This window comes from Zingiber officinale, chromosome 4A (assembly GCF_018446385.1).
Source record: "Zingiber officinale cultivar Zhangliang chromosome 4A, Zo_v1.1, whole genome shotgun sequence".
Classification (NCBI taxonomy): Eukaryota; Viridiplantae; Streptophyta; class Magnoliopsida; order Zingiberales; family Zingiberaceae; genus Zingiber; species Zingiber officinale.
The window spans coordinates 91,181,824-91,242,771 of record NC_055992.1 but is presented as its reverse complement, the minus strand read 5'-3'; the positions used below and the strand labels follow the sequence as shown (position 1 = coordinate 91,242,771).

General features: G+C 38.3%; 1 protein-coding gene across 5 annotated transcripts; it reads right to left on the bottom strand.

Moving 5' to 3' along the window:
* Nucleotides 1–17,963: 17,963 nt before the first annotated feature.
* LOC121970149 (arf-GAP domain and FG repeat-containing protein 1-like) lies at nt 17,964–27,936 on the bottom strand. 5 transcript variants are annotated; one of them, XM_042520656.1, is made up of 14 exons: nt 27,812–27,936; nt 27,491–27,639; nt 25,530–25,591; nt 25,344–25,431; nt 25,193–25,254; nt 25,023–25,116; nt 24,410–24,910; nt 23,445–23,885; nt 23,186–23,365; nt 23,006–23,116; nt 22,846–22,917; nt 19,883–20,015; nt 19,726–19,795; nt 17,964–18,415 (listed from the first exon to the last, which is right to left on the bottom strand). In XM_042520656.1, exons 2-14 carry the CDS (start codon nt 27,587–27,589, stop codon nt 18,280–18,282), a joined length of 2,049 nt encoding a protein of 682 aa, XP_042376590.1. In that variant the 5' UTR covers nt 27,590–27,639; nt 27,812–27,936; the 3' UTR covers nt 17,964–18,279. The 5 variants fall into 5 exon arrangements, 4 of the variants coding, with proteins under 4 accessions (XP_042376590.1, XP_042376589.1, XP_042376591.1 ...); XM_042520655.1 differs by having other exon boundaries at nt 27,491–27,642; nt 27,812–27,925; XM_042520657.1 differs by having other exon boundaries at nt 23,451–23,885; nt 27,491–27,642; nt 27,812–27,925.
* Between the last annotated feature and the right edge of the window lie 33,012 nt (nt 27,937–60,948).

Sequence of the window (60,948 nt, the reverse complement as noted above, 5' to 3'; positions counted from 1 at the left end):
TTCCGGCGCCGAGCCAAAAGTCAACCCAGTTGACTTTGCTCTCTTCTCTGGTTCACCGCCTATGGTCCGGTCTTTCGCTCCGGCCCGCTTGCTTGGGTGATCTCGACATCCGGAATGCTCACCGAACCCATCTTCCGGTCTTCTCGAGCGTGCTTCCTCCCGGCTTCTCGCCACCGCGCGTGTCCTTCTCGTCCACCGGTGTACTCATCCGCAGATCTCTCGTCCTTCGGACACTTCGCGCTAGCTGCGCCTCTTGCTCCCCGAGCAATCTTCCGCCCGGCCTCGGACCCACCGCACTTCCTTCTCGCCTCACGGTACTCTTCCGCAAAGACTCGTCCCTCGGACGCACAGCGTGCCGTCCTTCTCGCTAGCTGCGTCTTCCGCTCGAGTACCTGTGCTCCTAAGCTCCTGCACACTTAGACACAAGGTTAGAAACAACGCAGGACCTAACTTAACTTGTTGATCACACCAAAACAACCTTGGGGTTCCAACAATCTCCCCCTTTTTGGTGTGATCAACCCAAGTTAAGCTAGGGTCAACAATAGATATGAAATTAAACAGTTTATTGCAATAACATGCAACATGATAGAAAAAATTAAATTTCAAACATTCCAAATTTTAATTTTCAATTTTTTCTACCTCCCCCTAGACTTATACTTTCCCTTCTCCCCCTTTGATCACAATAAAAATGGGGTACAAACGAAATCTAAGGGTTGACATTAAAAAAATTTTGAAACTCTATTTCAATAATTTTCAGGGAAATATTTCTAAGTCAAGATGAATTTCTAAGTCATTCGACATCAAGATTAAGAAGTTTCTAAACAGAAAACTTTATGCAAGAAAATTTCAGAGAATTAATAACATAAAGAGAAATTTTCTATGCATTTATTTATTTATATATTTTATGCTTTAATCAGAAGGTTTAAATTTCCATTTTAATTTATCAGAAATTCTTAAGTCACACTTTTTCAGATTTAAAGCAAAAAATATTAAACATGCAACAATTTGTATCATGTTAATTTCTATTATTTTTTGAATTTCAAGTTCACAAAAATATTTCGATAGCATAGATTCTAACTTGATAAAAATTTTCGACGCTATAAAAAATTCTTTCGATAATGTGCAAAATTCGTTTGAAAGAATATTTTGTAATTTGCAAGAATTTTTTAATAAAAATTCTAATTTGCAGGAATTTATTAATAATAGATTTCTTAATCCGAAACACTTTTTCGATGACTCATTTTCTGAATTGCAAAACTCTTTCGAGAGAGAAATTTGTAATTCGAAAAATTCTTCTGATTTGCATAATTCTTTTGTCAAAATATTTTTAAATTTGCAAATTTCTTTTGATAATATTTCTAATTTGTAAGAAAAATTTGACAATTGATTTTCTAATTCAAAAAACTTTTTCGATAATTCAATTTTTAAATCACAAAAATCTTCAGGCAATTTTTCTATTGAATTAACCGGTTGTTCAGAAGGTAGAGACCATACCTTACTTACCTCGTCGGTCGTTGATTCTCCCCCTGTTGAGTTGTTTTCTTCCAATATCTCCCCTTCATTGATGCTCACTTGGGATGAGCTTCGGCTGGGATGGAGATCGACTATCTCGACAGTTTCCTCATTCTCGGACTGTTCTGGCGTTGAATAGGTGTTGGATTCATCCTCGACATTGGCTGGTTCTTCGTAGATCTTCAAGAACTTTTCCCACAGTTCTTTTGCATTTTTGTACTCTCCGACTCTGTCGAGATCTTCTTTTCGTATTACGGTTAGAAGATGGAATTCAGCTCGCCCGTTTGCCACAAACTCGTTGCATTGCTTCTTGTTCCAGAGGCGTAGATCGAGTTCTTCTCCATTCATTGTCTTTGGTGTTTCATAGCCAGATTTTAATATGAAAGAAATACCAACATCAGAATTAAGATATACCTCCATTTGTTTCTTCCATGAAGAAAACTCCCCCTTAAATGCTGGTGGATATTCGCTAGCTTCGGCCATCGTTTTGTTGCTTCAGACGGCGGTTAGTCCTTCTGAGGCGTACTCGGCTCTGATACCACTTGTAGGACCGTTGGGCCGGCTAGGAGGGGGTTGTTGGATATCCTGCTAACACAAAAAGGAAAACAAACCCTCCTCGAACTCTTTAGGCTAACACTTGCATAAATAAACTAAGCAGTAAATTAAAAGCATAAAGAAAAGCGAGGCACAAAAGATTTACTTGGTTACAACCGATGTGGTTGTTAATCCAAGGAAGATTAAGCTCAATAAAACTCCTTCTGGCGGAGAAGCCTCGTACAACGTTGAAGTGCAGAAAACAGAAGCTTAGACTAAAAGAGAGTGTGCAAGCACTGGATTTACAATCAGTGAGTTCCGTTTAAGCTTCTGGACCAAGGCTATATTTATAGTCTTGGTCCGGGCTTGAAGGGTTCCGGCACTGGGGATAAATTTTATCCTCATCGGTCGGATCGAGTCAAAACTCGATCCTGTTGAAAGTCCATTCCGGGGCTCCGGCCGCCCCGGACAGCTCCGGGCGCCCGAGCCAAAAGTCAACCCAGTTGACTTTGGCCCGTTTCTCTCGGTTCACCGCCTCGTCCGGTCTTTCGCCCGGCCCGCTTGCTTGGGTGATCTCGACATCCGGAATAGGGCTCACCCAACCCATCTTCCGGTCTTCTCGAGCGTGCTTCCTCCCGCCTCGCCCCGGAATTACCGTGTCCCTTCTCGTCCCACCAACAGACTCATCCGCAGATTGCCCCTGGTCGCACCCGTGCCGACCTTCGCGGCGTCTCTTGCTCCCGAGCAATCTTCCGCTCCGGCACCTCGGACCCACCGCGCGCACTTCCTTCTCGTCCGCCGGTGTACTCTTCCGCAGCACCTCGTCCCTCGGACGCACAGCGTGCCGTCCTTCTCGCTAGCTGCGTCTTCCGCTCGAGTACCTGTGCTCCTAAGCTCCTGCACACTTAGACACAAGGTTAGAAACAACGCAGGACCTAACTTAACTTGTTGATCACACCAAAACAACCTTGGGGTTCCAACATTAACAAGTGTAAGAAAGATAAAGAAAAGAAAGAGAAAGGCCAAGGCCTTAAGTAGATCCCAAAGTCAAGACTTTAGGGATTTTGGCACACAAGGTGCTTAAAGAAAATGCCGAGGCATTATATATTAGAAGTAATAAAAGATAACAAGTATTTTACTTTATTTAAGAGGCTAGTACCCGACTTCCGAGGTTGTCGTTAAATAAATCCAGGTGTCCAACTCCGAGGTCTTGGCCCTGGTAGACCGAGGTCTGCTCTTTTAGAATTGGTGGCTCGCTACCCCAACCTATTAGGGAACGCGCATAAGATGGTACTACGCCTGGGCCCAAGAAGAAAGTTGATTATTATTTTGAAGTATTAAAGTATAAGTTTTTAAACAAGTGAAATAAGATTCAGAAAGTGTTTAAAATTCAGCAAGATTATGCTAGCATGATTGTATAGATTTGTTTTACACGTTTAGCATTTCAGTACGTTTCTTTTGCTTGTAGATGAGCATGAGTAGTTTTCCTTTTGAGCATTCGGCTTTTGGATTTCAGTATATTCACATGCATATTCGAGTTTTGTGAGTTAAATATCGCTTACTAAGTAATTTTGCTTATAGATGCATATTCCTCTTACTGCAGATAAAGGAAAGGAAAAGTTATAGCAAAGGAAGGCGACAAGGAGGTGCGGATAGATGTGTGATGCCTGGACTATAGAAGCCTTAGGACCTAGCATAAGAATTTATTAAGATTGTCATTTATTAAGAATGTATTATATGAGTCATTTAGTCTTCCGCTGCTAGTTAATTGTATGTTTTGAGTTCTCCGAGAGTTTTAGGAATTTCTATCAACATGTGAACAAGGATAGCTAAGTAAAGTTAGTAGTCCAGTAGCGCTCCGCCCTCACAGTCCAGTAGTGAGGAGGGTGGGGTGTTACAAATAATTACTCCGACAACATATCAGCCAGTTACATTGACGATCGGGAGTACAGGGAACCATACTTAGAGATTTTTCGCAAAGTGATAAGTGGTTCGTAGTCCTACTCAAACCGAGTGGCAATGCATTCATTAACAAGTGCAAAATTGAACAAAAGGAAGAAACGTTGAACGACGATGCATAATGGAATGCTGTTAAAACCAATTAAACAAAGATTCACCGAATGGGCGATCATGCATTAACACTTGAAAAATTTTACAAAATAACTAGAGGCAGTACAAAAGGAGGCTAGCTTCCTAGCGGGCGGGGGTCACTCAAGATAATCTAGCACGTTGTCAGGCAGCGAATCATTCAACTTGTCCTGACTGATGATCTTATTGGTCAATGAGCTTGGGATATAGCCGCCGCCCTTCAGCTGGTCAAGCATCTCGTCAATGGCGAGGTTGAAGAGGAAGAGCGCCCGTTCGGTGAGCCGATCATTAAAGGGGTCCAATCGGAGGTAATCCAGCTTCAAAATCTCGAATCGGCTAGACTCTACGCCTTTATAAACTTCTAAAGCTGTTTGGGAGGCCTCCATGTCAGCCTTCATAGAAGCCAACTCGACATCCTTAGTGGTGAGATGCTCTTGCGTCACTGCTTGCTCAGTCGATCGGGTATCTGCTCGGCATTCAGAGCTGCCTCTGCCTCCTTCAGGTTCTAGGCCAGGACCCGAGCCTCTTTGTTCTTGATCTCCAAGTCCTCAATGACTCGAAGCTTCCTAGTATTGGTTGAATTGACCTTCACCTCAAAGGAGCTAGCCTGCTTATGAGCCTCGCTAGCTGCGAAGCCTGCTTGGCGCACTTGCTCCTCTCTGCCTTCAGCAACTCGAACCTCCACTGCAGATCGACCTTGAGTTGGGCCCCCTCACCAGTCAGTTGCTCTAAGCGCACCTGAGAGGCCTCCGACTGGCCACTCGAGGTGTGCATCTGTTGGACTTCATGCTCCAGAAACGCTAGCCTCTAGCACATGGCTAAGCTCTTAACCCAGTACTGCAACGACAAGGAGATCGTAAAGGCCGAGCGAGTGAAAATAAGTAAATATAAAGGCAGTAAATATACCCTAGTGGTCATCTAGGTATGGTTGTTCGCTAGTTCCCCCAGAGAGATAATCGTAGCACGGGCCCTGGTATCAGCCCATATTTGTGCTAGCGGCCTTTAGATTTGAATTTAGTTCTCGGGGGTGCGAGATGCGACGTCGTCCGGGCTGCGCCATTCTTCAATTGTCAAATGAATAATTGTCGTTATTTGGCGTTGGCCGCTCGAACCGGATGGGTCAGAGGTCGCTCTCCCCATGGACTTGGATGTAGGAGTCGACCAGATGATGGATACTTGTGCGGCTTGCGAGGATGATGGTGGCATGAAGGTGACCGACGGCGCATAGATCGTCGCACTACAGCTCCTTGCTTAGGAAGAATGGGCATTGATGTCTCACCCCGCTCGGAGGTAGAGCATGAGCCGGCTCGGGGTGGTGGAGAGGGAGGAAGCTTCCCCCATGACACCTCTTGCGTTGTTGCAGGGGTTTGCCGGAAGTGGCTGACTTCAAAGCCACCACGATCAGTAGCATCGAAGGTCGTTCTGGAGGAACATCAACTATAGCAGTCGCTGCCCCACTAGCCACCATCTGACTTGTTCCACCCTTGTTGATCGGTGCAAGAGTCTCACTCGCCCCACTGTCACCAACCGGTTGCAAGCAGTGACTCTCCAGTTAGGACACACCTATGGCGTTGATCTCGGCATCCGCGAGTCTACTCTTGCTGGCAACACGTGCCCTCAACATGATGCGGGTTGCAAAAAAGAAAGAAAAATTAGTTAGATTCAAAGATGAAGAGAAGAAAGAGCATACCTATGTTGGACGAAAGCCGCGTTCAGATCAAGCTCAAGCCGAACACGTAAAGGACGCCCTCCAATAGCAGCCGATGAATGTGATACTTCTGTCTAGCAAGCTTAAGGCTGCTTAGAGATAATCTGATCGGCTTTGATATCTCCTGAGCGACGGTTGCTTCATCACTTCCATCTGCCAGCCGGTTGGGAAGTCAAGCAGCTCGAGAAAATGAACGAAGAAATAGTGTTTCCTCTAATGCTTATTGGACGACAACATTTTATCAAAGATGACCGAGCCCACTCGGGATTGGAACAGGAAGGTCCTCGACTCAAATAACTTTGGGTAATAAAAATAATGAAAGACCAGAGGCGTCCAGGGAAGGTCGTGCAGGCGGAAGAGGACTACTACCCCACACTGCAACCGAAAGGAATTCGACATTAATTGATGAAGGAAGATGTAAAAATATTTACAAATGACAGAAAAAAAGAGATGAACGAGAAACCAGAGACCTGCACTAAACTGGTCCTTAAAGAAAGAAAGAAAATCGGCTGGTGGTTCGTGTGGTCGGTCGTAAGCAAAGGGAATAGCAACTTGATAATCGGGTGAAAAGTGGTAGGTGAATTTCATCTTTTCTATATCATCCTCATCAAACATGGACTCAGTGGAAATATACCATAGCCCAAGGATGAGCACAGGGAGTTGCGAAGAACTGGCCATTGAAAACGAAGGAATCGGGAAGAAACAAAGTGCGGATTCAACAATAGAAAAGAGAAAAGCTTTATTGAGAAGGGTCACCAGAGAAGAAGGGGAGAAGAAACGCCGCAGAGGTTGCTCAAAGAAGAGAATACAAGACATGGTGAAGATGACAGTGAGCAAAGGGAGGTTTATAAACCTCGTGGTCGATTGCCCACAGCCATCCGATCAAGGGTTGCACAAAAGCTAGGAGAAGATTCAGTCGAGAATTTGAAAAGACACTGTCACATCCCAGCGGATATTCGCCTATCACGTCAAGCGTGTGACAACAGAAAGTGGGACACATGTCAATAGGTTATAGAGGAGTATTAATGAGGTTTAATTAAAAGGCATGGGCGGTGTGCTTGGGCATAATGATCAGAGATTTGTACGGTCTTCCAGAAATTTGGAGGACGTCAGCCACTATCACAGGGTGCTCATCCGAGAGAGCATAGGGAAAGGAGAAAATTTGCTAAGTGTACTTGTCAACTGTCCCGAGCGACACAGATATCTGAATATCACACTACCGAACGACCGATCCACCACCAGGCTTATGAGGTATGATATGAGAATTAGTCACACACCCAGGTCAACAAATGAAGTAGAACAGCGAAGTTTATGTGAGTCGATCGGGAACTCGAGAACATAGAAGTGAAATGTGTTAGTTAGAGCCCTCGAGGCAATCATATGATGATTGTTGTATGGACTCGATATATCATATTCTTATATATTAATAAAGGCATTTCTTTATGGTTATTATACTTACTTGTATTGGTGCCAAATAACTAAGTATAATAGCGTCCTTGAGTAGAAAGGTTCTTATCTATATCAATCGATTGGTTGAATCAATAGTGAGATGATATAGAGAACACTACTCTGAATCATTCCTAGTCAAGTATTAACATTCAGGGACAATGTTAATGCGGCGAGACTAGCATGTAGGTCAACTCGATGACTTGTTCTCACAAGTCATGGATATAGAGATATCAAGTTGGCAGAAGGGTATGCATTGGAGAATGCATACTGAATGACCCGCCATGAGAAAGTATCATGGATCGTTATATGAGCGTCATATACTTTCTCATGTGACTATTAGTATGATTATTAATCCTTGGACCTGAAGTCACCATGGTTCCCTACATAAGGAGTTACATACTTTGGCTTCGTCAAACGTCACCCGTAACTAGGTGGACCATAAAGGCGATTACTGGGTATGTAACAAACTATGCGGAGGGATGTGAGTGATGTAGATGGGATCTATCCCTCCTATATGACGGGAGTGACATCATTATTCTTGATAGAGTGAGACCACTAAGTGCATGGTCATGCCCAAATGAGTCAATATGAGATATTGAACTCATTTGATTAGAGTAAGTCTACTTGGAGTTCAAGAATTAGATTGATTAGAGGATGACATGGTCTATGCCTCACATTGATCAATCTAGATGTCAAGGATAGAAGGACATTATCATATATTGTGAAGGGTTACAATTAGTAGTCACAAGGTGATGTTGGATTTCAACATTCTTGTAACTTGGGTAGTAATGATGTGTTGCTAGATACCGCTCATTACTTATGCTTCTAAATGGGTTTAGTAGCATTGCCAACGTTACAAAAACCTATAGGGTCACACACAAAGGGCAATTAGATGGAGAATGAGTTCATATGATGAACCAAGAGGATTAAGTTCATATGATAAACCAAATTGGATTAAGAGTAATCCAAATTAAACTAATTGAGTGGGACTCAGTTTGATTCATGTGTCTAATGAGTCTAATTTAGATTATGACTCATTGAATCAATTTAATTTAATGAATAGAGATTCATTAAATCAAATTGACTTGAATCTATGGTTAGATTTGATCAACCATGGGAGATAAATGGGTCAAGTTTGACTTGACTTGAGAGGGAAGGTGAAGGGTCAAGTTTGACTTGACCAAATGTCACTTCATTGGTCAAGTTTGACTTGACCAAAATCACTTGGCATGGGTCGGCCAATCATGGTGTTCCACATCATCAAGGTGTGCCACCTAATGAGGGAGATCAAGAGCCTTGACTCTTGATATTCCATGGAGGTTTATAACCTTCCAATAAATGGTCGGCCACTTTAATTGAGGAATCAAGAGCATTGTGTGCTCATTCATTCCTTCTTCTTCCTCCTCTCTTCCTTTCTTCTCTCCCTCTCATCCTCCTTGGCCAAAACATTCAAGAGTGCTAGCACACTCTAGGTGTTTTTCTTCCATCTCTTGTCCCGTGTGGATACTTCTAGAGGTATGTACACTTGAACACACTTGAGATCCGAAGAACCTTGGACGAGCGGGATAAGCGAAGGGCTTCGCATCAAAGGTATACTTTCTTTCATGTAGATCTAAGATATATCTAGGATTACAAACATATACATGTAAAATTTTTAACCTTCGCACGGATCCGGTGGCAAGACTTCGCGGTTTCCGCAACGCAAAAAGCGATTTTTACAGTCCGAAAGTCCCAACAGTGGTATCAGAGACATGTGCGAAGCGTGTACATGTTTCATTTGTATTTTTATGAAAAATATTAGATCTATAAGTTTCTATAAATTTACGATTTTTATAGATTTTATAAGTATTTTTCTTGGAGATGCGAAGCAACAAGTGCTTGGACACTTGTAGGCTTCGTATACCGAGAAAAACCTTCCGAAACGGCAAGGTTTCACCCAAATAGTTTTGGGACAGCGGATTAAAGCACTGTAAGATCGTAGTAGGACACTCGTGAGACTCATTTCATGAGAAGGGGTGTTGTCCCTAACTCCGCAAGGGGCATTGTCCCGTGATCGCGCCCGAAAATCGCTAAATGGGACCGCCGAGAAATTGTAACTCATAAAATTATAAAAATAGTAGTAAAATTGCATAAATTTATATAAAATATATAATTTAGAATTATGTATGATTTTATGATGGTCATGACCCCAAAACTCAATTTGATTGGACTAAATGTATTGTAATTCATAATATGGCCTGCGCGTCATTTTGTGTGATTGTGCGTGTTGTATTTGATACGCGATCTGCGCGTCGTGCCTTTCTAATTTAATTCTTGTTGTAAATAGATTTTTAGACTCGAATGTAACTCGAGTTTCAAATTTGTAATGCACAAAATTGAAGCGATGGAAGGTCCACTCGAGACGGAGTTACGAGGAGGGTGCGAGCAACACATGGTGGTCAAAGGGAGGAGCTTGGAGAAGCTGATAACCCTAGGTTGACCGTCCGATCTTCTCATTGGCTTGAGAAGATCATAGTAGGGCCATGACCTAATCAAAATTAAATTAATTGCTTGTGTGTACATGATGCATGCTAGAGTAGAGTAATTAATTAGTGCATTAACGATTAGATTAGATCTTAATCGTGTATATGATACATCTTAATGATTGGATTAGATCTTAATCGCGTATATGATACACATTAACGATTAGATTAGATCTTAATTGCATCAACTTGAAATGCCTATCACGTTTTGATACCCATCACTACCTCGATCACATGTTGTTGTTGAATCTGCCAAAGCAGAGCAACACATATTATCTTAGTAGGGTGCAGAGGGACAATCTTGGTCCCACCTATCAAAGCTTGGGTGAGTACAAACTAATTAGATTGAGTAAAACTAGTTAACTCAATTGGATCGGGTTTAACTATAGGCATTCTTTCAATGGTTGGAAGATAGGTCAAAATCACATTTATATTAACTCTTGGGTGATTTACCCAAAGTTAATTCAAGCTTTAATATACATGCGGATCTTGATCCTATAAACAAGAGTTGCATAGAGATGTAATTGGTAATTAGTTACCTAGCGATCATACTAAGTCTTGGGTGATTTAGCCAAAGCTAACTCAAGGCGTAATATAATGTGGATCATGTCCCGCAAGAATTATAGCTAGTTGGTTAGAATCTAGTGAGTGTGTTTTGACCACATCCATCACTCGATTCTACAAAAGCTCTATAATTCAGTGGGAGCATCGTTTAATTAAAGGCCTAATTAAATGATTAGTGGAATATGATATTTATTTTCTGTATTTTTCTGTTGTAGATTGTCATGTCGACAAACAAGAACACCTTCTCTCTGCGTTTTATCCTTGATAAGGACAAGCTCTATGAAGCTAATTTCCTGGACTGGTATAGGAATTTGAGAATAGTTCTCACTCAAGAAAGAAATCTGTACGTCCTGGAGCAGCCCATTCCCGAGGCACCTCCTGCCACTGCCACGCGAGCTGACAGAGATGCTTATAAGAAGCATTAAGATGACGCAATAGATGTGTCATGTCTTATGCTCGCAACCATGAACTCTGAGCTTCAGAAGCAACACGAGTTGATGGGTGCTTATGATATGGTTGAACATCTTCGTCAACTATATCAAGGACAAGCAAGACATGAGAGATTCGAGATCTCTAAGGCACTATTTCAGTGCAAGATGCAAAACGGGACTCCCGTAGGTCCATATGTACTCAAGATGATTGGGTACATAGAGAACCTACAGAGGTTGGGATTCCCACTTGACCAAGAGGTGGCCACTGACTTGATCTTGCAATCCTTGCCAGAAAGCTACAGTCAATTTATCATGAACTACAACATGAACGAAATTAACAAGCCACTGCCTGAGCTGCTAAGCATATTAAGAATTGCTGAGCTCAACCTTAAGAAGGTAAAGCCTAACTCCATTTTGATGGTGCAAAAGGGCAAAGGCAAGGGCAAACCTAAAGGTAAGGGAAAGTCCCAAGCCAAGGGCAAAGGCAAGGCACTGAAACCCAAAGGAGGGGTCGCCAAGGATGCTACCTGCTTCCACTGCGGTCAGACCGGGCACTAGAAGAGGAATTGCAAAGTTTACCTGGAAGATCTTAAGAAGAAGAGAAGTGAGACTTTTACTTCAGGTATATATGTTATCGAAGTCAATCTATCTATTTCTTCATCATGGGTATTAGATACCGGATGTGCTTCTCACATTGGTACTAATTTGTAGGCGTTGAAAAATAGCAGGGCATTGACGAAGGGCGAGGTGGACCTACGAGTAAGCAATGGAGCACGAGTTGCTGCTGTTGCTATAGGGACTTACTATCTATCTCTGTCCTCTGTGCTTGTACTAGAATTAGATGAATGTTGTTATGTGTCTGCTCTTACTAAGAACATTATATCAGTTTCTTATTTGGACAAGAAAGGTTTTTCATTTATAATAAAAAAACAAATGTTGTTCAGTTTATTTAAATGATATGTTCTATTGTAGTGCACCTCTGATGAACGGACTCTATATTCTAGACTTAGAGAACCCCATCTATAATATAAATACCAAAAGGTTCAAATCAAATGAAATGAACCAAACCTATCTCTGGCATTGTCGCTTAGGTCATATAAATGACAAACGCTTATCCCAGCTCCATAAAGATGGTTTGCTGGACTCATTTGATTTTGAATCATATGAGACATGCGAGTCATGCCTACTAGGCAAGATGACCAAGACTCCCTTTAGTGGACACAGCGAGAGAGCGACTGACTTGTTAGGACTTATACATAGTGATGTATGTGGCCCTTTTAATGTCGCTGCCAGAGGTGGTTATAGGTACTTCATTACATTTGCTGATGACTTCAGTAGATATGGTTATGTGTATTTGATGGCACATAAGTCAGAATCCTTTGAAAAGTTCAAAGCATTCAAGCATGAAGTATAAAACCAGCTTGGCAAGAGTATTAAGATACTTCGATCAGATCGAGGTGGTGAATACCTTAGCCATGAGTTTCGTGACTATCTAGCTGAGTGTGGGATTCTATCCCAACTCACTCCTCTTGGAACACCACAGTGGAATGGTGTATCCGAAAGGAGGAATCATACCCTATTAGATATGGTACAGTATATGATGAGTCACACAGATCTTCCTATATCTCTTTGGGGCTATGCTCTGGATACAGCAGCCTTCATACTTAACTGTGTTCCATCCAAGGTTGTGATAAAGACACCATATAAGATATGGACTGGGAGAGATGCTCAGGTGCCTTTTATGAGGATTTGGGGTTGTGAGGCTTACGTTCGACGTCAAGTCTCGGACAAACTGGGACTCAAATCTGATAAGTGCTATTTTATTGGATATCCCAAGGAAACGAAGGGATATTACTTCTACATTCCCAATCAACACAAAGTAGTTGTGGCTAAGACTGGGGTATTTCTAGAAAGGAACTTTGTTTTTAGAAAAACTAGTGGGAGTACGTTCAATCTTGAAGAAGTTCAAGATATGGACCATAGCACTGAAGCCTTGATGGAAGTTGAACTGGAACCACAAAGTATTGTGGATGATGAGATTGCTCCACAAGGAGTTGAGGAACAATAATCAATTCAAGTAGACAAACCTCTTCACAGGTCTGATAGGGTACGTCGTCAGCCTGAAAGATACTCATTTATCTTGTCTGTCCATGATGACGTTATGCTCGTTGAGAATGAGCCTGCCTCCTATTAGGAAGTTGTGATGAGACCAGATTCTGAGAAGTGGCTAGAGGCCATGAGATCCGAGATGGAATCCATGTACACCAACCAAGTATGGACTTTAGTTGATCCACCTGAAGGGGGTCAAATCCATTGGGTGTAAGTGAGTCTTTAAGAGAAAGACTCACATGGATGGACTTATATATAAGGGTCTTCTGGTAGCTAAAGGTTTCAAGCAAATTTATGGTATTGACTATGATGAAACTTTTTCTCCAGTAGCGATGTTTAAGTCCATTCGGATCATGCTTGCTATTGCAGCATACCACGATTATGAGATCTGACAGATGGATGTCAAAACCGCGTTTCTGAATGGAAACTTTCTCGAGGATGTGTACATGACACAACCTGAGGGTTTTGTAGATACACAGCATACTGGCAGAGTATGCAAGCTGCATAAGTCCATTTATGGACTAAAGCAAGCTTTTCGGAGCTGGAATCTTCCACTCAATGATGCAATCAAACAGTTTGGTTTCATCAAGAATGAAGATGAACCCTGTGTCTACAAGAAGGTTGTAGGGAACACAGTTGTCTTCCTTGTGTTGTATATGGATGACATACTACTCATTGGGAACGACATCCCTTTGCTGCAGTCTGCCAAGACTTGGCTGGGAAATTGTTTCTCAATGAAGGACTTAGGTGAAGCAGCATGCATTCTAGGCATAAAGATCTATAGAGATAGATCTAAGAGATTGCTTGGCCTAAGTCAGAGTACATACATTGACAAGGTATTACTATGTTTGCCATGCAAAATTCCAAGAAAGGTTTTCGGCCGATGTCACATGGTGTGAGTCTTTCGAAGACTCAAAGTCCCTCTTCTAAAGAGGAGAGAGCCCGCATGGATAAGAACTCTTATGCTTCAGCCATAGGATCTATCATGTACGCCATGCTACGTACTCATCCTAATGTTTCGTATGCTTTGAGCATGACGAGCAGATACCAGTCAGATCCAGGTGAGTGTCACTGGATAGTGGTCAAGAATATTCTTAAGTACTTGAGAAGGACTAAATAATATTTCTTGATATATGGAGGCGATGACGAGCTAGCTGTAAAGGGTTACATTGATGCCAGCTTCCAAACTGACCAGGATGATTATAGATCGCAGTCTGAGTTCGTGTTTTGTTTGAATGGTGGTGCTGTGAGATGGAAGAGTTCGAAGAAAGATACAGTTGCTGATTCTACAATAGATACCGAGTATATTGCTACATCAGAAGCAACAAAGGAGACAGTTTGGATCTGCAAGTTCATTACTGAGCTTGGGGTGGTTCCTAGCATTGCAGATCCTATTGAGCTCTATTGTGACAACAATGGAGCAATTGCGCAGGCTAAGGAACCTCGCTCACACCAGCGGACCAAACACATACTACGGCGCTTCCATCTCATTCGAGAGATCATCGATAGAGGAGATGTGAAGAATTGCATAGTACCCACAGAGGCTAACATCGATGATCCCTTTGACCAAGACTTTGGCACAGAGAAAACATGATGGTCACATTAGGTCATTGGGCCTTAGAGCCTACACAGATTGACACTAGTGCTAGTGGGAGATTGTTAGTTAGAGCCCTAGAGCTAATCATATGATGATTGTTGTATGGACTCGATGTATCATATTCTTATATATTAATAAAGACATTTCTTTATGGTTATTATACTTACTTGTATTGGTGCCAAATAACTAAGTATAATAGCGTCCTTGAGTAGAAAGGTTCTTATCTATATCAATCGATTGGTTGAATCGATAGTGAGATGATATAGAGAACACTACTCTGAATCATTCCTAGTCAAGTATTAACATTCAGGGACAATGTTAATGCGACGAGACTAGCATGTAGGTCAACTCGATGACTTGTTCTCACAAGTCATGGATATAGAGATATCAAGTTGACACATGGGTATGCATTGGAGAATGTATACTGAATGACCCGCCATGAGAAAGTATCATGGATCGTTATATGAGCGTCATATACTTTCTCATGTGGCTATTAGAATGACTATTAGTCCTTGGACCTGAAGTCACCATGGTTCCCTACATAAGGAGTTACATACTTTGGCTTCGTCAAACGTCACCCGTAACTAGGTGGATCATAAAGGCGATTACTGGGTATGTAACAAATTATGCGGAGGGATGTGAGTGATGTAGATGAGATCTATTCCTCCTATATGATGGGAGTGACATCATTATTCTTGATAGAGTGAGACCACTAAGTGCATGGTCATGCCCAAATCAGTCAATATGAGATATTGAGCTCATTTGATTAGAGTGAGTCTACTTGGAGTTCAAGATTTAGATTGTTTAGAGGATGACATGGTCTATGTCTCACATTGATCAATATAGATGTCAAGGATAGAAGGCCATTATCATATATTGTGAAGGGTCACAATTAGTAGTCACAAGGTAATGTTGGATCTCAACATTCTTGTAACTTGGGTAGTAATGATGTGTTGCTAGATACCGCTCATTACTTATGCTTCTAAATGAGTTTAGGAGCATTGTCAACGTTACAAGAACTTATAGGGTCACACACAAAGGGCAATTAGATGGAGAATGAGTTCATATGATGAACCAAGAGGATTAGGTTCATATGATGAACCAAATTGGGTTAAGAGTAATCCAAATTAAACTAATTGAGTTGGACTCAATTTGATTTATGTGTCCAATGAGTCTAATTTAGATTATGACTCATTGAATCAATTTAATTTAATGAATAGAGATTCATTAAATCAAATTGACTTGAATCTATGGTTGGATTTGATTAATCATGGGAGATAAATGATTCAAGTTTGACTTGACTTGAGAGGGAAGGTGAAGGGTCAAGTTTGACTTGACCAAATGTTATTTCATTGGTCAAGTTTGACTTGACCAAAACCACTTGGCATGGGCCGGCCAATCATGGTGTTCCACATCATCAAGGTGTGCCACCTAATGAGGGAGATCAAGAGCCTTGACTCTTGATATTCCATGGAGGTTTATAACCTTCCAATAAATGGTCGGCCACTTTAATTGAGGAATCAAGAGCATTGTGTGCTCATTCATTCCTTCTTCTTCCTCCTCTCTTCCTTTCTTCTCTCCCTCTCATCCTCCTTGGCCGAAACAACCAAGAGTGCTAGCACACTCTAGGTGTTTTTCTTCCATCTCTTGTCCCGTGTTGATACTTCTAGAGGTGTGTACACTTGAACACACTTGAGATCCGAAGAACCTTGGACGAGCGGGATAAGCGAAGGGCTTTGCATCAAAGATATACTTTCTTTCATGTAGATCTAAGGTAGATCTAGGATTACAAACATGTATATGTAAAATTTTTAACCTTCGCACAGATCCGATGGCAAGACTTCGGGGTTTCCACAACACAAAAAGCGGTTTTTACGACCCAAAAGTCCCAACAAAATGTCGGTCGATGAGTTAGCTCTCTAAATCAGCGACCAAACTTTACCGCTCATTATGCCTGAACAAGGATTAGTAGATATCATCCAACCATCATCCAAAGCACACAGAGTGTCCGACCGAAGGAGGTCACTTGAGGAACTTCTTGTCTAGTCAGTCAGACTTACAACTTTCTTCAATTAGACTTGAGGGGGAGGCTTGTGATGCGATGATAAAGGAGGCCCACTAAGTGTGGGTCAAAGAAGGAAGATAGCAATACATGTGGAGGTCAAAGTCAAGGAGGTCAACGCCAAAGGACCAATAGACCCACTAAAGGATGGTCGAACGGAGCCCTACATCAGGGGTCGAACGGAGCCCTACATCAGGGGCCGACCGACATATGTTGCCCGATCGACAAAGAGGTGGGCCAAGCGAAGCGCCTGTGCAGCCAAGATCACCAGAAGTTCATCATGGAACAAAGGAGCTTGGAGATGACCAAAACGTTATTCTGGTTGGATAAGAACGTACTATCGAAATTTGTCTCCTTATGGAAGAGCAGTCGAGTCCTTCCGAGCCGAGGAGTACTTGACAGATCAAAGGAGTACTTAGTCGAGCAGCTATCCTGCTCGACTGATCAGTGGGAACGCTGACGTATCTTTGGATATACTTTTGGGAGATGATGTCACCGACAGGAGACATGATCAACAGGCAGATCATACGACGGACAAATCAGAGGATGTGCCGACGACCAATTGGAGAACGTGTCCATGACCACGTGTCTTGAACCAATTAGGGAGCGTGCCCGCAACCAATAGGAGAACATGCCCATACCTCGAAAAGTGTGCACATCACCCACCAGGGCATTATATAAAGGGGGTCTGTACATCAGTGCAGGTACGCATTATTCACTATTTTATGCTTGTGGTACTGTTGTTCTACCTTCTTCGTATTGGTGGCTGACTTGCGTCGGAGGGCCAACGCCAGGGACCCCTTTCTTGGTTCGGCACTGACGTTTCTTGCTTGCGGATCGAAGCATGGTCTACATCTAGTCAACGCAGTAGCTACATCCCCATCTTTCCGTTTCCACGATTTTTGAACAGGATCGGCGCAAGACCATGACCACCTATGCTTTTCCAAGATTGAATGCACCCCCTTAACCCTACATGTCTCTCTCTTTTCTTCTGTCATAAGACGAAAAGTTCCTTTCTCTCCAAAAAAAAACTATACAATCGAGGACTCTCATAAATCCATAAGTTTCCATAAAATTTAAAAATATCTGTAAAAATCTTGTAAAAAAGTCTATAGAACTCTATAAAATTATTTTCACAATTATATGAGATTTTATAAAAGTTAATAAAAATCTATTAATTATACAAAAGTCTATCATTAAAAAAATTGATGAAAATCATTGAATTTCTTGATTGAATACGCCCCTAAGTGATTCATTCTACTTTTACATGTCATTTACAAGCACAATATGATTCAAAACTTACAAATGGAAAAAAGGTATTCAAAAAACGAAATAATTTGAAATAAATAATTTACTGAAAAAAGGCAAACATGACCGAGAGAGACAATAAAAGGTGGGGAAAAAAAAATCTAAACATGCATAGCCATTTTTAAATAATAAACACTGATTTACACTAGACAGAATTGATGTGAAGATTTCCTGACAAACCTTCCTTCAAATGAGAAACAAATCGCTCTTGTTCTCAAATTTATTCACACAATGAGCTAGAATTTTGTCTTTACCAGGGTTGTCAAAAGACTGTGGTCCTTTGAGCGGGTCATAATTGCATCACTCGAAAGTCCTTGATGAGATTCTGACTCAAGTAGGGAACAAATGGGTAAGATACCAAAATTAATAGCAAGTGATAGTTACAGGATTCATATTCATCCAAAGGGGTTGCTTCCAACAAGGGCAAAGGAATTATGAGTGTTTGGTTGGTTGTAACTGAAAGGTTGATTTTGATCTGAAGTACCAAATGTAGTTCCATTACCATTACTGCCAGATAAAACACGTTGATTTCTGCAGCGAGAAACATCATGTGGTATTAGGCTCGTGAAATAAATGTTGACCACATGCTTTAGTAAATATTTGAGCAAGTAGATTATGAGGCGAGCACATCCATGCATAGAATTTCCATACCAAATATGTAGTTACGGTTCAAAAAACCAAAGATAATATTACTAATTTCATTCTAGTTGTTCGGTTTAGGAAATGGAATGAAATTTCATTCAGAATTATGCAAATTTGAGTTTGATGAGTGTTGAGGTTAGATCTTGAGAATATGAAGGCTTTTGCTTGACATAGTTGATTCCTAAACAGTTGTGAAATCCATCATTAAATATTACTTTCAACCATAAGCAAAGCTTTGCAAGAATATGGGTGCTTGGGAGACGGAAAAGAGATTTAACTTTTTAAAAATTTTACTATTTAGGAGAACAACAAAATCAGATTAGATAAGCAGAATTTCTCGTATCATATTATCCCAACTATTCTAAAGGTCAATTACATCACTATTAGCATTCCATGTTCTCTATGCAATCTATGCTGGGCTATATGATTTGTACTATTCAAATGAATTAGATTACTTTTTATTGCATCAATTATTTTTTTTCCTTTCTCTACCCCTCACACCTCAAGCCTTCCACGCTAATCAATTCACTCTTCTAATTATAGAATACATTAATTTTCTATGAGTATGTTTATACTATCTCAATCTATTTCATTTATTTTATCATCTAATGAAGTTGCACTTAATTGCTCACTAAGATAACAAAATAATATGATTAGGGTAGATTAGACACCTTCAGCGTGGGGGTATTTTCCAAATGCCACCTTTCCATTTTAAAATCTCTATTTTAGTATGTAATTTATAGAACATGATTTAGGTAATGAAATCGGGCAATGAAAAGCATAAGCCACAATATTTTTTTCTTAGAAAAAACCAATAAATGAAAAACAATTTAGTTTGGTTTCGACTCTTTTAAAACCACATTCAAATTTGCTCAATAAAAGGACAGAAGACAATTATGGAGATTTTGGAAATGAAAAGGAATTATACAGTATCCCTCAAGGGTGTTTTTGCCAATACAAATATTAGAATAGAGCGCAATTGCAATGAGCAAACTCAATAGCCAAGAGAATGACCTTAGTAAATAAGAACAGATGACTGCTAAAAGTTAATCCATCAGAAATTTGATAACAAAACAAAGCAAGTGATTTCAATATTAACATAAATGTCAATCTCAATAATGCCATAATCTCCTAAATAACATATGAAAATCAGCAACCAATAGCAAAATAGAATTAGATACAATTTTCAGAAAACTTACCCCAGAGATAACGTGGCATTGGCTATTTGTGGAGTCATGTTGTTTGGAAACTGAGATATTGCAAATGGACCTGAGGATTAATTTTTTTTATTAGTATAGCATAAAAATTTATATGAATTAATTGACGAGAAATCCTAAGTGTATCATGTAATTTTACTTGGCAACATATGGGACGCATATGGTGATTGTTGAGATGCCATCCAATGTGGGGAAGGGGATTGAAAACTAGAACTTTGAGGTATGGAGCCTGGAGGAGTCATGTTAGATACTTCTCCTTGGAGAGGCGTCACCTACCTTAGGAGAAAGGGAAACCATTAAAAAATCATTAGGAAGTGACAGCTACTACTTCAGCCATCGGTTGGCCATATATGTGAATACTTTGCTCATGCACACCACAGAATATTATCCAGTCTGCATATCCAAGTATGAGACAATTTCCACAAAATGAGAAACCTCTATTCAAAATTGGAACCAGTACATACATGAATATCAAAATATATATCCAAATTCCAAAAGGTTAAGATTTTTTACACTCCAATTCTGGAAATTAATTATACAAAGAAGAATGGCCAGTAACATCTGATATGTCCAACAAAAAGGATGAAGTAGAAGTTGGGATGCATAGATATTACAGGAAATTATCACTTCCGATATTTAAGCAATATCTAAAAATATACACCGTTTTTATGTACCCAAATTTTATCTTAAACTAATTTGCAAGAACTGTTATCAAATTGTTAATGAAAAAGACTGCATTGTATAAATAGAGTAGACTAATTGAATTTAGCACATATCACGTATCAAGTATGGTCCATAAAGTTTTTGGCCATCAACATCTTTAAATTTTAGAGACTATCTGACATTCAAAAAATGCTAAGTGGAAAAAAAAATACATAAAAGAATAGGAATATATTGACATGTCAAAATTGGTCACTATTTGATTGTAATTCTTGTACCTTATATGTTAGGCGAACAAGAACTATGCATTCTTCTTGGATGAGTATTAATTGGTGAACAGGCATCAAGAATTCCAACAACTGTCTTAAATATTTGGGTAGCAATATTTAGGTCTTCTAAATCATCTTAATTTCCTTGAGCACAGTCATTTTACTCCTCGCTGCAACTTTGATAGATTCGACAAATGTAACTATAGAAAATATGCCATTTTTTAACATATACATATCTCAATCTACTTTTTCCATATTGCATTAACTGTTGGAGCTATACCTAATTTGCTCCTCAATAATAATTTTCTTATTTGATCTTTTTAACAATCCTACACATCCATTTTAGCTTTTTTTCCACTTGCTTTTTTATATTTGTTGATTTGTAGCTGCATAAAAATAACCATAAATAAATTGTATGGTTGTTCCACAAGTACATAAACTATTGCATTTGGCCTAAAATACGATAGTAAGCACACAAGACTTCAAAAACTCCTCTATTTTAATCACCTACTTTTTATCCTACAAATCTTATCTCCATCAATATTTGTTGTTGAATAATAGCTTGAAAGATTTTCAAATCCATTCATCTCGTCTATTCCTCACCAATTAACTTAAAACACTTACATCTTCTTTCCTACAAATGAAACACTACAGACAGTAACTCAGTGAATAAGAAAGGTGGGAAATAATTCCAGTGTTCAATTCTTTCAATTTCATTGGAGGGAATTCACTGGGGTGAAAAAAAAATAGGGAGAAAAATATTCCTCTTTGTTTCTCTTATCTTGTTCCTTACCAAATTGAGAAGCATCAATTTCAAAACCAATAAAAAAGTTTTTCTATTTATTTATACACTTTTTTATTACTTAAAAATTTTAAAAATATAAATATGAAAAAATAATAATTCTTTGCTCCTATGAATCCCTCCAAGGATATGATGGGAAAGATTTTTTTTCCTTTTCCCTCATACAAGCATATGCAAGAATGACTCTTTTAATTCTCTTCTTCCCTATTCTCTATTTTTTTTCATTCTTCTATCTGACATACAATTTGTTCCCAACAGGAAAACAGCTTTACTTAATAAAGTTTTTTACACAGTTTGAATTTTGAATTTATTCCATTTACTCTCTCATCAGTTAGCATATATGGAAATTAGATCAAACTTTAAAATGGCATTGATTTAGGCTTAATTGACCATCTGACTTAAATGTCAATTTTAATTTTCATAACAAGCCTTTCAAAAAATTCAAACAATTAATAAAATGGATAAAACATGGTCTTTCAAATATTTTGCTGACTAAAGAAAGCAAACTGCAGAGGAATCGAGCAAGGAGAGTTTCTTTGGCATGCACCATGTATCAACTCTGGAGAGCTCGAAACTACACAATCTTCAAGGGTATGACAGACACAAAGTCTAGTATTATCCATAAGATTAAGACTCAGGTATATAAAATAATATTTGTTATTTACCCTGAACTATTGTTTCAGTTTGAGCAGTGGATAGTGGAAACTAACGAGTGAAATTGTCTTGTTAGGGTGCTATACACATAGCATTGTTTTGGGGAATATCAGTGTGGCTAACTTATAGTCCGTCAATTATGTATATTCCGTGATTTTATATATATTTACATTACAAATACAAAAAAAAAAGCATGAGGTAAATTTGCTTAGTGAGTATTTTCCAAGAACATGGAATTAGAAGAAAAAAAATTATGCAAAAAGGATAACCAGAAATAAAATTTGATAGTATGTATAAATGATGGCAAAAGGCGAATACGCTCTCCCCAGCGCCCCCACCAACCCGTCCCAGGGGCCATCACGGAGGAGGTACATCACGGGCGGCTACTAATCTTTGGAATAGTGATTAGCACATAAGGGAGGTATTTACCTCGGCTATGCCGAGATTTGAACCCCAGACCTCATGGTGGCAACACCTCATGCGCTAACCACTAGACCAACCCGAGGGACTTGATAGTATGTATAAAGATAAACAACATGATATATGATTTTGATTTTATGAAATTTTATACTAGTAGACATTTGTCCAATGAAATTATCTCTTTGAGGGTTTGGAATTACAAGTGACATACTGAATTTTTTAACATTTGAGAACTTGAAAAAGAAAAAAGGAAAAAGAAAAAATAAAAAAGAATAAAGAATAAAGAGAACTATGTACCATTGGGAGTGGACCACTGGTAATATCAAATGGATTCATAGATTTTGGAGATTGAGTGAATGCAGGCACCACCTGGAGGTGAAAAAAATTCAGTCTCAAAAAATGAAGAACCATGACAAATGAACCACTAACAAGGCATATTGAGAATGACAGTTCGTACCACACTGGCAGTGGTAGGGTACTGCATGTTATACCCCATTCCAGGATAGAACCTTCTTTGCCAACTTGGAGCTGATAAAGGTGCAGTTGGATAAAGTGACGCAAAAATATCCTGTAAAAACTAACAAATTTTAGTTATGATGCCACGTTGCCTGAAGTTGGTAATAAGGTTGTGTGCTACCTCTGGCAGTTCTTTTCTTCCACTAGATATAATTCCTGCAGATGATGGTTGTGAAGAAACTCCAGTGACTGTATCTTGTGGTGCTTTTGTGGCAACTCTAGGAAGATGTCCACCAGGGTTTGCAACCCCAGCAGTTAAAGATCCTCCTTGCCCATGTGGTGCAGGTGACGACATCAATTTCTGGCAAACAGTACACACAATTTGCAAATTAGCTAAATGAAAGCCATAGGAAACCTAGGTGAACAAAAGAGGAACATGCCTCTACCAGGTTGTTTGAAGATTCAATTCTAGGTGCACTGGATGACTGATCAGAGTTATTTATGGATGGAAATAATGCTTGCTGTGTTGTTACTGTGGACAGACTCCCACCACCACCAACTTTTGTGGACACAATTCCAGAAGGCAAAATTAAATTATTCCCTGAAGGCACAGACCCTGAAACTGATAATTGGGCAAGACCAGATACTAATTGGTTTGCAATAGGAGCCACTTGAGGCACACTGTGATGTCCAGAATTAAAAGCTGCCCAGTCCCCCCCATTGCTAGCAACAGAGGTATTTTGTTGAGGCACAGACTGTTCTAGGTTTGCAGCAACAGTAGGTTCAGAATCCACACTAAAATCTATAAGACTCTCTATATATGCTCCCTTCTGCACTGAATTTGCATCAGCAGAGCCTATGCTGCTTGAAGATAAAGAACTCTGCAATATTAGACAGATGAAGTGTGAGCAATCCAAGAAGTTTTCTGAGGAAATAGCCAGATGATCTATTAAAGATAGAACAATTAACTATGAGCAATGCAAGAAATATAACCTTCATTTGATTGTTAATCAACAAATTTATGACTGGCCATTATAATGAAAAATACATACACACAAAATAGTAAAATATCTAATACTGTGCTCATTTATCCAATTCATACATTAGTATATGAGAACATGATAAAAACAATCTCAAGTCATCTTAAATCTTGGCTAGGGATGGGCATAAGCCTTATAGACAATGCTTTTCTATTAGTTACGCTTCCACAAAAAATGGAAAATATCAAGTCATTTTATAGTAAACTCACATGGTCTAAAATATGTCTAGAGAACTTGTAGGCGTGCCACATTTACAAGACGAAAAAAAAAAGTCATATTAATACTATGTTCCCTAACACAAGTAAAAAATAATGAAATTTCTTAAAGATCCCCAACGGCAATCAAACACATCATGCTAAACCTACCTTTGTCTGAGCAGAATCATCAGGTATGCTGGTTCCATTTGATTTAGGAGTGTTTCCAACTTGAAGTCGTGGTACATCATCACCCAAGATATCACTCACAGGACGTACCATTGGAGTACTCAGCTTACCAATGTCTTTCTGATGATCTGGTGATTTCACATCTGGCTTTGGCATGTCTGGCAACCTACGCTCTTCAATCCTTCTGTTTTGGTTTCCATTTCTAAATTTGTCATCTTTAACTCTATCATCTACCACCTCAAAATAAGCTGGACTTCTCTTGATATCGCCCTGATTGTATCCAGGATTTCTTCCTCCAAAGTTAGACCCAGGACTTCTTCTTCCAAAGTTAGACCCAGGACTTCTTCCTCCATAATTGGATCTGTAACTCCTATCCTCATTTTTACCACCAAAACTAGGACTATAACCACTTTCATATGGTGGACTTCTGGAACCACCTCTATATGATTCTTCCCTTTTGTTTTCATTTTCGTCCCTATCACCCTGCAAGCTCACAAATAATAGAAATTATAGTCAAACCAATTGGACAAGACTAACTTTAACTTTAAACAGAAGTATAACTTTTCAAATCAACAGTATGTCCATGAGTCGCTACCTTCAACCTTTGAGACATGTCTCCAGGCCTCTCCCCAGAATATCTTCGGTCAACATAAACATGCTTAACGAACTCCCTGAGCCTATCAATATTACTGTAACTCAAATGAATAGCAGTTAAAAAGACATGATAGGTTGGCAAAAAATTGGAAGGACAGAAGGAGCAGTAACCTGCTATCAGGAAATGAGTGGCGCTGTGGGTCCCAGTCCTTAAAGTAAATTTCTCTCGCACGCTGTATGAAACAAAGTATCTGGTTACATGCCAGGAAAGAGTGGCCAAATCATATGTTTGAAAAAGCAAATACTTTCCACAAAGCAATACCTCATTCCCCCCTTCTTGGAGGGCAGTAACTTCCTGGGAAGTAAATTTAGCCATAGATACGGATTTAACACGATGGGTGAACTCCCTACTGCAGGGGAAAATGATATAACATGTGATATCAGATAAGGAATGAATAAACAAAAACACGTACAGAGATATGCTGCAAAAAAAAATATGAACACTTACTGTATTCCACTACAGTTTGTACAGATAAATGTCCAGAAATTTGTGCACACATATTGGGGACCCTGCCAAAATATCTAAATTAGATTAACAAATGACAAGTAACAAACAACTTAACAGGACAAAAATTAAGTATTAATTAATAAAACAATATTTTGAAACTTCTCCTTCCTTCCTCTCTATTATGTTATACAGCCATACTAGGGTATTCTTATTGAAATATAGTCAAACATATATATTAGAGTGATTTGTGATTGACACAACTAATAGTCTATATCCCGATTAGACACAAACTACTCGACTACTCATGGGCTTAGGCGCAATGTGAAGTTGCATAGATTAGCAAATATTTATGCGGTAGATACTGTTTTCCTTACCTGAAAAGCAATTAAATGATATTAAAATAAAAAAGAACACTATAGAAAATTACAATTTTATTTTTATCCATGGATTCTTCTTATTTGTTGGTCATCTTTAGATATGAAGAAGAAGAAGAAGAATGTATATCTGTTAAGGAATTCTTGTAAATTCCTAGCACACCTTTTTGGTATAATGAAAGGGAAAGAAGAGCATTGAATGAGATCTTAGGAATAGGAATAACTAACTGAATCTCACTTCTAGTTTGGTAACCTCCAATCCAGAATATGAGGAAGGATACATTTTAATTAACACAACCACTAAAACTTAATTTTTGAAACATTTTTTGCATATTCTTTCAGTTCTTTTTTTCCCCTATTTTAATTCATCCTCATACTGGTTCCTCCGATGGGAATAGAAACTAATGGGCTATTGTCATTCCTAATCGTTCATTGCCATTTCATGTGATTTCAAGACCCCAAACAAACAAAATCAAGGATTTTTTTCACAGTTAACTCCAATACATTAAATCTAACCAAATAATGCCAGGCTACTTTATGACTAGAACTTATGATTCAGTGTTGATCTTCATCATTCTGAACAATGTAAAGAACAAAAAGGTAATATATAAACAGAGAAGGAATCTACATATATAGCTTATTTTAGGTATGCTATAACAAGACCAGCAGTTAACCTAGACTGCACAGGCATGATACCCAGAAAACTCCAATAGATTCTAAAAGTATATGCCTATGAATAATATGGTAAAAAAAAAGTAAATGTTAACCTCCTTATCTTGATACCAAGAAACAGTCGAAAGAAAAAAAAATACCAGCAAATAAGCTTCTACTGTTTCACTAAGATGCTTGAATGATCACCATGAATTGATATATGTATAAAGAATGTCTGGTATACTTAATCTTGCTTTACTGCAAGCTAGTACCAAGAGGCTTTCCAAAACCAGGATCAATAATCAGGATTGTTCTGAAATAAGTTGACGTCAAGGTTCAGTTTTAAGATGCTAGAAAATTTCCAAATGGTATAAAAGCATAATAGCCTATTAGCATGCAAGAAATCCTTGTTTTTATAGAGGTGTTACTTCAAGAATAGGTTTGATTGTCCTTGCGGATTAATTTTGCCAAAATTTCATAGTTCAAACCTAACTAATGAAGACATTATTTGATGAAATGAGGTTGCATTGATGACTAATTGAATTATTGTGGGGCCCAATCAAGGACAACTGAAGCAATAAATACCAAATATGTGTCAAAGAATCATCAAGATGTTGTAGTCCCTACAATATGCAATTGGCTACATGATCTCATCTATCCATTCAACCCTATGTAAGACTAAATTACTAATAATATTCAGGTCTATTAAATCAATTTTAGTTGGTGAATTAAACTTTCCTTTGGTCTCCTTCTACCATCATACTTTCAACTTGAACCTAATCAATTTGTCAAACTATAGTATTAATTGGTCATCTTTCATCAAATCCATAGTATCTTACTTTATTTCTCCTTGAATGCAACTGTCCTTCAGAATCACAGAAATACTTATTACATAGAACCACAAATCACAAAAAAAAAAAAAAAAAGTAAGCTCACCAAATTGTTGCAATTGATGCACTTTCGATTGGCAGGAAGTTTCAGAAGCCCTCGAATTATCTTCTCATTCTTCTCATCCTCCTTCACCCGATTAGCCATCGCTATTCCCCTCTACCTCCTCAGATGTCCGAGATTCCGCTCGTGATCCGCTTCTAGATCATAAAGAAGCACAAAAATGCTCAAATTGCCTCGAACGCGTGCAACGATCAAGAGAAAACGGGACCAAAACAAGAAGAACGTCCTCATCTCGCAGCCATCCAATAACTAAAGGTTAAGATCTACGGAACAATGCCATGGAGAGCCAGGAGGAGGAGATCGTACCTGATTTCAACCGTCAGACGAGAGAATTGGCTTGCGAGAAATGGAGCCGGCGATCGGCCAATAGATGAGATCGAAAGCCAAAATGTTTGCGCTTTCTTTATGCGAAAAGAAAGAGATGTTTTTTATGTTCTCTAGGAAATAAATTTTCAATTAGACCCCTAAAGTTTTTTCATCTTCACCTTCTCAGTGGCAGATAACACCAACCGGCAGTTTTGCCGGTGGCCGACGGGTTGCTGCCAGTTCGCAATGCGCCCAACCGCGAACCAGCTCAGCTCTGACCTGTCCGGACAACATACTCTAAAAATACACTTTAATCGACCCATGCGATGACTCACCGACGTGGCGGACTACCACTGGTTATCAAATGATAACGTACGCCATGAGAGCTATGACTGTGGACGCGAGTCGGTGGAGATGAATTACGTGTGGTCTCGGTTTTTTGTTGCCCATAAATCAGAATTGAAACTTCAGTTGAAAAGAAATTTGTGAAAAATAAGACGGCTAAACAAAAAGGTTGTTTTCTCTTGGTTCGAAATTATGATAGTTTATCTGTCTGATCAATGAGCGGGATACAGATGACAGAATTTTAAAATAGAGGATCTGAATACACTTTTCCCATACGATGTCGTGATTTTTTATTTTATATCATTCTTCTTGAGTGATTTAGTATCATCGGTCGGTGAATGATAAAATCCATATAAATGTAAATACGAACGGTATCAACTCGAGGACATAAGCTGATCATTAATTCCTTGAATTAAAATAATAAAAAAAATGATATTATAATGAGTCCAATAAATTAGACTTTAATCTAAGACCATCCACATCAATATCCTCATCCAAAATCTAAAATTTAGGATAAAAAAATTACTTTATTAAATTTAGATATCAATTTTCCGCTACATGATATATCAGCTTCTCTATAATTTGTCATATATTTATTTTTTTATTATTTTTTCTCTTTCCTTCATATTTTTTATTGTTAGATGGAGGAAAGAGATAGAGGAGAGAGAAATTTTTTATTATTAGAAGAAGGAGAGAGAAATTTTTTATTATTAGTGGGAGGAGAGAGAAATAGTATTTTAATGTTTAGGAAATGAAATCCATTCTCTAAATTTAAATAACTACTATTCATAAAATGTATATTTAGGGAATGAGTAGGGTACCTGATACGAATGTTTTTTTAATGTAAAATGTAAAATTTAAGGTAAAAATTTAGTTTAAGGTAATTGATATGGATGCTCTAAGATAATTAAAAACATACCTAAAATTAATTAAATTGTTGAAATATTCTTTTTTATTTTTTTAAGTTTGATTTTATTTAAATATAAAATTTAATTATTTCAAGTTTTTATATTTTTCATATTATAAAGTTATTTTGAAAGCTTTAGTAGTAAATGTTTTCTTTTCGTTTTAGCTAGTTCATCTCCCTCTCACACTCCACGTGTGACAGATCAACCTCTGTTTCTTCTGCTTCTAGTGTCAAGCTGGTGGAGTCCACCTAGAGCGATTGTTGGAGTCGTCTCCGCCTTCTCCTTCCCTCCCCTCTTCTCAGACTTTCATTCTGGATGATTTATTATCGAAGATATTAAAAAAATTTACTCAATTGAAATTATATAAAATCAATTCTAACTTATCTGTTGAAATGATTTGAGCAGATAATCTCAAGCTATCAGCAGAGTTGATTCTGCCAAGCTTCTGGTTGTCGAGTTATAGAGTTGATGCAGTGCGTAAAAGAATTGAGAGTTAATCGCTGAGTGGGGAAGGGAATTTGCTTTCCTTGAAATAGATTCGTCTCACCTCCGGTTGTTCTTTAAGGTTCTCTTGGGTCGTCTGTTTTTCAGGATACAAGGGCAAAATCACATAAGTAACTAAGCACTGGTTGTTCGTGGCGAACTGAGAATACACCAGAGTGCTATCACGAGTAGTTTAGCCGAACGGATGTAAGACTGAGAGAGTTTTTGTGGAAAAATACGAGTGGACAGAGGTTTGCTTCCTGCTTTTCCTCTCACTCTCTCTTTCCTACTCTATCCTTGCTCAAGATCGAGTCTCCTTATATAGGAGATCTTACCTTGCACGTAATTGTTAGGATGTATACTAAAAGCCTAGCTTTTGGTATAAATATTTATCTAGAAATAAGAATCACATTGGTCAAATGTCTACATTTATGATAAATGTAGTTGTTCAATTAATTTATATTGTAGATAACATGGTGTGTGGTGTCACACACAGAAGATCATGTTATTGGTTCCTTATAAATTATAAACAGTAGCTCACGACCAAGATGGAAAGGAACAAACCATTGGAAGGTCGTAGTGTAATTAGGTATTAGTTTATCTTAACTATATAATTACACTAGTATACTTAAAGTGTATTGAGTAGGACCATTTGAGGTCATTTCTTTTATACTGAATTTATAAAGAAACAAAGACCTCGGTTATTATGGAAGTGTGTGATCTTAATCCTGATATAATAACAAGCATATATATTTGATATTTATTTTTTTAATTTATCAATGGGTGAGATTTAGTTCGATGAATCAATAAGCCCGGTAAGTTGGGAAATGGTATCACTTATAGTGTGTGTTGTTGATTATAGAAGGAAACTGTGTCCTAGAGATACTAGGTTGATAATGTCCTCAAGAGGAGCTCATAAGGATTGTCATGTTAAACCCTGCAGGTGGACTCAGTCCGACATGATAATAAGGTTGAGTGGTACTACTCTTGGACTAAGATATTAATTAAATGAGTTGTTAGTAACTCACTTAATTAGTGGACATTCGATATCTTAAACACATGGAGACTAACACACTCATAATAAGAAGGAGCCCAAAAATGTAATTTGGGATTGGTGCGGTAGTTCAATAATAGTTCTCTAGTGGAATGAATTATTATTGATAAAATTAAGTTGTGTGTTCGGGGCGAACATGGGATGCTTAATTTTATCGGGAGACCAAAACCAATTCCTCCTCTCGATCCCTATCGTAGCCTCTTATTTATAGAGTACTATACCCACTTATACCCACCTTCTATACCCACTTAAAGGGGGCCAGCCAAGCTAGCTTGGAAACAAGCTAGGGCCGACCTAGGTATAAATTGGGGTGGCCGGCCCTAGCTTGAACCCAAGCTAGAGGGGCCGGCCATATTAAATTAAAAAGAGATTTTAATTTTAATTTTTATTATGTGGGAGATATAATTTATTAAAGAAAATTAAAATTAAAATATCTCTCTTGTAAAAGATCTACAAAAGATTAAAGAAAGAGATTATATCTCTTTCCTTATTTGTAGATTGGTGAGATATTTTATTTTCTCTTTAAAAATTATTCACATGTTGTAAAATTAAAATTATAGAAATTTCCTTTTATCAACCATGAAGAGATTTTGAAGAGAAATTTTATTTTTTAAAATTTCCGGAAACAAATTAGGAAGTTTTAATTGTTGATTGAAACTTGTCCAATTTGTTCTTCATTGATGTGGCCGGCCATAAGATTTCAATTGGGGAAATTTTATTTTATTTTTCTCAATTAAATCATGTCAAGGAAATTGAGGAAATTTTATTGTAATTAAATTTCCTAATTTGCTTAGGCCAAGGAATATAAAAGAAGGGGTGAGGGTGCCTTCATGGGAGATAACCTCTATTATTTCTCTCCCTCTTTTGTTCCTTGGTGTGGCCGGCCATCCTCTCCCTCTCTTTCTCTTGTCGTGGCCGAACCTCTCTCTCTCCCTTGGAGCTCTTGTGGTGGCCGGATACCACTTGGAGAAGAAGAAGAAGAAGGAGAGAAAGCTAGCATCTCTTGGAGCTTGGTTAGTGTTTTGATTTTCTTCCTTGGTGAAGCTTCTTCTTTTGTAGCCGAACCTAGCTAGGAGGAGAAGAAGGTGGTTGGTGGTTTCTCATCTCGGAAGATCGTTGCCCACACAACGTCCGAGGTTAGAAGAGGAATACGGTAGAAGATCAAGAGGTTTTTCTACAAGGTATAACTAGTAATTTTTGTTTCCGCATCATACTAGTTATTTATGAAAATAATACTAAATACAAGAGGCATACGATTCTAGAGTTTCGAATTTGTTTTCGATATAGTGTTCTTTTGTTTTTTTTTTCTTGTGATTTGATTATTTTTTTCGGTTAACCTAAAGTTATTTTAGGAAATTAAATATTAGCTTTCTATAAAAGGTTTTGTCTAGTCGGTGGTGGTTGCTCCCATATCCAAGAAGGTCATGTGCCTCGCCACGTTAGTACTGGGAACCGATTATGGAAATTAATATTTAATGAAATTAATAACTTAAGGTGACTTGGGTCGAACGTGTTAAGTTCCGCAGGAGATCCAAGTCAAAACCTAAAAGAACAAATAGATTAAGTTTTGGATCAAACGTGTTAAGTTCCGCAGGCGATCCAAAATTTAATTTAAAAGAACACATGGTAGCTAGGAAAAGGTTCAGACCTTTGTACAAAATTTTTGTACAGTGGAACCTCTAGGCTTTCAGAGTAGCAACCAACAGTAATGAATGACCAAATTATGGTCATTTAATGTTGGGTTTAATGTTATCATTAATGGGTTTAATGTCTTCATTGATGTTGAGACGTTATGGAATCATTATTAATGAATTTAATATCATCATTAATGTCGAGACGTTACAAAGTCACCATTAATGAGCTTAATGTTGCCATTAATGTCGAGACGTTACGGAATCACCATTAATTTTATATTAATACTTTCGTTACACTCTTGAGTAAGTAGCAAATTAAAAAGAGATTCAGGTGACAAAATATTGGTTCAGGTCATGCTCACACACAAATCAACCTTGGTTTAGTACAATCTGGCTCTAGATTTGCACCCACCCCTTGCACCCACGCATGAGAGAGTCTCTCCCAATGCATATATTTATAACATCAATGCATGTGTCATAATTTAAATCAATAATAAAGCTAAGAGACTTCTAATGTGGAACTAAAAACTCATATACAATAGAATCTCTTCGTCTCCACCTCTTTATTCCATTCACGTTTCCAACACATTATTCCGCGGCCTTGCTACCGTCGGCCTCCAAGCGGAAGGGTGGGACCCCGATACGTAGGCCACCTCCAATGGTGTCCACGTCTACAACTTCACCTCTGAGACATGGTGTCGTGGTGCAACCATGCTCGGTCCTCACCGGTCCTTCTTCGCGTGCAGAAACGGAGCAGGGACGACCACCGTGATCGTCTCTGGCGGCCATGACGAGGAGAAGAATATGTTGCGGTAGGCAATAGCGTACGACGTCAGCACCGAAGCATGGGTTGTGCTTTCGGACATGTCGAGGGAGGGGGAAGAGTGCTGCAGGGTGTGGCCGACGCGCGAGTGGCGACACAACTGGTCACCTGGGATGATGGATTGATGGTGATGGGGCTAGCGACTTTTAGGCCGACCCAAAAATATTCATTGAAGTTCTAACAATCGAGAATCAGAATTTGGTTGACCCATGATTTTGGAGAATCAATCCAAGTGCCTAAATGTGACCATTGGGCCTTTATTTAAAAGTTGTTTTTGTGACTTTTTTTTTAAAACTAATGTATGCGTGTTTATCTCTAATTATATTCTATGCCAAAAAGGAATACCAAGGAGCTTAAGAAGCAAACTTAAAGTCTCATTCTCACTTGGTAATTTTTTTTCTTGCCTAGGGTTAATGTTAGGACATGTATGAGTTGGAGGGGGGGGGGGGTGAATAACTCACTTTGTTTCTTTAAATTTGAATGATAGCATAATACTAGAAGTAAAACTCTTAATCACTAATACCTTTGATTTTACTTGCTATTCACCTCTTTGAGTTGATTAATCCATTTCTCACTCATAGTTTTACTATAAAAACCTCCTTCTCGAAGGTAGAAAAGCCTCATATAATCTCGACCATGAGAAATACAATAAGAAATGAAAACAAATATAATGAATACAAACAACTTTACATTAATGTTACTTTAAGCACTTTTTTGTTACTTGAAAATGCCTCTTGATTAGTTTGAAATGAAAAAAAAACTTTGCTTCTAACTTCACAAGAACTAACAACCCGTTCTCTTCATAAAATCCCCTTTTATAGGGTTTCTTTCGGGCTGGAAAATGTCTCCCAATTGATTAGTATTACCCTTAATCAATTGTCATGCAAAATCGGCCATTCAAAACCTATAGAATAGTTCTTTTTTGCCAGCCTAATCAAAATACTAATCGATTACCAGCTTCTAATTGATTAACTTAATTGATCCCAAAGCTTTATGTTCTTCACGAAAACACTTCAATCAATTGTCAATCGATTGGGCTATGACCAATCAATTCTGACCCTCATTGTACTCTCACAAAAACAATCCAATCAATTAGCCTAAGCCCAATTAATTCTGACCCTCACCGTGCTCTGGCAAAAAAGCTCACAATCGATTGAGCTAATCAATTATCTAACCCTAAACTCTGAACCCGTTTAGGGTTCCTTTGGTTAATCCTAAAGTCATCCGTGATTTGTTGGGATTTCCCATTGTCTGGCATTTGGCCAACTTGACCTGTAAGAACTTCTTTACCAAGTGTTCGATCCTCCTTAACTCACTTGGACTTTTCTTTGTCAATTTCCTATTGATCTTCGGATCACCAAGTGTTCGGTCAACCTTACTTTGCCTTTGTCCATCTTTTTGTTATACTTTCGATCATCAAATGTCCGATCACCCTTTAACCCACTTGGACTTCCCCTTGCCAACCTTCTCATTGGACTTTTCCTTGCTTAACTTCTAATTAACACTTGTCACTCGGTAGAATTCTCACATATCTAATCTCCAATTAGGACTTCCTGTTACCTAACCTCTAGTTAAGACTTTTTCCTTACCTAACCTCAGTTAGGACTAATCACTTGATGAACATTTCACCTACCTAACTTCAATTAGGACTTCTCGCTATCTAGCCTCTAGTTAGGACTTTTTGTTACCTGACCTCCAGTTAGGGCTTTCCTAGTCAAATATTCAGTCCTCTCTTAGCCTACTTAACTTTTCTCTCATATATTGTCAAACATAAAAACTTAAACTCGAGCTAACCCGAGCTTAGTCAACTTGGTCAACCTTAACCCGAGGATAATTGCACCAATAATATCTCCATTTTTGATGTTTGATAATATAATTAAGTTAGGTTAATCCATAGTTCAACTTCCTTCTTCATCCCATGCCAAACCATAAATGAGACTTTTCTAAATTAAACCCTATATTTTCCACCTTTGGCACACATCAAAAATCTTCTCTCAAGATTCATTCCTCTTATCACAATGAAGATTTCTAACCTTTCATTGTTTTCAATGTTCAACCTTGGGCATACATCCATCTATAAATCTCCTTTCGTATCCAAATCATTCCTTTAAGGGTTACCTCCCCCTCAAAGCATGCTCCAACTTCTATCATTGCACTAATAATGATTTAGAGTTCCAAAACATTTAGAAAGTTCTAAAATTTAAAGTCATGAGGTTAAAAATGCATCCTTGAATCTAAACCTCCCCTTTAACTTCACATTAGTCATCTTTAATCATTACTTTCTCATTTTCATTAAAAAAAAAATTACCCTTAAATGCTTATCAAAAGTATTTCATAGGATAAAAAAAGATAAATGAGTTAAACGTGGCTTAATTGACTGAAATATACTTATTTAAGTCAAAATAAGAAACTCCCAATCAAATTGGTATTAGTTACCAATCGATTCTAGCTTGTGTTAATTGATTGGCATGAGCTGTCAATCGATTATAGTATGTATCAATCGATTGGCATGAGTTACTAATCAATTACAGTATGTATCAATCAATTGATAACAATGCTCAATTGATTGGTATTGTTGATTTCTCACATCTAATTTTTAATCAAAATTTAGAAATACATAAATAATTCTACAATATTCGAAAATCATGAAATTTCATATAGACATTATTTATGTAAGATATTATCAGAAAAAATAATTTTCTATGAAAATATATCCTATTTTTAAAGAATGATACAAAAATGAAAATAATTGGAAACTTCAATGTTTCATTCTAACTTTGTATCTAACTAATCAATAGTGATTTCTATCAAAAAATAGACTTCACCAAGATTTTACAAAGTATTCTTGAAATTATTTTCAAAGATAATTTTTAGCTATGATCTATTTACTAAATGCACATGACTTGTACATTAGCTTTCCCCATGATTGAACTTCACAAAATCCATGTGTTTTAGATGAAACTAAAACTCAAATAGATGCACCAAATCAGCATCTTGAGTTTTGCTCATCTTCCTAATATTTTACTTGTATCTATTATATTTCAAAATATATACAAGTCATTTTATAGTCTTTGCAAGATATAAAATAGATTTTTCCTAAAATTAAGAGATCATATATATCTAATTAGGCATTTTGATTTTGATCATCCTACCTAGGATGTTAATTAATGTCATCGTCCTTAATTATAATGAATTAAAAAAAAAACTTAATAATGATTATGATATACATCAAATGAGTGTTTTTCAAAGAAAAAACTATATAGTTTAATGATACATGTATGACATGACATGTAGCATTTTCATAATAATATGAATATAAAATATGATACATAGCATGTGATAGGACACACAAAATATGACAATTATAGCAAAAAAAAAATACCTAAATTTTCCATCTAAGTGTGATCATTTAACTAATTTACTATGCCAGGTTATAATTTGAAATGGATAACCCTATCTCCCTAGAGAGTGTCAAAGTCCCAACTTGACACATTTGTAAATTTCATCCTATTTGCACTAATTTGATTAATCTCGAATACTTTTAAGTTAAAGTTTTTTTAAAGCTATTTTTTTTTAAAAAAAGATCAAAGTATCTTGTAAAAAAGGAAGTTAAGTTTTTCTTTGATTTAACTTTTTTTTTTAAAAAAAAAGGTTTAACTATTTTTAAAAAATAACCTTAAATGTTTTTTAAAAGGCAAGTTTAGATAGTTTTCATTTGAAAAAATCTGTTTTTGAAAAAGCATTTTTAACTAAGTTTGTTTGAAATCTTTTCAAAAATTTAAGTACTTAACTAGATTTGTTTAAAACTTCTTCAAAAGCTAAGTACTTAATAAAAAAAATTTTGGCTAAGTTTTTAATTAAAGGAAAAAAGCTAAGTTCTTTCTCAAAATCTTTAAGTATCCTTTAAAAATTTTCTTTCAAAGATTTAAAAAAAGGCTAAGTTTTTTTAAATTAAAAGCTATAAATTTAAAAAAAAAATAAGTTTCAAAAACCATATTGTTAGCCTTCTAAAAACTTAAGGATTATACAAAGCGTTTTCACAGTTTTTAGTCATGCTAAACTCCCTACTTGAAAATTTTTTCAAAGTCTTTCGAAGCAAAACTTCTACTATCTGAAAAAGAAGTGTTTTATTTCAAAGTAGTTTTTTAAAAGGACAAAGTAGTTTTCAAAGTATTTGAAAAGCTAAAAGTACTTTTCCTCTCTAAATTGTTTTAGATATTTGGCAAAGGGAGAGAGAATGGTCAAAAATCAAGGGGGAGTATTAAATAAAGGGGGAGCTAAAATTGCTTTAGTGTAAAATTGCTTTAGTGTGAAAATTGCTATATTTTTTTCTTTAAACTACTATATGTTTTTTACTTAACTTTTGAATCAAATTGTCATAATTAAAAAGAGAAGATTGTTGGTGCAAGGAGCATCAGATGATCAAACTTGAGTTTTGATTATGGCAAAGGATTCAAAGTTAAGGTTACTTATTATCTAACAAGTGTGAATGAGCTTGTAAAAAAGTCCTAGTGGATTCTAGGCACGTGGAAAACCCTAGGGGGAGGTAACCCTAGGTCCTAGGGGTGGTAACCCCAGATTATGGAAAGTCCTAGTTGTGGTTAGACAACGAAGTCCTGGTCCGGAAGACTAAGCGAAGTCTTGGCAGGTTGAGGACTTTGGGTGAAATCCTAGAGTTGAGGACTTTAGATGAAAATCTTGGGGGTCACGGATCAGGTAGAAGTCTGGACGTGTCATGGAGCAGACGTTTAATATGAAATCCTTAAGTATCGTATACTAACCAAAAGTTCAGATGATCTGGAGGACCGATTTGGCAAAAGTTAATTTCTCCTAAGAGGAGTAGGTGAGAGCGCACTCCCCAAAGAGGGAACAGTAGGTGTCAGTCCGACCTAGTATTTCTATAAAACTCAAAGTCAGAATCGGATAGTCAGAGGCTGTCAAATTCATATTATATATATTGTTTATTGCCTGGAATAACTTTATTTTACAGAAAGTGAAGTGGTTGGAAAAAGTTGGTCTGGGCCCCCGGAGTCCGAGTGTCCGGGTTTGTCCGGGTGCTCGGGATATCTTGCCGAGCTGTAGCCCGGGTGAGGGAGCCCGGAGTTGGTCCGGACGCTCAGAACGCCAAAGTCTATCTCATCGTCAAGCTGGATCGCACTGATTGAACAGGCCTACGTCACGATCTGAGCGCTCGGGGGAGGTCTAGACGCTCGGTTAACCTATAAAAGTAGACTTATACCAGAGGCTAAAACATAACATTATAAGTAACTTCTGCATGTGACTAAAAAAATGCCTCTTTGACGCCTGAAAGCTGCCTTGATGATTGTTGGTGCAATCGACCTCCAAGGTTTTAATGTCAAACAAATATGTTTAAGTATACTTAAGTATGTTTAAGTATGGAGTTTGATCTAGAGAAGTCCTAGTTGTAGGCTAGGCAAGGGAAGTCCTAGTTGGAGGCTAGGCAAGGAGAGAAATCTCGGTATATCATGGAAGCCAGGTGGATAGGTCTGGAGGACTTGATTCCTGGGTAGCCGAATACTGAGTCCTAGTTGTAGGCTAGGTAAGGGAAATCTCGGTATGTCATGGAAGCCAGGTGGATAGGTCTGGAGGACTTGATCCCTGGGTAGCCAAATACTGAGTCTTGGGGAGTGAAGCCAAGTGGAGAAAATCCTAGGGGGTGGTAACCTTAGGTAACAAGAAGTCTTGGAGGAGTGAACTCCAAGCAAGGTTGATCAGATGGTTTCCGGTCGATCTCGCGCGGTCGACCGGACCAGCGGATCTTGGTAAATCTAGGTTTAGGTTTACCATTATTTTCTGTATTACTATTATTGCTATTGGCTAATATGGTATTGCAGGAAAAGTCTTAGTGGATCAGGTGATCAGACACTGAGCAGACAAAAGACCAAACATGTCTGGAGGATCATATTTGGCAGGTAAGTTGAGGTATGCAACTGGAAGAGCGACAGTGAGGTCGGGTTCCTAAAGGGAACAACCTAAGGTCGCTGATCCAACTAAAGAAATCGGGAAGGTTTTCAAGTTGAGATCAAGATAGTCCTAACTGTCATACTCATGCATTATATATTACTGTGCTAACCTTTGTGTTGCAGGGATACTTTGCTTAATACTGTGTTGCAGGTTTGGTCGGATCGATCGACCGAATCAGAGGATCGGTCGATCGAACCAAGATGACTCAACACAGATCAGTTTAATCAACAACGATCAGATGCAGAAGGAAACTACACTGATCGGTCGACCGAACCCGAGGATCAGTCGACCAAACCATCAATATTAAAGGCGCAGTAAATGCAGATCATGGCAAATCTCGACGAACAGGGATTGGTCGACTGAACCATTGAAGTCTAGTTAATGCAGAATATCGAGCCAGCGTCAGACTCCAGCTGGAAGGGATCGGAGCTGGTTCGGTCGACCGAATAGAGGGATCGGTCGACCGAACATCCATCATACCTATAAATTTAGGCTCGAAGTATAAGGCCAGTGACAAACTTTCTGATCAATTCTGGTGCTACTCTGCAGAACTGCTCGTGCAACACAGCTCCATCAACACTGCAAGCTACTTCACCAGATAGTGCCGACCGAGCTTCGTCTTTCAATTACTTGTCGGTATATTTAATTTTAGCTTGCATTGTAATTTCATTTAAGCAAGATAGTAGGGTGTTACTATCTTGCTCCATTGTATGATTTACTTCTTTCCGAGGACTTCGGATAGAAGGATTTTAGTGCTTTGCCCATCGGTGTGGTCAAGGACTGCGGGCCTTCGAGTAGGAGTCGAGCTAGCCTCCGAACGAAGTAAATACATTGTCTCTTTTTCTTATTTCCGCTGCACGACTTTGGTTTCAAAATACGAAAAGAATAGTTTTAAAAAGCGCGATATTCAACCTCCCTCTATCGCTTCAAACGATCTATCAATGATGACTACATTCGAGATCTAGTTCTAAAGTCGTCGATATTATTTAATTGTCAAGTTACTTGTACTTAACTACTGATTCACATTTGTAACTAATTCGAATTGATATTATTTTTTCCATCGAAAGCACTCTCACTTGCGGACCTTGGAGTAGGAGTCGTCAAAGGCTCCAAACTAAGTAAATCTTGGACTTGTTAGCATTATTGTCTTTTATTTTCTCTCTATTCCGTTGCGTTTTACTCAATTATTTTTAAACCAACATGAAAGCTACAAGTGCTATTTACCCCCCCCCCCCCTTCCCCTTCCCCTTCTAGCGCAATGATCCCATAGGTTAATGTTAGAAAAAAGACATGCAAAATGAACTAGTAATGACATAATTCAAGAGAAATTAAGTAATTTAAATTTCTATTGTATTCTCTTGATCATTTTAGGGTTAAGATTTTAGTTTGTCTTTTTCTTACTTAATCGTTACCCTCTCCCTTTGTCATTTATCAAACTAAAAAGATAAGTATACCAAATTGCAAATACACAAGCAAGTAATAATTCGTTCAAAGTAATCATAGAACAAACTTGCAGGCCTATTGGAGGGAGGAGTTAATACAATTTTTAAAAGTATTTTGACATACATTTTCTGATTTCAAAAGGTTTTTAACATTTTTAACAAAATATTTGTTAAAAAGATAGTTTGTTTGAAAAGTACTTCTTAAATTTCAATAGTTCAAAGCTCCTTTTTGTAGGATCGGAAACAACACTAGAGGGGGTGAATAGCGATTGTCGAAAATTAAAAGTGGATTAAATCGAAGTACGCAGCGGAAAAAAGATAAACCAATGCTAACAAACCGAGTTTTACTTGGTTCGGAGCCTTTGATGACTCCTACTCCAAGGCTCGCACTCATCGAGTGCTTTCGTTGGGCAATCCACTAATAGTTCACAAAATTTTACAGGAGTTAAGTACAAGAACTAGAAATAACAATTACCAACAACAACAAAATGGAAAAGTTTTAGTCGCGGGTTGTCGGAGGAGCTTCACAGCGTTGTAGGAGCGTTTTTGGAGCATCGAGAAAGAGAAAAACTTATCATCATTGTTGTTCTAAAGCTCTAAATTAAAGGCCTTCAAATAGGCCCATTCCGGGCACTTGGAACCCCTTTGGGTTCTTGGACCAAGTGGCTCGGCCAATCGACGTGCTCCACGTCAACTTGTGGATGATTTTTTTATTCCAGGCGCTTGGACTGAGTCCGGGCGCTCAGATTGCCTGGGCACCTATAGCCCACCCGGGCCAGCCTGCTCCAAGTGCCCAGACCAATTGTTGGTGCCTGGAGTCCAAGCGCCTGGATCAGTTGCGGGTACCCGGAGTCCGAGCGCCCAGAGTCCTTTTCTTCAACAGCCTTCTCGCTGTAAGAAAAGGTTAATTAGTCTAAGCAATAAAAATTATATCTACCCTGTAAAACAGAGTTAGCACAACATAACAGATAGGGTAGTAATTCAATACTATCTCCTCAAGACCAAAATCTAGTCAAGATCTCAAATTAGGCTTCCCAAATTGACTTAAGTTGGATCGATGCCTATAGTTTCCTCAACGGGGAATGTGTCCTTACTAGATATCTCCTCCAGTTGCTTATCTTCACTTACCACTTGCAGTCACTTGACTTGCTTCTGACCCACTAGGTCTTTTCACCAGTTGTCAGGTCTGTTGACCCAACTGGACATCGGTCGGTTGACAGGTCTTGCGGACCCAACCTAACTTCTTGCCAAATATTAGGCCCCGTGGACCTATCTAGACTTCCCACCAACTATCATGCTTGCAAACCTAGCTGGATTTCATCCTGGTGTTAGGTCCCTCAAACCAGTCAACTCCTGCACACTTGGTAGAAAGGGTTAGACAAACATCACATCTAATTTTAACCTATTTGTCATACATCAAAATCAGATTATTAGTGCAACCTACACCAACAATCTTCCCCTTTTTGATGTAATAACAATCCGGGTTAAAGTTAGAAAAAAAGCAATAACGCATTAAAAAATGGGTTGATTGGATTTTTTTTTTAATCTAACACACTATCCTCCCCCTTTGTCATACATCAAAAAATACATGCATAAAGCATAAATAACTAAGTAACAAGTTGAGCAAAAGAATTTTGCAATATTAGTTTTTCAGGCAAGCCTCAAACGAATATGTCAAGTAATTTTGAAAGAAAATAAGGTTTTAAAAAACCAATTACTTAAAAGAATGTTAGGGTCGATTTATAGCTAGGGGGTGAATAGCTCGTCGCATTCTGGTTGCTTGCTTTGATGATGTTGTTGTAGTGGAAAACACTTAAGCAACTCTCACAACGCTAACACAAGGGATTTACTTGATATCCACCTCAAGAAGATGTGACTAATCCAAGGATCCACATGCGACACACACTCCACTAATAAAAACACTCCTCGGTAACTACCAGAGGTGGAGAAACCTCATACAAGACTCACACAACAAGATATACAAAAAGAATGAAATACAAGCTAATGCAATAACAAATCTTACAAGATTTATAGTAAAGAAACTTGAGCTTGTTCTTCTTCTAGCTTGAATACACCTCTTGACTTGCTTAGAAGTACAACAACACTCCTCTCTAAACCTCCAAGATCTGGTGTGTGTGTGTGTGTGTGTGAACTCGATGGAGAAGAACGTGAGAAGATCGGAATAGAGCTCATGAAGAAGTGACGAAGAAATCGCTCGCCAACGGCTTTAACCTGCGCAATGGTCACATCCCAATCGATTGGGGAGGCTTGGATCGATTAGTTAATCGATTCAGAGTGCCTCTGTGCTCTTCTAGAAAAGGCTTGAATCGATCGCCCAATCGATTCATCCGTTATCTCGACTCGCGTGATTTTCAGCACCCAATTGATCGGCTGATCGATTGGGAGCTCCTCTGTGGTGACGATTTCACTTCCCAATCGATCAGCTGATCGATTAGGCCAGCCTTCAGTCACACACACAACTAATCGATCGACTGATCGATTGGACTACGATCCAATTGATTGGTTAATCGATTGATCTCCCTTTGACTTGCTTAAATTAAGTCTAGGATCCCAATTCCAATATCCGGTCAACTGTGACCTATTGGAACTCCTCATGCCTAGCATCTGGTCAACCTTGACCTGCTGAGACTTCTTCACCAAGTGTTTGGTCAATCCTTTGACCCACTTGGACTTTTCTCCTCATGCCAAGTGTCCGGTCAACTTTAACCCACTTGGACTTACCATCTCGTGTCAAGTGTCTGGTCCTTCATGACCTACTTGGACTTCCACCAGATGTCCAGTCACCCTTGACCCATCTGGATTTTCTCGTGCCAACTATCCGGTCAATCCTTTGACCTACTTGGGCTTCCCAATGCCAGGTGTCCGGTCAACCTTGACCTACCTAGATTTCCACGTGCCTAGCTTCACTCACCAGGTCTTCCATCTACCTAACTTCACTCACTTGGACTTTTTATCTGTCTGACTTCACTTATCAGGACTTTCCATCTACCTGGCTTCACTCACCAAGACTTTCACCTAGCTTCACTCACTAGGATTTTTCCACTGCTCGCCTTCAGTCACCGGGACTCTCACCTGCCTAGCTTCACTCATTAGGTCTTTCACCTAGCTTCACTCACCAGGATTTTCCAACTGGCTAGCTTCACTCACCAGGATTGTCCAACTACCTAGCTTCACTCACTAGGTCTTTCACCTGGCTTCACTCACTAGGATTTCCAACTGCCTGGCTTCACTCACCAAGACTTTCCCTTGCCTAATCTCCGGTTAGGACTTTCCCAGTTAAGTTTTCGGTCAACCCTTTGACCTACTTGACTCTTCATCACATCAGACTGGTCAAACCTTAACCAGAGGGGAATTGCTCCAACAATCTCTTCAATCAGACGATTGCTCCTGCAATCTCCATATATTGCCAAATATCAAAATTCAAACATCAAGACTCAAGCTTGAGCCAACTCAGACTTAGTCAACCTGGTCAACTTTGACCCAAGGATATTGCGCCAACAATCTCTTCCTTTTTCATGTTTGACAATACCTTTAAGTTAGGCTAATCTCATAGCCTCAACTTTTTCTTCATGGCAATGCATGAATGAGTGTTTCCTTTATTCTCTCCCTTTCCTAGAGGGTAAACTCCCCCTTTGGATAATAAAGGCATAATTTAGACCCTACATTCTCCCCCAAACTTTTCTAGAGTGACAAAGGCCTAACTTAAACCTTACATTCTCCCCCTATTGACACACATAAAAAACTCTCCCCTTGAAGAGTTACTAAACGTTATTCACAACCTACCATGTTGGTCACAACACCACAATGAATATCCCATACCCTTCATTATATCTAATGTGTAGGATCATAGACGTGCTAGAGGGGAGGGGGGTGAATAGTACACATTGTTTTTTCACTCGTTTCAGAAAATACACAGAATATGCAGCGAAATAAAAAATGAAAAAGACAATCAATGATAACACGTTTTCTTTTACTTGGTTTGGAGCCTATGGCGACTTCTACTCCAAGGCCCGCGATCATTAATCGCTTTCGGTGGGCAATCACTAATAGCTCGAATAAAAATCATAAGTTTGAATTACAACATCAATATTATAAAGTTACCAACAATGTAAAGATGAAGAAACAAGATCGTCGATTGTCGGGGCAGCTGAGTGTTGTTGAGTCATTTTGGAGTAGCGCACAACTTAGAAGATCATTCTGAATTCTATTATCAATGTTCTCTATGAAGCTGTTGGTCGACCCTCCTTTTATAGTCGAGGTAGACCTGATCTAGATCCACTGATCTCGAGATCAGTCTTTGACTCGACTATGATCGGTCAACCAATCCAGGTGTTCGGTCGACCGAACCCTCTGAACCTACCCAACTTCTCGTCCACATGCTTCTGCCACCTGGATAAGTCTTCGTTCCATTGACCGATCCAGCCATTCGGTTGATCGATCCCACTGACCTTGCTGGTCTATCTGATCTGACCCACCCAACTCGACCAGGTCATGACTTATCCTCGGTTCGATCGATCGATCCCCAAGTTCGATCGATCGATCCCTCGATCGAACTCTGTCTGCTGTACTGGGGTTCGGTCCACCGATCAAGGTTGAATCTAACCCTACATAAAATGTTAGTCTCCTGTAAAATAGAATTAGCATATAGCAGATAATATGTAAATAAAAAGTTTTGATAGCCTTCGGACTGTCTGGTTCTGACTTCGGATTTCCTCTGGAAACTCTAGGTCGAATCGACACCTACTGTTCCCTCACAGGGGAACGCATCCTCACCGACTCCTCTCAGGAGAGTTTACCTCTTGCCAGATCGGTCCTCCAGACCGACTAGACTTTCTACCCAGGGTTACCACCCTCTAGGACCTAGGGTTGCCATCCCTTAGGATTTTCCACCTGCCTAACCGCAGCTAGGACTTTCCATCACCTAGGGTTACTGCCCCTAGGACCTAGGGTTACCACCCCCTAGGATTTTCCACCTATCTAGAATCCATTAGGACTTTTACCTAAGATAACTTAGGACTTTCCTGCAAGCTCATTCAAACTTGTTAGACAACAAAACATCTTAATTTTTGAATCATTTGTCATTATCAAATTACAGGTTTGATCGTCTAGTGCTTCCTGCACCAACACAATGCTCACCCTTGAGCATTAAACCTTTTCATAATGCTTATCCTAGAGCATTCATCATTCCAACAATGAAGGTTCCATACCCTTCATTGTAGCCAATATTCACCCTTAAGCATTCACAATTTAACAATGAAGATATCCACTCTCCATTGTTTTTCAATGCTCAACCTTGAGCATTTACTTTAAAGAAGGTTAACCACCTTCCAAGGTATTTGAAAAAATTAATTTTCATGTCCTTAAAGAGTAACTCCCCCTAAAGGCATGCTCTAAACTTCTATCATTACACCAACAATGACTTGGAGTCCCTAAACCTTTAGGAAACCCAAGAACTTGAAGTTTTGAGGTTTAACAAATTTAATATTGCAACCAACTTCATCCTAAACTTTAATCTAGTGTTCCTTAACCATTTTTCCTTGTTTTCATCATAAAAACTACCCTTAAATGTATATAAATATATTCCAAGAGGTTATGAGTGGTTAAAGAGACTAAAAGTGGCTTAAAGTGCTGAAATTAGGCTTTCCCAGCTAAAATCAGCCTTTTCAATCATTGGGTTGGGACTCAATCTATTGAACTTGTTTCAATCGATGGCCCGATCGATTCCGCGAACTTCTATTCATGGAAAAACTGTGTGAATTGATCCACTGATCGACCCAGCCAAGGTTGAATCGATCAGCTAATCGATTCAGTGAGCTTCTGCTCACGACAATTCCCTTCTCAATCGATCAGCTGATCAATTGAGTCTGCCCAATCGATCGACTGATTGATTGGGTTTTTGAATTACTGAAATCCACTTTCAGCCAAAATTTAGAAATATCCTAAAACTTCTATAAAATTCTAAAAATCATGAAAACTCTTGTATACATTATTTAGGGTATATACTATCATGAAAAAATAGTTTTCTAAGAAAATACACCTTATTTTCAAAGATTGACACAAACTTGAAAACTTCAATATTTTCTTCTAGTTTGTGTCTAACTTTTCAATGATGATTACTATCAAAAGATAACCTTCATTAAGATTTTCCAAAGTATATTTAAATTGATTTTTAAAACCAATTTCTGACCATGTTCTTTGGGCTCAATACACATGTCTTGTACATTAGCTTTCCCAATGATTGGAGTACACATAACTATGTGTTTTGAAGAAATCAAAACTCAAATAGATACACTAAATCAACATCTTGAGTCTTGTTCATCATCCTAACATCTCACTTGTATCTAATGTGCAATAACACACATACAAGTCACCTTATAGTCTTTGTGAGATGTAGAGTTTGGTTTTGCCCTAAACTAGGGATCATGCATATCTATCTAGGTATTTTAGAAATTTTGAACATCCACTTAGGATGTCACTTGTTAGTAAATATCATTGTCCTTATTCACAAGGAAATTAAAATAATGTATGATGAGTTATGACATACATCAAAAAGAAATAATTTTCAAAAGAAAATATATTATTACTACATGATGTGTGTATGACATGACATGGTATTTTTTGTTAGTTTTTCATAATAAGCATGAATGCAAAATATGATGTCATGGCATATGATGAGCAAACAAAGCATGACAATGAAGGATAAATAAAATATATTTAGATATTCTATCTAAGTATCCTTAATCCTTAGCTAAACCTAAAATTGATCCTAGATTTGCCCTCATTCTCACAAGAAAAATACCAAAACTCAACTTGGTATTTTTTTTACTCTTGATTTATTGTGTCAATTAAAATTAAGTTCAATTCCTCAAATTTTGACATCTTTTGCTCTTCTAAAGAGTAATCAATTAATCCTTATCATTTTCAGAGGTTAACAAAAACTTTGAAAATACCTCCAAGTGTCAACTTCATCAAAGTTGGGTTAACTACCCTAACCAATTTAGAGTTGACACTCTCTAAACTCATTTAGGGTGTAGAGAATATGCTCCTCCGGACCCAAAACCTATTAGTGCTCTTTGGATGCTCTAGGTACTCACTAGGGATAACTTCCCTAGTTACCTTCCTAATGACCTTTCTAGGCTTCTTAGGAGCCTTGGTCACTTCCTCTAGGTCAACTCTAGGGATAACTTCCCTTGTGACATTCTTGGTGACTTTCTTTTACTTCTTAGAAGTCTTAGTCACGTCGTTCTTGGCAAAAATACTCCTAGGGATAACTTTCCTTGTATTTTTAACCTAGGATTGGTTCCATAACTATATGGAACCCTATGATATGAATCCACATTCTTCTTGGCCTTAAGTTTGTATCTCAAACCTTTATGGTCATAGAATGGTTCTTGTTTATCTAAACCTAGGTTTTGCTCATTTTGACCTTTAAGAATATTTTTCATTTTCTTTAAGCTCTTTTCTAATGTATCAAGCATTGACCTCAAGGCTTGATTTTCCAACCTTAAATCCTTAAATTTTGATTTTTTTTTATTTCTATGGGTATTTCTATTTTTAGTCCTATAACTAAAATTCTTAGAGTATTGCCTAATTTATCTATATTCCTAGCCTTAGGTGTGGTAGTCTTAGCATGATAGGTCACATGATTTTCCTTAATTCTATCATGCTTCCTATTTTCATGATAAATAGTATTAAAATGATATAAATTATTTCTAGCATACTTTTTATCATGGATTAAAGGAATAGGTTCAATGAATGATATCTTGGATTTTACTTTGGAAGCTCCCCCTTGACTTGTGCTTCCTCCTTTGACTTTGGTCGGCTTCTTCCCTTTAGGACATTGAATCCTATAATGTCCTCTTTAATTGCAAGAGAAGCCCACAATGCGCTCCTTGCCCTTGCGTTCCACGGGACTGACTCTCTTGGGCTTCTCCTTGCCCTTGGGTGCTACTTGGCCCTTCTTCTTGATCAATTTTGGACACTTGCTCTTATAGTGTCCTCTTTCCCTATATTCAAAGAAAATAATGTGATTTTTATTATTTAAACTTGAAATTGTTATACCTTTGCTTGTAGGGGTGGCACATGATCCTTCAGTTGATTTTTCTTGATTTGTGGAGGTGGCACCATCTTCTTCTTCTTCATTTGACCCGGAGGTGGAAGCCTCTTCTTGCTCCAGTGTCAGTGAATGACGATCCCCCTCAATCCTAGAGGTGAAGGCCTCTTCATCTTCATCCTCCTGCACATGAAACAAAGAGTATGCTCCCTCTTTGCTCTTTTGGTAGCACTCCTTTGAGGATGAAGCTTCTTGGACTTCTTCTTTGGAAGTTGAGCATCTCTCAACTTCAGAGTTCTCTTCCTCTTGGTTTTGCTCCAATGAGTCACCCTCTTTGGATTCTTCTTGGTTTAGTGTAGTGGAGGGGACCTCATGGATTTTAGCCAATTTGCTCCATAGCTCCTTGGCATCTTCGAATTCTTCCACTTGCTTCAAGATGTTGCTAGGCAATAGATTGACCAATAGCTTGGTCACTTTATCATTGTCCTCACATATTTAGATTTACTCTTGTCTCTATTTGGTTTTCTTGAGAATTTTTCCCTTTGAATGTTTTGGAGGTTCAAAGCCTTCCATTAGAGCAAATCATTGCTCTATCTCCATCATGAGGAAATTTTTGATTCTTGATTTCCAATAATCGAAGCTTGTCATTGTGAATGGTGGAGGCACCCTTGTGTCATATCCAAATCCATCTCAGAATTTCATTTGAAGTTGAGATAGTGCCTTATGGTTTAACACATCTTCTATTCCTCTTCCCTTCCTTGGTGGTCGGTCCCTTCATCATCTTCTTCTCTTCTTCTTCCTTGTGGCCGGCGGCATCAAGCTTGGAGCTCTTTTGGTGGCCAGATACTTGGAGGTGAAGAAGAAGAGAAAGGAAGCTATCTAGTTGTGACATCCCTTGGTGGTCGAAAGCTTGGAAGAAAGAAGAAGGTTTGGGTGGATTTCATCTTGGTAGATCATCGCCCATATGAGGTCCAAGAGGATGAGAGAAATACAATAGAAGATTAAGAGGTTATTAAATCTTTAAAGAAAGGTATAACTAATTATAAGTTTCTGCATCATAATTAGTTCATATTCTTTGATTGGATCCTGAAATATCAACACAAGAGGCTATCGATTTTAGGCTATCGGTTTTATATTATCAATTTTGTGTTTCGATTTCATGTTTCAATCTTGTGCTTCTATTGAGATCTCTTTAGTTAAACCGAGGGTTATTGTAAGAAGTTTAAATATCGAATTTCTTTGAAAGGCTTTCTCTAGGAAGTGGTGGATGATCTCATACCCAAGAAGGCCTAGTGCCTCACCATGTTTAACCTGGAAGCCAACCTTTGAAATAAATGTTTAATCATCTTCTGTAATATGGTTTAATTTAGGTAGATCACATCGGTTAAACTTGGAATAAAAATATTAAGTATCGTTTCCAATCCAAGTTTAACTTCTGAAGAGCAACTTGGGTTAATAATGTTAAGCATTGTTTGCAATCTAAATTTAACTTCAGTAGTGTTGGTGTGGGAAGCATCTGACGATCGAACCTTTGTTTTGATAATGGCAAAGGAATTCAAAGTTAAGCTTATTTGTGATCTAACATGTCTGATTGAGCTTGCAGGAAAGTCCTAAGTATTCTTAGGCAAAAGTCCTAGCTGCGGTTAGGCAAGAGAAAAACCCTAGGGGGTGGTAACCCTAGGTCCTAGGGGGTGGTAACCCTAGGTCCTAGGGGGTGGTAACCCTAGGTGGAGGAAAATCCTAAGGGGGGGGGGGAACCTTAGGTCCTAGGGGATGGTAACCCTAGGTGGAGAAAAATCCTAGGGGGCGGTAACCCTAGCTCCTAGGGGTGGTAACCCTAGGCGGAAAGTCCAGTCAGGTCTGGAGGACCGTACTGGTATCAAGTAATCTTTCCTGAGGGGAGTAGGTGAGGACGCATTCCCCGGAAGAGGGAACAGTAGGCGTCGGTTCGACCTAAGGTTTTCGGTTGGAAATCCGAAATCAGAACCGAACAGTTGGGAGACTGTCACACTTTCATATTCTTACTATTGTTATGTGCTAACTCTGTGGTGTAGGGTATTTTGGGACTAACATATTTGCAGGTACCAAAATCATAAAGTTTGTCTAGGATGAACAATGTCCAAGTCGCCTCCATGGAGCTTGGAGGTGCCTCGGGTGCAAAGCAGGAGCTGGCTACGTAGCAGTGCTGGAGGCGCCTCGGATGAAGCTGGAGGCACCTTGGACCAGAGCTTGGAGGCACCTTCGAGTGGATGAGGTGTGACCTGTTCTGTGCTGATCCACGTGGGCGACTCGGGAGGCTTAGAGGCGCCTTGGATGGTGATTGAGGCGCCTCCAGTAGTGTATAAAAGGAGCTCTCGAGGCAACAGTCAGATTAACGAATTCCAAGTGCTTCTACTACAACGTGCTGCTCCAAAAGACACCCTGAAGTGCTGTCACAGTCCCCGACGACCCTGAGCTCCGAAATTACAATTCTGTCGTCGGTATAATTCTTTTATTGTTATTGCACTTATTGTAATACATCTTTGTACAATCTTTGTGTGATATAGTTGTTACCCACAGAAAGCGATCAACGATCGCGAGCCTTGGAGTAGGAGTCGCCCTAGGCTCCGAACCAAGTAAAATCTTGGTGTCCTTTATCTTTTCTGTGTGCTTGGTTTATTATTTCTGCTGCGCTTTCTCGTACGATTTCCAAATTATGAAACGCGAATAAGCCATGAGTGTTATTCACCCCCCTCTAGCACGATCTCGATCCAACAAGTAGAGCACATGGGTAGCTAGGTTAAGTTCTGTGCTTGTACAAATTTTTGTACAGGGGAACAGAATGGAATCCAGGTGTAGAAACCAATAGGATATAAGTATCTAAAGTCCAGGCAAAATGCCTATATATTTCACACCATTCTATGTTTATGAGTACACAATCAAGATCACCTAGTGTGTTTGTGAGATACTCAATTTCTAGATCTATAGGATCATACTTTCTAGGGGTTTGATCTAGGCTAAGGCCAAAATGAATTTTAGAACACTAGCGAAATAGGAAATTTTTAGAAAACAAATAATTTTCCTAGATTTTAAAAATTATTCGAATAAATATCTTCCCCCTTAATCTAAGATTCTTCAGACACAAGCAACTTATTTGTAAATAATTTTAATGAATTAATTATTTGATTTTAGTTTAATTATTTAGATTTAATTTAATTTACTTTTAAATTATCCTTATTCATCTCAGTAGTCTAAATTTTCAAACAAAAGGGATCCTATTGTTTTGTGAGATGAGTTAAGTTGAATTTTAGGGTTTGGTTTAAACTTATGTTAGATTCCAGTTTAGATTTGAGTTCAACAAATAGGCATTCTTCGGATAAACTTCCGGGTTATGGTGAGTCACCTATACATCATTAGAGTAACCATGCCTTCGAGGTTTTCTAAATAGTCCTATTCACTGAATTTAATAACAAAATTTTAGTCTAACCAGCTAGGATTGATAAGGGGTAGCTTCAGTTAGTTTCACTAAGTCAAATATACCAGGTCCAAGTCATATCTTCCTAGACATGCATAGACAGAGCTTCCCTAACCTACTATCATCCAAAACTTTTCCAGTGCTATTTTTTAAGTTAAACTTTTATCTCTTTTTAATCTAATACTAATTTCCCTGCCGAGTAAACTATTATTTTGGAGGTGCCAACTAGTTTGGAGTCTCCCCTTAAATTATTTGAGTTCAACAAATAGACATTCTTCGGATAAACTTTCGGGCTATGGTGAGTCACCTGGACATCATTAGAGTAACCATGCCTTCGAGGTTTTCTAAATAGTCCTATCCACTGAACTTAATAACAAAACTTTAGTCTAACCAGCTAGGATTGATAAGGGGTAGCTTCAGTTAGTTCCACTAAGTCAAATACACCAGGTCCAAGTCATATCTTCCTAGACATGCATAAACAGAGCTTCCCTAACATACTATCATCTAAAACTTCTCTAATGCTATTTTTCAAGTTAAGCTTTTATCCCTTTTTAATCTAATACTAATTTCCCTGTCGGGTAAACTATTATTTTAGAGGTGCCAACTAGTTTGGAGTCTCCCCTTAAATTATTGACCTTTTCAGTTTAGGTTTTAGTTTTATGTCAATTTTTGTAGTTATAATAAACTTGATGATAATTTAAGTTAGCTCTGTAGTTATTTGTTTTGAATTTGTTTGGATTTATTTTACATGTTGGGTTTATGTTTGATTTGTTCGATTTTAATCCATTTTTCAGTTTGGATTTTAGTTTTGATAGTTTATTTTGGTTTAGTTTTGAATTAAAAGGCTTAGTTGGATTTGATTTTAGATAATGAATTTCGTGTTTGGGCACATAAAATTGATTGAGTCCTACTTGTGTGGTTAGGCATGCTTTCAAAACTCAAGCTTTAGTTTGTTTCTTCTTTTGACTTATAAGTGATATAAATGTTTTATTTGTTGAGTTGGATTTGTATCCAAACCCAGATTTATTGTATACAGCTTTTTGGGTTTTAAGAATTAAATCCAAGTTTTTAGCTCTAGTGGTGAAAGTTTCTAACAATACTTTAAGTTTATTAATTTCACTTTTTAAATTTGTGTTTTTCTCCTCAAGTGTTACATCTTGATTTGGATCTTTATTTTTAGTTTCTTCTTTGAGGCATTGATTTTCCTCAAGAAGTGATTCATTTTATTTTTCATACTTAATTAATTTTTTATTTAAACATATAATTAATCTAAAAAATTTAGAGGTTAAGATGGAGGATACCTCGTTCGAACCTTCGGAAATGAATACAGACTCATAGCTTGATTCGTTCTAGGACTCGCTTTCTGATTCCTATCCTGTTGTCATCAATGCGAGGTAATTGTGATGCTTCTGATCCTCGATATCCGATTCTTCTGAGGATGACTCGTCCCACATCGCCTTGAGTGCCTTTTTCTTTCTGGTTGGTTTGTGGTTGTCATCTTTCATCTTCGAACACTCATTCTTGTAGTGTCCTTTCTTGTTGCACTTGTAACATGTGATCTTTACCTTCGAGTCACTTGCTTTGATCACCTTTTTTAAGTCCTTCTTCGTGCAGTTGTTCTTCCTTCTCGTGAACATTTTTCTAACCATGTTCACCAGTTGTTCTTCTTTGTCTTCCTAGTCAGATTCAGATTCTAGCTCTGGCTTGTGCTCGTGTTTAGCTTCTTTTGAAGGACTTGTAAAAAGAGCAATACCTTTCTCAACCTGCTTTAAGTTAGTCTATTCATGGAGTTCAAGTTCACAAAATAATTCATCTAGTTTTAATTTAGACAAATTCCTCAAAATTTTATAAGAATCTACGATGGATGCCCAAAGTGCATTTCGAGGAAATACGTTTAGTGTGTACCTTATAAGATCAAGGTTCTCCATATGGTGGCCGATTGTGTGAAGTCTGTTGAGGATGTTCTTTATCCTCGTATGTAGTTGACTTGAAGATTCTCCTTCCTATATTTTTATGTTAAATAGCTTATTTAAAAATAGATCCCTTTTTGTTACCTTTGCGTCGTTGGTTCCCTCGTGCAGTTCTATGAGTTTGTCGTATAGCTCCTTCGCATTTTCATGTAGGCCGACACGATTTAGTTCTTCCTTTGTTAGCCCACACTGGATTGTGTTGAGAGCTTTGAAGTTGATCTGAGCCTTCTTCTTCATTTCTGGATTCTAATTTTCTGGGTCCATTGAAATTTCGACGTTGTCGACGGGTGCCTTGTATCCTTTGGTGACGCTGAACCATTGGTCGAAGTCGGTCTTCAAGTACACCTCCATCAATTTCTTCCAATATGGAAAGTCATCACCGTTAAAGAGTGGAGAACGTATGGTGGAGTATCCCTTGTTTTGGGCCATAAACCTTACGCACAAAAGAGGAAAAGGCAAAAAGAATCCCAATATTAGGTCTTGGATTAGTAGTGTGGGAGAAGAAAAAAAAATATTAAGACTTGATTGGTATTTGCACCAATTCAGAGTCGTTTGCAACGAAAAAGATTTATCCAAAAAGGTAATTATACCAGTTTAGACTGTACCGAAAAAACTCAAAATCCAAAAGAGAAAAAAAAATCAACCCTTGCCTGATTGGTTGTTGCACCAATTCAGAGTGGTACCCGCTCTAATACCACTTATAGGATAAGAAAGAATGCTAGAGTGGGGGTGAATAGCGATCGTTGAAAATCAAAAGCGGATTAAATTGAAGTACGCAGCGGAAGAAAGATAAACCAATGCTAACAAACTGAATTTTACTTTGTTTGGAGCCTTCGACAACTCCTACTCCAAGGCCCGCACTCGTCGAGTGCTTTCGTTGGGCAATCCACTAATAGTTCATAAAAAGTTATAGGATTTAAGTATAAGAACTGGAAATAACAGTTACCAACAACAACAAAATGAGAAAGTCTTGGTCGCCGGTTGTCAAAGGAGCTTCACAATGTCGTAGGAGCATTTTCGGAGCACTGAGCAAGAGAGAAACTTGTCATCATTGTTGTTCTGAAGCTCCGAGTCAAAAGCCTTTAAATAGGTCCATTACGGGTGCTTGGAACCCCCTCCGAGCACATGGACCACGTGGTTCGGCCAATCAATGCTCTCCACATTAACTTGTGGATGATTTTTTGATTCTGGGTGCTTGGACTCAGTCCGGGCGCTCGGATTGCCTGGGCGCCTGCGGCCTGCCTGGACCAGCCTACTCCAGGCGCCCAAAGTCCTTTTCTTCAATAGCCTTCTCCCTGCAAGAAAAGGTTAGTCCGGGCAATAAAAATTATATCTACCCTATAAAATAAAGTTAGCACAACATAGAAGATAGGGTAATAATTTGATGTTGTCTCCTTGAGACCAGAATCTAGTCAAGATCTCAACTTAGGCTTTCCAAATGGACCTAAGTTGGATCGACGCCTATAGTTCCCTCAACGGAGAACGCGTCCTCACTAGATCTCTCCTCCAGTTGCTTACCTTCACTTACTACTTGGGGTGCGTTTGGTTCAGGGTTATTCTTGATAACTTTGGTTATCCATCCAAGGTTATCAACAAAAACCTTGTTTGGTTTAGGTATTCGATGATTCCCGAGTAATGTTCCATGCCCGACACGTCAGCAAAAGGGTCATGCAGCCCGGAATCGGAAAACCTCAGAAAACTAAGGTTTTTCTTGATTCCGGGGTTAACGAATTTTTTTTACCAAAAATACCCTCCGATAAGAAAAAACATAAAAAAAAAGGAAAAAATATTAAAAAAAAATAAAAAAATATGTTTTAAAAATTTTAAAATTTAATTTTTTTTAAAATAAATAATTTTTAAAAATAAAAAAAATTAAAAAATAAAAAATTTAAAAATTTTAAAAATAAAAAAAATAATTTTTTTTTAAAAATAAAAAATAAAATAAATAAATAAAAATTAAAATAAAAAAATAAATATAAATAATATAAAAATATTAAAAAATAAAAAACACATAAAAAAGTAAAAAAAATATACAGGAAAAAGAAAAGTAAAAAAATATTAAAAAATAAATAATAATAATAATATGTATAGTTGATTTTGTAATTGAGGGTAATACAGTAAAATATTAAACTAAGATATTCATTAAAACCTTCAAACAAACAAGTTTTTGTTGCATTACCTAGGTTGAACCAAACAACATTTGGTTATGTTTTATTCCCCATAACCTTGGTTATGTGATTACCTGGTAATCACATAACCAAGGTTATACATGATGACTTGAACCAAATACACCCTTGTAGTCACTTGACTTGCCTCTAACCCACCAGATCTTTCCGCCAGTTGTCAAGTCCGCAGAACCAACTAGACTTTGGCCGATTGTCAGGTCCCGCGGACCCAACCAGACTTCCTGCTAAATATCAGACCCAGCGAACCTATCTAGACTTCCCACCAGCTATCAAGCCTGCAGACCTAGCTGGATTTCAGCCTGGTGTGAGGTCCCTCAGACCAGTCAACTTCTACACACTTGGTAGAAAAGGTTAGAAAAACTTCACATCTAACTTTAACCTATTTGTCATACATCAAAACCAGATTATTAGTGCAACTTGCACCAACACTTTTGAAATGTTTTGCAAAGAATTTGTCTAAGTAAAATAGTTTTGGAAGTATTTTCAAAAATAGATTTTTCAAAACATAAGTTATTTTTTAAAGTTAAAAAAAACAGCCTTTAAAGAATTTTATGACATTTTGAAAGTGTTTTCGAAGTTATCTTTCAAAATATTTAAAATATTTTTTAGGAAAATTTCAAAAGACTTGCATTTTTTTTTTTCAAAACATATGTTTGAAAAAATATAAGAATTTTTGCAAAACAAGTATTTGAAAAATATTTTTGAAAATATTTTTCACACAGAAGTTAATTTTAGAAGTAATTTTTGCAACAAGTAGTAGGAAAATAAATAAATCATTTTAAAAATTATTTTCAAGTATCTTTCCTCTGAACCTGATATATTTTTGTTAAAAAATGTTCATCTAAAATTTACTTTAAAGGGCTAATCGTTAGTTACTAACTAACTATCAGAAGATAGTAATGTTCACTTGATTAGTCAAGTTAAGTAAATGTATCCAGTTAGTGTTTGACAAAAATGGATTACTTAACCTAATCACTATAATTTTGGTATTTTTCGTCCAGACTTATGTTGATGCACTAATATTAGTATCTGAAGTCCAGACAATAGGCCTATGCATCTCATGTCATTTTAAGTTGTTTAATACACAAACAAGGTAGACCTAGTGTGTTTGTGAGATGCTTATTTCCTAGATCTATAGGATCATGCTTTCTATGGGTGCGATCTAGGCTAAGGTCAAAATTAATTTTGAAATACTAGGGAAATTAGAATTATTTTTAGAAAATATAAGTAAAGAATTTTCATAGAATTTGCAAACCATTTAAAAATTATTTTGAAAATAATAGTCTTAGTCTATCTTACACATTCCTAATTTTTATCGTATGTTGCTAAAATTGAGTTATGATAATGGTTTAGTAAATATATTAGCCAAATTCAATTTGGACTCAACATAGTTAAGTTCAATATCACCTTTGGCTATATGATCTCTTACAAAATAGTATTTAACTTCTATATATTTGGTTCTCAAATGATGCACTAGATTTTTGGTTAAGTTGATTGAACTTATGTTATCAATAAAGATTTTTGTATGTTTGTAGTTTAAGTTAAAGTTTTGTAATGTATGCATCATCTATAATAATTGTGTTACAGACTCACCTATAGCTATATATTCAGACTCAGTTGTAGATAAAGTAACATAATGTTACTTTCTACTAAACCAGCTGACAAATGATGATCCAAGTAATTGACATCCACCACTTATACTTTTTCTATCTAATTTACAGCTAGCATAGTTGAGTTAGAATATCCTATAAGGTCAAAGTTAGTTGTCTAGGTGTTGGGATATGTCCGACGCAGGTGCGTGTTAGAACACGTTTCGTAAACATGCATAGAGAAAAATAAAATAATAATCCCTAATTATTACATCACACACACCACACGCATACAAGGATACAACATGTCAAACATGATTGTATAATTAAAATTTTACGAAAAGTAAATTTTTGCTAGGTATACCTTACGAATGACCTGTAACGAGAAGGGCATCAACCGTAGAGGCATTGTAACGACCCGGCCCTCTTGGCCCATTTGGCGACCTCTCATGTCGTCGACCGTCGGCCCTTATGTCGTCGGCCCATTTGGCGACCTCTAATGTTGTCGACCGACGACCCTTGGCCGTGTCGTTACTCACTAGGACTTTCCACCCCTGGTAGGTGGATTTTTGTCTCCCCCAGGATTCGAACTCTAAACCTCCAGGCTTAAGTATTAGAGTTTATGAATACTGGTAACCAAGTGAGATGATCTCACTTGGTTACCAGGATTCATAAACTCTAATACTTAAGCCTGGAGGTTTAGAGTTCGAATCCTGGGGGAGGCAAAAATCCACTGCCAGGGGTGGAAAGTCCTAGTGAGTAACGACACGGCCAAGGGTCGTCGGTCGACAACATGAGAGGGCGCCAAATGGGCCGGCGACCTATTGTCTGACGGTTGACGACCCGAGGGTCGCCAAATGGGCCAAGAGGGCCGGGTCGTTACAATAAAAAGGCACCTTTTTATTGTAACGACCCGGCCCTTTGGCCTCTTGGGTGGCCCTTGTGGCGGCCCAACTAGCGGCCCTTATGTCGTCGGCCCATTTGGCGACCTCTCATGTCGTCGACCGACAACCCTTTGGCCGTGCCGTTACTCACTAGGACTTTCCACCCCTGGCAGTGGATTTTTGCCTCCCCCAGGATTCGAACTCTAAACCTCCAGGCTTAAGTATTAGAGTTTATGAATCCTGGTAACCAAGTGAGATTTGGTTACCAGGATTCATAAACTCTAATACTTAAGCCTGGAGGTTTAGAGTTCGAATCCTGGGGGAGGCAAAAATCTACTGCCAGGGGTGGAAAGTTGGTATCAGAGCAGTGTTCCATTCTCCAGCATCACACACACATCAGCATCATCCTCGCCGTCTTCAAGTAAGAAAGTATTTAAATCCTTTCTTTATTCTGCTTTCCTTATTATTAACTGCAGTATAGAGTATTTGTTTTTGAATGCTTAAGTAAGATAGAAGTTTTGTTTCTCTTTTATTCATATACATAAGTATGTTTAGAAAGGATAGAGAAATGTTTAGAAGCACCTACTCATAGGTGTTGAAAGTCAAGTATCATGTATAAGTAAGATATATCTAGAAAGTATAGTGATAATTTTAAGTTTTCTTTTCCTCTGCCTGACTTGATGTCAAGAAGAGGACGTCCTCGTACCGCTGGTACTGAGGACCGAGGTCAGGAAAACGAAGAGCCCAGAATAACTGGGCCTAATCTCTCTGAAGTTGTTGCTCAACTTCAGAGACAAGTAGCTAAGCAGCAACAAGTGATTGCCAATCTGATGGAAAATCAGCAACCAGTTCCTCCCACTCCTCCAACAGTAACTGTGGAGACTCCAGGGGTAACCGAGGTTCCACCAGCTGCCCTGGGAGTCGTCACAGTACCTCAGAGACAAAAAGCCTACTTGATACAGTGGCTGAAACTGAAATCAGAGAGCTTCTCAGGCACGACTGAGCCCTGGGATGCCCAGGCTTGGTTTAAAACACTAGAGACCACTATGGAGCTTCTTGACTGGCCAGAAGTCGAGAAGGTCAAGTGCACCTCTTTCTGTCTGTCTGGAGATGCTCGTATGTGGTAGGAGAGGATAAAGACCAAGAGAGCAGCCGATCAGATGAGCTGGGCAGATTTTCAGTTAGAGTTCTATGAAGAGTTCTATCACCAACAAACACTATGAGGAGTTTATAGAGTTCAAGCCAGCCAAGATAGAAGACAAGACAGTAGGGAGCCCGGAGCCCCAGTCAAGTAAGTGCAGAAGAACAGAACGAAGGTAAGAAAGAGGGGGTTCGGGTGGTCTGCGAATATCCCGAAGTATTCTCAGCAGATCTACCTGGACTACCTCCCAATAAATGAGTGGATTTGAGATTGAATTGGTTCCTGGAACCGGTCCAATTTCAAAAGCTCCGTATCGCATGTCTCCAGCAGAGCTGAAGGAGTTACAAGAACAACTACAGGAGTTACTTAACAAAGGCTTCATTTGCCCTAGTCATTCACCCCGGGGAGCTCCAGAGTTGTTCGTTAAGAAGAAAGACGGATCCGTGCTAATGTGCATAGATTTCAGAACGCTGAGCAAAGTAGCAGTTAAGGACAAGTACCCCCTTCCTAGGATTGATGACTTATTTGATCAATGAAGGGGAACAACAGTGTTCTCGAAGATAGACCTGCGCTCTGGGTACCATCAGCTGAAGGTGGAAGAAAGAGACATATCCAGAACAGCTTTCAGAACCAGATACGGACACTACAAGTTTGTAGTCATGTATTTTAGTGTGACTAATGCACCAGCGGTCTTCATGGACTTAATGAACAGAGTGTTCAAAGAATATCTTGACAAATTTGTCATCGTATTCGTCGACGACATTCTGGTATATTCAAGGACCCCAGAGGAGCATGACACGCACTTGAGGATAGTACTATCGACCCTTCAGCAAAAGCAGCTTTATGCTAATTTCTCAAAGTGCGAGTTCTAGTTAAATCAGGTGACGTTTTTAGGTCACGTTATTTCTAAAGAAGGTATTCAAGTGGATACAGCCAAGGTGGAAGCGATCAACAACTGGAGTAGACCCAAAAACGTCAGAGAGATCAGAAGCTTCCTTGGTTTAGCTGGGTACTACAGGAAGTTCGTGGGGGACTTTTCCAGGATAGCCTCTCCACTAACAGCCCTCACCAGAAAGAACAAGAGATTCGAATGGTCAGATAAATGTGAGCAGAGTTTCCAAGAGCTAAAGAAGAGATTGATCAGTGCTCCCATTCTGACTGTTCC

What these genes read in the sequence shown, in the direction of transcription:
- LOC121970149 (XM_042520656.1), bottom strand. Translation starts at nt 27,589, where the DNA reads ATGGCTAATCGGGTGAAGGAGGATGAGAAGAATGAGAAGATAATTCGA. An exon ending in TCCAAGAAGGGGGGAATGAG is followed by an intron (nt 25,255 to 25,343) that starts GTATTGCTTTGT and finishes TGTTTCATACAG; the next exon opens with CGTGCGAGAGAAATTTACTT. An exon ending in ATGATTCTGCTCAGACAAAG is followed by an intron (nt 23,886 to 24,409) that starts GTAGGTTTAGCA and finishes CTAATATTGCAG; the next exon opens with AGTTCTTTATCTTCAAGCAG.